The 72,089-nt window shown below is 35.3% G+C and overlaps 2 protein-coding genes and 1 long non-coding RNA gene across 3 annotated transcripts; all 3 read left to right on the top strand.

Moving 5' to 3' along the window:
• Positions 1-1,111: 1,111 nt before the first annotated feature.
• On the top strand, positions 1,112-3,045 carry LOC100775241 (cytochrome P450 714C2). Its single transcript, XM_041013978.1, has 2 exons — positions 1,112-1,481; positions 2,494-3,045. The coding sequence occupies exons 1-2, from the start codon at positions 1,184-1,186 to the stop codon at positions 2,685-2,687; spliced, it is 492 nt and encodes a 163-aa protein (XP_040869912.1). The 5' UTR covers positions 1,112-1,183; the 3' UTR covers positions 2,688-3,045.
• Positions 3,046-18,306: 15,261 nt separating this feature from the next.
• Positions 18,307-21,287, top strand: LOC102668099 (uncharacterized). Its single transcript, XM_026128021.1, has 5 exons — positions 18,307-18,321; positions 19,352-19,423; positions 19,504-19,578; positions 20,506-20,580; positions 21,075-21,287. The coding sequence occupies exons 1-5, from the start codon at positions 18,307-18,309 to the stop codon at positions 21,285-21,287; spliced, it is 450 nt and encodes a 149-aa protein (XP_025983806.1).
• A 26,252-nt stretch (positions 21,288-47,539) lies between these two features.
• Positions 47,540-64,780, top strand: LOC121174585 (uncharacterized). Its single transcript, XR_005890696.1, has 3 exons — positions 47,540-47,675; positions 47,859-47,905; positions 64,441-64,780. It is a non-coding gene; the product is annotated as an uncharacterized lncRNA (long non-coding RNA).
• The last annotated feature ends 7,309 nt before the right edge of the window (positions 64,781-72,089 follow it).

The following is a 72,089-nucleotide window of genomic DNA, read 5'->3' as shown; positions in this document are numbered from 1 at the left end:
AGTCCCACTAACAGTAACATGTCATCTCCTAAGTATTTTTGCTTGATATCTTCTCCCCCATTCCACAAGAGTTTGTCTCCCACTCATTGAATATCGCCAAGTTTTTCAGTCTTCCAACCCTGGAGTTACTAAGCCATGTCCATTTCTCTGTAGGTATGTTCAGATGCACTAACGAGTAAGAGCTTGTTCCTGTTGGGCTCACACGCATTAGGTTCGATCTTCACCCCATGATTCTATTGCCTGACACCATCGCTCTCGCATACGAGGTTGTCATTTGCCTTCGTTGGGGTTGTTCCATTACACCTCAGGTTACCTTGATGTTTTCCCCCATTGCATGGTTTATCTAAGGTTACCCCAGACCTGTACTTGACATTTGCGTTTGATTCTCCCCTTAACATCCTCACCCTTTTGTGCTTTGGTATGTTAACGTGCCTTGGTATGTTAATGTGTACTTGTCTTTCAAGTCTCTTCACGTTGCCCACCCTTTTGAATCTTACAAAGCCATACTTCCTGCCATTTCTGTTCCTAGTTCTTGCAATGAACTCCTCACGCACATCCCCTCATTTCTTAAACTCATACCATAACTCATTTTCACTCATCTCTCCTGAAAATCTTGTGAAGTAGAAAGATTAGACATCGGATGCGTCCCTCTAGTTTGTTCGTCTCTTCTCAGCTTGTTGGTAATACCCGATGCCGACATTTTGACGTCAGGATCTCACTCTCACCGACTCTCTATTACTCTCCCCCTCTCACTGTTTCTCTCTCTACCTTTCTCTCTCATAATTTTTACCTCTTTATGTGTTACTTAGGTTGTGAATGTAGATGCCATTCTTTTATTTAGTTCAAGTATTAAACTTTTCTCTAATATGTATAATAAAATGCCTTCAATAGAAAAATGTGAAGTTTAATTTTTTTAATAATGATTTGTTTTATGTTAATATTTTTTCATGTCCTTTTTATTTAATCTTAAATATAATATTTATTGTATTTTTTTATCTTATACAAAAGTCTTTTCGCTCTTTCATATTAATCCTTTTAGTATTTCCTATGTATGATTATAATTGAAAATAAAATGAATATCGTATGTGCATAGCACGGTGGGAATAAACTATAGTAAACATACAATTGAAACACACAGATTTTGTTGTGGAAAATAAAGTTGCAGGGAGAGAAGAGGGTAGTGATGATAGAGATGAGCACCATACAAGTTGTGCTGGGAATGGTTTTGGTGTTGTTAATGCATGTCTTCAATGTTTTGGCGTTAAGGTCAAGATCACCGAGAGGAAAGCTTCATAGGCAAGGGATTCATGGTCCTTCACCTCACTTCTACTTCGGCAACATTCCAGAAATGAAGACCCTTTTGCTTCAAGTTCAGTCAGCTCCAACCACTCAAGTTAAAGATAAAGATCAACATGTTTCTCTTTCTCACAAATGGCCTTTTACTCTCTTTCCTCACATTCAAAAGTGGATAAACCAATATGGTCAGTTACTTTTCTTGTCTTGTCTTATAAACATGATGTTTCCTTTCTTCATTGTTTTTTAGAAAAACGAATCAATACTCACCATGGTTTTATATTGTGGTCGCGGTTGCTGTTGATCTTTGACAATGTGGGAAAGTGTGGTAGAATGCAGATGATGCACCACAAATTACAGTCGCGCTTAGTCAAAAAACTTTTATCTTGCTGCTGCAATTGTGGCAGAATTTTTCGAAGGACATAACATAAATAATTCTATAGGTACTTTTGTTACTGTTCTCTAATTAGAATTGGAGTTTCACTTTGGTAATCTACTTTGACTTTTAATGGAAACCTTTGTTGTGTGGATTATCAAGTGAAACTCCTATTCTGATAAAAGAGAAGTAACAAAAGCATATAGAGCTGAATCAAAGTATAGTCTTTCTTTGAAACCAGGATAGTCTTTATCTTGCAGTTGATGAGTTTTCCAGCAAGAATTTTGGTTATAAAAATTAAAACATTCAAAATATAAGCATATACTTGGTGTTTTCATTTCACTTTTAGAGCTCTTTCATATTTTCTGAGTTTATTGGTTAATCTATGGTCGAGGATGTTGAAAGCAGAAAGAATGAGTTGAGTTTCTGATTGGTGATGTATCATGAACTCATTTCTGTTCTTGATCTGATAAAGTTGATAGAAACCATTTTCTAATTCCATAATAATGTATTTTACTTCCCAGATGCCAAAGTCCGGAATAGTTTCACTTGTTCCAAAGGCCTGTGTCTGCCACATGGCTTTGATTTGGTCTATTCACTTATTGCATTCTTAATTTCATGCTCAAAGAATTAAGTTCTCAATTATAATATAAAAAAGTGAATATGTTTTCCCTAGTTGTAATTTTGTTTATAATAATGAGTAGAATGATACTTTGCAAGAAGTGCTGATATGAAAATAATAATCATAAAATTCAAGTAGGTTGACATGACTTCATTGCCGTCCATTTTAAGTCCAAATTTTGATTTCAATTTGATTTATGCAGGTCCCTTATACTTGTTTTCTACTGGGACTATACAGTGGCTAATGGTGACAGATATAAAAATGGTGAAGGAAATCATCATGTATACCTCTTTGGATTTAGGGAAGCCTACTTATTTGTCCAAAGATCTGGGACCACTCTTGGGCCAAGGCATATTGTCAGCAAGTGGGCAAATTTGGCTCATCAGAGGAAGATAATTGCCCCTGAACTATACCTTGATAAGGTGAAGGTGAGTGTATTATTGTACCCCACCCTACACTGCTCAAGAGAAATGGAATGCTACATTGACCTTAGAGAAGAATTAGATGTGGAGTTAATATAAAATTTATCCAACCCAAAGGGTTGACACAGTGGTGTAATGTCCCAGGTCTCACTGTGTTCTATTTAGTGGGAGAACCTGTGTTCGATTTCTATTGTGTGCAAAATTCCAGAGTCCGTGGTAGCCACACACGTGAGCGGGATTAGTTTCTAACTCAGTGGGTTGAGGGACACCCGTGATCTCTGATTCAGAACCAAAAAATATAATATTTGTCCTTGACAACTTATGTTGCTTTGGTCCTTGAAGTTGGCTTGTCCATACAAATTGATCCTTGAAAGTGTCAACTTGCTATCAAGTTTATCCTCTTCATGCATGGACCCAAGCAACACAAATGATCAATTTATGAACCAAGTTGTATATTAAGTTAAGGCAATGCTAACTAGTGTCTTAAGGGCATTGGTTAAGGAAGTAAAAAGAGATTTTTTTTTAGTGAGATGTGTAAAAATGCATCCCGTATGATTTTTAAAAGCGCTACTAGATTATTTCAATAAAAGCTTTTCGTTTTTTAATTCCTTAATCAGTGTCTGCTAGCATGACCCTTAACTAAATAAAGTATTTTGAAGTATTTTTACCTTGAAAACTAATCTTCAAGAGAGCTAAATAATTTCAGTTGTACTACATTAGAATTGCAATCTCATAATTTGCTTTTGCTGTAAATCATGTTGAAGGAAATGGTTAATCTGATAGTGGACGCAACAAATATAACACAAAGGTCTTGGGAGGCTAGACCTGAAAGTGAGGGAGCAGTATCAGAGATTAAAATGGACAAAAGATCTGCGAAGTTTGTCTGCTGAAATAATTTCAAGAACTTGTTTTGGTAGCAACTATATTGAAGGAAAAGAAATATTCTCAAAGCTTAGAGATCTTCAAAAACTATTGTCCAAGATACATGCTGGAATTCCTGGATTTCGGTATGCATCTTTTACCATATATCTGCATATTATGTTCTTGTTCTTTTTAGTGATGCTACTAATGTGACAAATGGTATCATAATCTGTTTACATACATGCAAAACAAAAGCAACAGACAGATGTGGAGATTGGAGAAAGAGTTAAACTCAAAGATATCAAAGCTCATAAAACATCACCAGAAGGAAACTCATGAGCATGATCTCTTGCAAATGATACTTGAGGGAGCAAAGAATTGCACGGGTAGTAGTGATGGCCTCTTATCAAATTCCATGTCACATGACAGGTTTGTGATAGATAACTGCAAAAATATATTATTTGCTGGACATGAGACCATTGCAATCACAGCATCATGGTGCTTAATGCTGTTAGCTGCACACCAAGATCGGCAAGATTGCGCCCGTGCTGTGGTGCTTGAAGTTTGTGGAAGAGGTGCTCTAGATGCAAGTATGCGTAGAAGCTTGAAAACGGTATTTTATACACTGTATGTGCTAAAGCTCAATGTTTCCATGAAATGCATTAGAATCATTAGCCCTTGAATTAGAGATATCTTTATCTTGGACATATGCAACATGGCTAGGATATGTTTCCAGACATTTGAATTGAACAAAAACAATGCATTAATAACATATAATGAATTTGTAGTTGGAGAAATTTCATTATAAATTTTCCCATTTCAATTGCATCCTAGTGTATACAACAACAAAAGCCTTATCTTACTAAGTGAGGTCAGTTACATGAATCACACGGCATCTTGATATACACAAAAGGAGGAAAACAAATTGAGTGATCATTAAGAAATAGTAGACCTATTTGTGTTGTTCGAAGGATTTTATGTAAAACATTCTTGCTCAAGATTTTGTTGGGATAAAATGGGTAACAAATGAGTGTTGAGAATAGGATGGAACAGACAGAAATTAATCATGCTATTTAGCAATTCTTCTATAAGTGGCTTTTTTTTTTAATTTAACATTTATTTGTGTCTCAATTGTTTTATGTAGATGCTGTAAATCATTTCAAAGTTGACCTACAAAAATGTTACACATGCAGTTAACCATGGTGATTCAAGAGACTCTGAGGCTTTATTCACCACAAGCAAATGTTGTTAGAACAGCTTTCCAAGACATTATTTTAAAAGGCATACTAATTCCAAAAGGTATGAATATTTAGATTCCAGTCCCTCTTCTGAATCAAGACCCTAAACTCTGGGGCCCTAATCCTCACAAGTTCCACAAGCCTATAATCCATTTGGAATAGGGCCTCGTGTGTGTGTTGGACAACAGTTGGCCATGACAGAACTGAAGGTGATTTTTTCTCTCATTCTGTTGAAGTTTCACTTCTCTCTATCATCAAGTTACTGCCATTCATCTTCCTTCCATTTGATTATAGAACCTGGCCATGGAGTTGTTCTTAAGATGACAAGAATATAAGCAACAATGTAACTTTTCCACCTTGTTCTTTGAGGTCCTATCCTGCTTTGTGCTTAGGACATGGGTTGTTAGAAATAATCACAAGGCAAATAATTTTTTCTCTGTCAAAACTAATGAATTGTTTTTCTGATCCGTAGAAACTGAAAACATGCATAAAGGGTTTACAACAACTCACACTCTCTTCCTTAATCTACCAAGTTAAACCCTTGGGTAAAACTAATGAATTTGAAATTCCAGTATTGTCAAAACTAGTTAATTAATGCAGCAACAAATCATTAAATAACTATGTCAAATTTTTTTACATCAGCCACAAACCAAAATCAAACATGAAATGACAGTAATTATAATAATGATTAAAGATTATTGGTTACTATTTTTTATGATACATGGTACATAAACATGTTTTTTTTTCCTTTTCTGTTTATGATAATGCGCCACACATTGACATTTAAAGATCAATATTTGTAAGCAATCTCTATAGTTCGAAGCTAAGCTTTTTTTGGTCTGGAAAACATGACCATATGATCTGAATCCTTTATCACTTTCACCTCAGCATATGGACCAGTGCTTTCAACTACCCACCTTTGAAAGTCCTCTGTGTGCAAATTATCTTTTTCACTGATGATGGGAGGTAAAGGTCTCACCAGAGAGAAAGCAAGTGTCAATTCCTTCACAGTACGTAATTGAACTTGACTTCATTAATGAGGAAATTACATTTTTTTTATCATGGGGAACATTACATAGTACATACAAAAGATAAAAAGTTTATCAAAAATAAATCAAGTCCATGTCAATAAACTAAAAAATAATTAATCAACTGTTTATATATGATTTATAGATCAAAGATAGTGGATAGTAGAACTCTTCCTAAAGTTGTTACCTAAAAATTAAAAGTTTTAAGTTATTTTTTCTCTAAGAAATAAAGAGAAAAAGATTTATGCACTCAAAAGTATAATTTTTTTTATATAATAATTCAATCACAATCTATAATGTATGGTAAGTTTGTTGACTTTTAAAATAATTATTTAAAGTTATTCAAACGATAATCAATGATCAATAGATAGATATTAAACTCATAATATATAAGTACCTTCTTGTATGATTATACCATCTTAATTAGTTAAAATCAAAATATATAATAAAGCTATATGGATTGAAATTTATTTGAAAATGTTTACCTCATTTGGTGACAGTTGCTAAAATCTGGATGCCAATAATTCAACTCCAAGCCAATATGAAAAATTCGTCCAAATTAAGGGAGATTAATCTTCTCCTTCTTTGCAATGGGCAACATAAAAATTCCTCAAAGTGTCTAGTTTCACAATAGTAATTTAATAAAGTGTATTAATGCACATTTATATCAATACATAAACATAGTGCTTTGATGTTAAACTTAGAGAAAATTAGGATGAAATCTGTGTGCTCTCATTTAAATAATATGAAACAATCTGATTTCTAGCCTTGAAGTTTGCTAAAAAACTATATATGATAACCTACAACTGGACCAAGTAATTAAGGATATAATTACACAATTATAGTTATACAATCATACAAGATATATTGGTTTAAAAGGTTGATAAATCTACACAAATAATGACAAATAATCTAGCTATCAATCTTATTAACACCCCCCTCAAATTGATGTTGGTGATTCTAGAAGCATCAATATTTGGTGAGGATGTCAGCTAGTTCAACAGATGTAGAGACATGAGGCAGAGTGATAATTCTACGATGGGCTTCCCTGATTGAATGACAATCGACCTCTATGTGCTTTGTTCTTTCGTGGTGCACAGGATTTGTTGCAATTTGTATGACACTTGTATTATCAGATACAATGGAGTTGGTGTTGCTTGTGAATAACCAAGTTTTGAAAGAAGGCCCCGTAACCAAATAATATGAGAGCATGCGGTAGACATGGACTGATATTCTGCTTCAGTAGAGGATTTAGAGATCGATTCTTGTTTCTTGCATTTCCAGGAGATATGGTGACGTAGCTCTATGTGAAGCTTGTAGGCCTTGGATCTTCTTCATCAATGGAGTACTTTGCTTCTTGAAGATGAATGGCAGCAGAATGGAGAAGGAAGGAAGATGATTGGAGATGCCACTTCAAGGAGAAGATGGGTTAAGAAGAAACTCACCACCATAGGAAGCCATGAATAAGAGCTTGAAGGTAGGAGAAGATGAGTAGAGGGAAAGGGAGAGAAGGAGCACAAAATTTTGTGCCTCAAATGAGGTATGAACTTTGAAGTGTAATTCTCAAATGATCAAAGTTCAAAAAATGCACACAAATGACCTCTATTTATAGCCTAAGCGTCACACAAAATTGGAGGGAAATTTGAGTTTCTATTCAAATTTCACTTGAATTTATGGAGCCAAATTTTCACTAATTATGATTAGCGAATTTTAGCTATGGTGCAGCCCACTAATCCAAGATCAAGTCTAAGATTCTTCACTAAGTGTGCTTAGGTGTTATGAGGCATGTAAAACATGAAAGACATGCACAAAGTGTGACTATATGATGTGGCAATGGGGTGTAGCATGCAAATGCTCACCTCCCCCTCTAAAATTTAATTGGATTGGGCTTCTCCCAATTCAATTAAATTTATTTCCCAACACAAACATCAAATATTCACTTAATGCACGTGAAATTACAAAACTACCCCTAATACAAAAACTAGTATAGGTGCCCTAAAATACAAGGGCTGAAAAATCCTACATTTCTAGGGTATCCTACCTACATTATAGAACCCTAAATACAAGGCCCAAAAATAATGAAACTTTAATCTAATATGTACAAAGATTAGTGGGCTCATACTTAGCCCATGAGCCAAAATCTACCCTAAGGCTTATGAGAACCCTAGGGCCTTCTCTTGCTTTTGGCACAATCTTCTTAGAGTCTTCTATCCAATGCCCTTGGAGGGTAGGATTGCATCATTCCCCCCTTGAAAAGGATTTGACCTCAAATCCAGAGGTTCTTGAAACTCTAGGCTTCTTCCCTCAACACCTGAAAAAAGAATAAAAACATATATATTAGTGGTGTTTGGTATGTTGGAGTAAGGTAAGGTCTGAAAATCCATTTCTTGGGCATCTTCCCATGAGGGAACATGGTTCCTCACCAACTCAATGAGTGGTGCTATAAGTATAGAAAAATATGGGATAAACTTTTTGTAAAAGTTTGTTAAGTCATGGAAGCCCTAAATTTTCCTTATATTTGGTGGAGTGAGCCACTTAGGAATGACCTTTATTCTCTTAGGGTTCGTGGGAACCCTTTGATCACTATTTAAAAAATTAAGGAAAGTAATGCAATAAAGTATACCTTTTTCTGTATTTTCATGTTGATTATTCCTACCAAAAAGTATGACAAACCTAAGGTGTTCCATATGAGCACCTAAGTTTGTATTGAAACTAAAAATAAGAACAAACCTACCTAATGAGTCCCTATGTATGTGAATCATAAAGATGTTGGATGCATGGGTGATTTTACAAAAGAGGGTTGCCCCACTTAGCACATTCATCATACCACTTATCATAGGGATTTGGTGCCTCATAATATCTATTTTGGGCACCAACAAAGCACAAGGAGTTAAGCTCTTACTAACCAAACCCTCATCCAACAACTCTTTTACTTGAGGAATAACCTCAAGCTTAAGAGGTACGACAGTGCTAAGGGATGTTTCCCTTGATAGGAGAAGGTAGAAAGATTGTTTAAGAAGGAGTGCTCTTTTGATATCACTTTTTGTTGCAAAATGATTTTCCTTCTTAACAATTGTTCTTGGAGGAATCCTTTTCCTCCTTTTCCTTCCCCTTGGCCTTTGAAGACAAGGCCTTACTATCCTTCTTTTTCTTTTATTTTTCTAGTTTTTCTTCCTCATCCCTCTTATCTTTCATAGTTAGTTGATCTTTGGCCACCTGTGAAGGTGTTTGAGGATGCAACGCAAATTTAGTGCCAAGATGGGTAAGGGTAATCTCATTAGTTAGGCCATTGTAGATGATCTTCCTATCAAATTGTCATGGCCTTCCTAAAAGAATATGCCCTGTCTCCATGGGAACCATATCCCAATTAACTTCATCCTTATATGTCCCAATGGAGAAAGGTACCTTCACTTGTTGGTTAACTATCATTTCCCCTTGCTCATTGAGCCATTGAAGTTTATAAGGTTTTGGGTGGGGAATGATAGTGAGGTTCAACTTGGAAACTAATATTGTGCTACAAAAATTACAACAAGATCCACTATCCACAATGTGAGAACAAGTTTTGTCTAAAATTTTTCATCTTGTATGAAAGATGTTCTCTCTTTGGGATTGAGATAGATCACAAGATTGACCTCCAAGGAGCCTTCTAACCATTAGGAAGTCAAGATGGGGGTAGACTTCCTCACTAAACTCTTCACCCCTTACTTCATCATCACTTCCACTAGAGGAAGGGGAAGAAGTAGTCTCCTCTTGACTACTATAAATGTCTTGACCCCTCATAATCATGGTTTTCTTTATGGGGCATTGAGAGGCAATGTGACCTCTCCCTAGACATTTGAAGCATTTAATGTTGCTAGTCCTTTCTTGGGAGCTAGTCTTAGAGGTGGATTTCTCTATTGTCTTACCGTTATCTTCCTTAGGTTTTGAAGGTGTAGCCCCCGAAATTCCTTGGGCTTGCTTCTTCCTTGGATAAGAGTGAAAGGCCTTTTTGTTACAAAACTTGAAAGCAATGAAGGTAAGTAAATTGCCAATTACAAAACTACAAAACGGTCCTCAATTTTGGTGGTTGTGCTCTCTTTGGTGATTCACTCAATTTGGAGTGCTTCTTAGTCCAATAGCTCTTAAGGTGGTTGGCCCCTTGCTACTTGACTCAAATTCTTCAAGGGATGGCACCCATCCTCATTTCCAATATCCTATACAGCCACTCACAAACAAGGAAACAAAGGGACAAACAATAACCAAAGACCAAAAAAATGAAATGAAAGGTAAACTAATAGAGTTTTAATAAGACAATTTTTCAAAGATTATTCAACAATTAAAGCAATGAAAAGCACAAAAAAAAAGCTAGGACTGTAAGAGAAACCTAGAATGGCTCTAGAGTAAAGTAAAAAAACTAAAAAAAAAGACTCAAGAAACCTCTAGTTTTGACACTTATTTTCACACTAATTTTCAATTGAAATTTCATAAATAAGATTGGTATAAAATAGGCACCAATTATAGAACAAATTTTGAGCCAAAACAACAAGCACACTTCCCTTTCACTTTTTTTTTCCGGACACTGATTTTCCTGCCACCTTGTGTGATATTTCATATTTTTTCCTTTTATCCAAATCACTTGGTTCTTTTTTTTTTCTTCTAATTTTGGTCCGGATGTTTAGAAAATTTAGTAAAAAATTCAGATCAAAATTAATAGTGCCCAATTCCTAGTAATTTTTACAAGTTTGTATGTTCAAGCTGCCAGCACTAGCGATTTCAACCTAGAAATCAAGAGTAGTGTTTATGTTGCTTAAGGCTTGGATAATTACAATTTGTGTTTGCTTATGCTCAAATGTTTTGAATAACACAATTCAAGAAATCTTAAGGCTTCTTTTGATTCACAAATCCAGCCACAACTCAACACCACAACTCAATTTCTTCTAGGCATCATATAGCAAACTTAGAAAACAAAACAAAGTTCAACAACAAGACTACTTCTAGGAATTGATTTTAAACATGTTATGAACTAAATAACATACATGAATTAGACTCAAAATTCAAAAGATAGGCTAAGAATGACAAGAATACATGAACAAATGTATCTAAAATTCAATCAACAAAATCAAAATTCAACACAAACTTAGAACATAATGTGACAATTATTATGACTAAACATGTCTCTAAGACAATATGGATTAAGTGATTTACACTTAGATTTTTGTGTTTTTTTTTTCTAATCAATATTTTGGAAGAAAATTTAGATCTAAAGGTTTAGTACAAGAAGATTATAACTAAAAAATGATAGAACCTAAAATCAACACAAAAACATGATTGAAGAGTAGATCTATAAAATTTGAACCATAGAAATACAAGAACAAGTGTAGATCTAAGATTTAATCGGTTTATTTTTTTGAATCTACTCTAAAAAACACCAAACCACAAGACAATGGAGGATATACATGGAGAATAAGATGAAGAACAAGGAATTAAAGTGAATTGACTGAACAAAAAGATAGATGAAGCAAAAGAACATCACCTAGACGAAGATGCTCTTGATACCACATGATGTAGCTCCATGTGGAGCTTTGTAGGCCTTGAATCTTCTTCATCAATGGAGTCCTTTTCTTCTTAAAGATGAATGGCAGCGAAATGGAGAAGGAAGGAAGATGATTGGAGATGCCACTTCAAGGAGAAGATGAGTCAAGAAGAAGCTCACCACCATAAGAAGCCATGGATAAGAGCTTGAAGGTAGGAGAAGATGAGTGAAGGGAGAGGGAGAGAAAGAGCACGAAATTTTGTGCCTCAAATGAGTTCTGAAATTTGAAGTATAATTATCAAATGATCAAAGTTCAAAAAATACACACACATGGCCTTTATTTATAGCCTAAGTGTCACACAAAATTGGAGGGAAATTTGAATTTCTATTCAAATTTCACTTGAATTTGAAATTGAATTTGTGGAACCAAATTTTCACTAATTTTGATTAGCGAATTTTAGCTATGGTACAGCCCACTAATCCAAGATCAAGTCCAAGATTCTCCACTAAGTGTGCTTAGGTGTCATGAGGCATGTAAAGCATGAAGGACATGCACAAAGTGTGACTATATGATGTGGCAATGGGGTGTAGCAAGCAAATGCTCATCTCCCCCTCTAAAATTTAATTGGATTGGGCTTCTCCCAATTCAATTAAATTTATTTCCCAACACAAACATCAAATATTCACTTAATGCATATGAAATTACAAAACTACCCCTAATACAAAAACTAGTCTAGGTGCCCTAAAATACAAAGGGCTGAAAAATCCTATATTTATAGGGTACCCTACCTACATTATAGAGCCCTAAATACAAGGCCCAAAAATAATGAAACTTTAATCTAATATGTACAAAGATAAGTGGGCTCATACTTAGCTCATGAGACCGAAATCTACCCTATGGCTCATGAGAACCCTAGGGTCTTCTCTTGTATCTCTGACCCAATCTTCTTGGAGTCTTCTATCCAATGCCCTTGGAGGGTAGGATTGCATCATAGGGGCATCTCCTAAAAACATACACCAACCAGTAGTAGACTTCTTTGTGTCGGGACATCCAACCCAGTCAGCATTACTGTAGGCTTGAAGTTGTATTAGTGCACCTGCAGGAAAGAAGAGACCATGACCAGGGATGGAAAGCAAATATTTAATGATTCATTGTATTTCCGTAAGATGCAAGTGTCTAGGATTTTGCATGAATTTGCTGATTATGTGGACAACAAAAGAGATATTAGGTCTTGTGATGGTTTGGTAGATGAGACTTCCAACCAACTTTCTATATAAAGTTGGGTCTTGTAGGAGTTTGCCTTCATCTCGTTTTAACTTGACATTAACATCCATGAGGGTGTCAACTGTAGTTGTAGTGGTGAGACCAACTAGCTAAATTAGATCTTGAGTATATTTGTGCTGAGTGACAAAGATGCCTTTTTGTTGGAATTGTACTTCTAATCCCAAGAAATAAGTGAGTTGTCCAAGATCTTTCATGTGAAAAGTTGTATGCAACAATTGTTTGATTGTAGTGATAGCCTCTTGATCTGAGCCAGTGACGATATTCTCATCTACATAAACAAGGAGGATCACAATCCTTTCGAGGTCCTTTGTAGGAAGAGAGATGATCATAGCTACTTTGGATAAAGGAAAAGCCAAGTAGTGTCATGCTAAACTTTTCAAACCACACTCTTGGTGCTTGTTTTAATCCATACAAAGAACGTTTTAGCTTGGAAATAGTATTAGGTAATGGTAAGGACATACCAGTAGGAAGTTTGATGTAAACTTCTTCCTTAAGGTCACCATGAAGGAAGGCATTTTTGACATCTAGCTGGTGAATTTGTCAAGATTCAGATGCAGCAATGGCAATAATAGTCCTCACAGTAGTAATCTTAGCCACCGGCGCAAAGGTGTGTTCATAGTTTAGGCCAAATTGTTGCTTATTTCCAAGAACAACCAATCTAGCCTTGTATAGATCTATTGATTCATCTGAATGCAACTTTATAGTGAATACAAATTTACTGCCAAGAGGTTTAATCGATGGAGGACATGGAACAATGTCCCATGCCTGATTTTCCTCTAGTGCAAGAAGTTCAGTTTCTATAGCATTCTGCCAACATTTATGCTCCATTGCCTATTTATATGAAGAAGGAATAGATACAGACACTAAAGTTGTTGTCAAAGATAAAGATTCAGAAAAATCATACTTTTCCGGTGGTTTACAAACACGAGTGTTGCGATGTAAAGGGTCTGGTTCTAGTTGAAGCGTTGAATCAGCAGCCAGAGAATGATCGGGAAGGGGCCTTGGAGGGATTGAAGGTTGAATTAGTGGAACAATTGGACGTCTATGGTAAACCATGAAAGGAGGATGAGATTGTTCTTCTGCAAAATTGTTAGGAAACAATGGCAAAACAAATTTCGATGTAGAAGAGTAAGTGTCTTGGTTAGTAGTAAAAAAATATGTATCTTCTTGAAAAATGATATTTCTAGAAACTCGGATCCTATGTAAATGAGGATCATAGCATATGAAACCTTTTTGATGGGCTGAGTAACCAAGAAAAGCACATTTAACATATTGAGCTATGAGTTTAGTGCATTCTGGTGGCTGAAGATAAACATAACAGACACAACCAAAGGTGCAGAGAGTGGAATAATTGGGTGGCTTACCAAATAACCTTAAGAAAGAGGAGTCATGATTTAAGACGAGAAGGCAACCGATTAATAAGGTGGACAACAGTTGAAAGAGCTTTACACCAAAAATGGGAGGGCACAAAGGAGTTCAACATTATGGTACGAACAACATCAAGAAGATGACGGTTTTTTCTTTCAGCTACCCCATTTTGTTGGGGTGTGGAAGGACAAGAACGTTGAGATAATATACCATTTTCCTGCAAGAACTCTTGAAACAAATTAGATGTATATTTCGCCCCATTGTCAGAATGCATAGTTTTAATTTTTGATGAAAATTGAGTTTGAACATAGGCATGAAAGAATTTGAATATAGAGAATGCTTCAGCTTTAGAACGCAAAAAATAGACCCATGTAAAACGACTATAGTCATCAATAAAAGTGATAAAATATCTATAATGTTCATGAGTTATTATAGGTGCAATTCCCCATAAATCACTATGAATTATGTCAAAAGGCTGATTTACCTTTGATTGATGAACTGGAAATGGTAGAATTTTACTTTTACTAAGTTTACAAGAATTGCAATCAAATTGAACAACACTAAAAGATGGGGAATCTTTATTGCCAATAACTCTGGATTTCATCAATTCATGAAGTACATTGGAATTTGGGTGACAGGGAAGTTTATGCCATAATTGGAAATTATCAGTTGTAGAATTACAAGAAATAAAAGGCAGAAAAAAAAACATGGTGACAACGATGAATAAAGAGGAAAAAGACGTCTAACTTTAGGCCCATTCGCGATCATCTTCCCTGAGTGTTGATCCTGCACAAGACAACCAGATTTTGAGAAGTCAACTTTACAATCATTATCAACTAATTAACCAATTGAAATAAGGTTACTTGTGAGATCAGGGGAAACATAAACATTGGTAAGAGATGAGGAAATATCACCAATTGTTGTGATAGGTAAATTGTTTCCATCTGCAGTGTGTATTTGCAAATTACCAGAGTAATTTGTTACATTGGTAAGTGTAGCAACATTGTTGGTCATATGATTGGTTGCACCAGAGTCAAAATATCAAGGAGAGCTAGGTAAAGAAGCTTTACTTGAAAGACCCAAAGCAGAAAATGCTAAAACGATCATTTGTTGAACCATTTTAGGGGTTAAAGTTGGCATTGGAGCAGGCAGATTCTGATCCCCATAAACAGGAGTAGTAGAAGAGGGATCAGTTGCAGCGAAGGCTGTTGCATTTCTTCATGGTGGTCTGATTCGACATTCTTTTATGACATGACCTTCTTTTTTGCAGTAATTGAAAAAAAAAAATTAGGACAATGGGAAGCAAAATGTCTATGGCCTTTGCAGTAGAAACATTGGACAATACTCATGTCTCATCCTCAAGGTTTGCCTTGTACTGCATATGCCACAGGAAGGGATGCAAATTTATGTTGTTCCATGTTTGTCTAAGTGAGGAGACGTTGTTCTTCATGAAGTAGTTCATTTAGGCATTCATCCAAGGAAGGGACAATAGCTCTATTCATTAGGTTGGTTCGAATGCCCTCAAAATTAAATCTCAATTTCACAAGAAATTGATCTCGTTTTGTGGTGTCATGAACGTTTTGGACTGCAAATTGTCCTTCAGTTGACAAATCTTTATAGACCATATAAGTATATTCAGCCCAAAGATTCATGAAATGAAAATAAAAATCAGAAATTGAGAGACTATCCTGTTGAAAAATGACAATTTCATGTTAAAGCTAAAACCTGTGAGCAGTGTTGTTTTAGTTATAAATTTTCTTTAGGTATTCCAATATCTTTGTTGCAATGTTGAAGGGCATGAGATTGAGGACGATATTAGGCTCAACAGAGCCTATGATCCAAGTCATGACCTGTGCATGTTTGACCTCCCATTTGGCATGTGCCTCCTTGTGCATGGTTTTGTCAAGAGCAGAATCAGTTCCTTCAACATGACCCCAAAGCTCCCTGCCTTTGACAAAGATCTGGAACTGGAATGCCCAGGTAGAGTAGTTTTTTCCATTAAGACAAACAAAGAGGACATCATATTTTTTAGTAGACATGATGTTGAGAAAAAAGATCACAGGAGGAGAAAAAACAAGAAACTTGAGAAATAAAGAACAGCACCGCGTGAACAATACCGCATGAGTAGTGCCATGTGAAGAGTACGCATGTGAACAATACCATGCATGAACAGTAATCTGGGAACTCAAAGACTGGTAGCGCTGCGAAAAAAAAACCAGGTTGGGATTGAAACCTAGACTGATACCATGTTAAACTTAGGGAAAATTAGGATGAAAACTGTGTGCTCTCCTCTGGAGAATTCTCATTTAAATGATATGATACAATCTGATTTCTAGCCTTGAATTTTGCTAAAAAACTATATATGGTAACCTATAGCTAGGCTAAGTAATTAAGGGTATAATTACACAATTACAACTATACAATTATACAAGATATATTGGTTTAAAGGGTTAATAAATCTGCACAAATAATGGCAAATAATCTGGCTATCAATCTTATTGACATTTGAAGCATACAAAATGACAAATAACAAAATGATAGATGGTAGTCATTTCAACTACAAACACATTAGCCATTTTTACTAGCACAATTTAAAGTAGGGTTAAAATTAGTTTGCTCCTTTTTGGTTTCGGCCAGTATAGCTATCACTTGTGCATTTTAGAATGTTCAGTTGAATTCCAAGTTACATGTTGTTCTGTTCATAGTGAATTCATACTCAGGACAAATACATAACTTAAACATAATAAAAGTTACAATTTTTTTCATAGTGAAAACCATTTTAATATCTAAGATCAATTATTTTAACCTCTAATCTTATAAAACATTCACTTAGTCCTAATTTTACATAGCATTAGTCATTTTCCATTACATTTCTTTTTTACATTAAAAAATAAAATAGACAAATTTTTACAAAATGTGGGACACTCCTTGAAAATACTGTTTCTACACATGTACATGGATTAAATCAAGCTGCAATCTGAAAATGGATTAATCAACTAAGTTAATTACACATTAACATTTCATCTTATTTGGTTGTAAATGTGTGACTAGTATTAAGAGGGTCTAACTCAGTTTGTTGAACAAGTGCGTGAGTTGTGATAACTTCGTGATATTTATCTTTGATCCTACAAATGAAAATCAATATATGTGACAAGTGGGAAGAGTACCTCTTGAAGAAAAACTGGCTAAGTGAGATTTTGAGAGACATAAGTGGTCGTGCGGAAAACAACAACATAGATTTTCTCAGGGTACTTTTCCATGGAAATAGATGCTGATAGCCCAGCCTACCAAGACTGTGACCAACAAGAATCACCTTTTCCTCTGGAGGAAGAGAGGCCATGAATCTCAACAAATGTACTCTGAAACTGAATCACTACTAAAAAAAATGTTTTTTATGACGCACATTCTAAAACAGTTATGCAGAATCTTCTTAAAATGTCACGCGGTGACAATTTTGTAAATACAAGATTATTCAACGAAGACGGTTTTTGGTTTTATAAAAACCGTCTTAGAAGATTGACATTCTAAGACGGTTTTATAAAGTGAATGATTGTCATTTCGGGCTTTAAAGCACTTTTCCCTTTCACTCTCGCGAGACCCAGCAGTATGTGCCCACACCCACACACTCACAAATCCTAACCATGACACCACCACATTCTCTTGCTTCCCCCTCCCGTCAGCCATGCTTGAATCACAGGACCATTGTGTAATCATTGTCGACCTCGCCGCCTCCTTAGCCATGCACTAATCAACACTGTGAACCATGGTGCTACCTTGAGTTGACCCAAGAAACCCCACATACATGAAATCATTAACGTACATATCCACATTGAGATCCACCTTCAAAATTAGATCTTTTGGCTGAATGTTCTAGTACGAGACCCAAATGCGCAACCCTTTGGTGTTTCCGTCGTACTCGATCCATGTGTTCACCGAGTCACCGCTTTTGAGATCCACTCTGATGTCTGCCAAGTTACTAACTTGCATTAAAACGACGCTATTTAGGTCCAATCTAGCATGGTTTCCGTTCACATCATTGAATTCCACGTCCATCGGGGCGTCGAATTCCACGACTAGGAAGTTTCCGCCGGTGGTGGTTCGAAGGCCGAGGAAGCCGCCAGGGTCTCCGACAATGAAGGATTTTAGTGACATGAAAAAGGCGAGATTAAGGCTTTCTTTGCTATTAGATTAAGGATACTATTTCTACACTTTGGAATACTCGTGGCTTGAACTGGCCTAATTCATTTGAGCAACAAAGGCAGAAAATAGGAGATTTAGACACGCTTGATTGGCTTAGAGCCATGTTTGGCTTTCAGGTATGTATTTTGAACGTGAACAGAATGTGAAGATTGATTATTTCCTAGATTCTTGTTTGGTCTCCTTAAATTATTAATGTGCTTGGTTTGTTTTGTGGGTATATCTTCCAATTACCACTTAGGATTGGTGTCAATTGGAAGAGGTTGTGCAATTTGACCCTATTCCTGGATTTGGGAAAAAGCTCAGTTCACTCCTTGATACTTGTTTTTCAGAGTGTGTATAGTTCAATTTATATGACATCTATATTTGTACTTTGTAGTGGCTCAGTTATAGAATACCACATTTATAGAATTGTGAGGTTTGTAGTGGTGCTTAACACCTTTTCAATTGGTTAGCTTGTCCAACCAGCATTCCAATTTGTGCTGAGACATATAAGATCTAGAACTTTAGATAAATTCAAGGAGGCATTTGACAAGGCTTTGAAAGGAGGGGAAGGATTTTTTGTGGCTGCTAATAATTGCATTGGGTCTTGTATGGTTCAATTTGATGAAGCATGTATAGGTAATAAAAAAATTCTTTATTTTGTTTATCAGTGAACAATAAATTGAAGTTGAAGGCCAAATGTGGAAAGGGAAAACTGAGAATATGGATATACAAGAAGTGGATTGTGTATGATGAGTAATTTGAGGTATACAAATAACTAATAAGAGCTTGAAAATCATGCTTTCATGGAAATGGCTACAAAAAAATCCACCCTTCAAGGTTTGGGGCATTTTCTGTTTAATTCATTTCAAATCATGTATCTACCTACCCATAAACGGTGCAAAATTTATTTCACTTAAGCCATACCTTATAATTGTTATTATTATTCATAAATAAATAACAAAATAAATTGTATGAACTCTGTTTTTATATCTTGCAACTCCTTAATGGATGCTTTATTACATTCTTATAATAATTTCACATTGCAATGTCCTTCCATGTAATCGACAACTACCCTGTTTTGTTTTGTTTTGCCTTGTCTTTTTTTAAGTAACTGAAAAAGATAAAGCAATTGATGCAATCTCTAAGTTTATTATTTTTCAATAGATAATTTTGGGCTCTTTTTCAAAGGCTTGTAGAGTGATTCTTGCTGAGATGGGATATGAGTTCACAATAATGGTATGTGTTAGTGTTATAATGCAATTGCTTTCGTTTTGTTACCATAATTTTGAAAGAGCTTGGCTTGGCCTGTAATTTAGATTGCAGATATTGATGAGAGAGGTATTAGGAGAGAAAAGCCAGAAGATTTGGTCATGGCATTAGCTAAGGCAAAGGTATCGGTTTCTTGTTTTCATTTTTTTTAATTACGTGGATACAAATCTTACAATACAATCACTTCTTCTTAGGATTCTGTGGGATATCTGGTTAAGAAATTAAGAATTACACTCGAAGAATAGTTGTGATTTGTGTTGGTTGTTCTTGACATGATTGACTCCATCAATCTTCTCAGAGTTCTTATTTGACTCTGTGAAATCCTTGGGGTACTGTTGTGTTGTCCATTTTCCTTTTAAAAACAATTGAATTGGTTTCTTTTATTGATAAATTAGTCTTCATTGGAGTCTTTGTCTAGATAGTAAATGTTGTGCATTTAACAGTTATAGGTATCCTGTGGATGGTAAATCATTGTGCATTATCTCCATAATACTAAAAGATTTAAGAATGTTGGTATCCTGTGTAAACACTTAGGGTTTGCTTATTTGAGATGAAAAAATGAGAAGGTAAAAAGTAGGGTCAGGAGTGGAGATGGGGTGGGGTGAAATCTCTAATTGTCTCTTAGTGGGTGGAAAATCTATTTTAGCTTATTTCATGTTACACTGCAGTTTCAATCTTCCTAAACTTCTTTTGTCACAAGTTCATTATGAATTTTAATATATCCTTAAACAAGCGCACCGTTGAGCATGAGAGGCAGTTGAACACAAGATCATGCCTTTACTTTTTTGCTTGATTTGTAACAATAGTTATATTTGAAGAATATGAAACTTATTTAAGGTCTCTGCATTTGATTGTTGTGAATGAATATGCTGAATGATTTCAGGTTGTCACATGCCTTTCTAGAAATTTCTCTAAAAGCTAAATAAATAAAGTAGTAGAAAAACATATCATAAAGTTGAGAGGTTGTACCAACAAGCAATTTGAACTCCTCCTCCTGTACTGATTATTTTAAGGTACATTTAGTGCTCTAACCTTGATATTCTTATTAGGCTAATGCTACTGTGCAAAGGCTCCTTGTTGAGGGTCCATTGGAGGAAGATGCTTCTACAACATGGTTAATTACTGTAGACACAATATGCCATATTCTTTATGTCTCTCATTGTTGTTTGTTTCAGCTATGTATCAATGATAAGAAATTATAGCTATTATTGTGTGTGGCTGGATGATCAAGGATTGGAGGACCTAGGCAGGTGTCGTCCTATAGGGTTTGGATGACCGGGGCAAGCAAGGGAAATTGTATTCAGTTAGTTGGTTAATTTCTATGATAACCTCCATAACAGAAATAACCGTCTTCTGTTAGAGTCTGTAGGTATAAATACATTGTATTTATCAACTCTTGTACATTCATGATCGATTAATGCATGAGTCCCTCTTTTGCTTAGAATTACTTGTTGTCTCTTTACTCTCATTTTCTCATTTTCTCTTTCGTTTGTTGCGTCCATCTCGAGTGTTCATAGGCTCTATTTTTTGTAACAGATTGGTATCAGAGCTCAAGTTGGAGTTGGTCCTTAGAGGCATTCTTTGATCTTTGAAACAAGTTCCTGATTGTTTGACGAAGGTTTCACATCAAAGAATAGGTTCTGCGAAGTTCGATATCGAGAAGTTCATAGATAAGAATGATTTCAGCCTGTGGAGGATAAAGATGAGGGTGTTGCTAGTTCATCAAGGGTTGGATGCTGCTCTTGATGGGAATAACCTCCTAGCGCATTTGTCGGAGAGTGAGAAAAAAGAGTTGCTTGACAAGGCACACAGTGCTTTGATTCTTTCCTAGGGTGACAAGGTTCTAAGGGAAATATCAAAGGAAAAATCTGCTACGGCGATGTAGCTCAAGCTAGAAAGCCTATATATGACCAAATCTTTGGCCAATAGGTCGTTCTTGAATCAAAGGTTGTACACGTTCAAGATGCCATCGGGTAAATCCTTTGAGGATCACTTGGATGATTTCAATACGATCATTCTTGATCTGGAGAATATTGAAATCAAGGTGGATGATGAGGATCAAGTGTTGTTGTTGCTGCTTATATCATTACCAAGTCAGCATGATAGCTTATTAGACATGCTCATATATGGTAGGGACTCGCTGTCATTGGATGAGGTGAAGGCTGCCCTGTTTTTGAAGAAGTTGAAGAAGAAATTAGAGGGAGGTGGCTATTAGGACGTTGAAGGATTGTACACAAGGGATAGAACAGAGAGAAGGATCACAAGAACAAGAAGGGATCAAGATCGAAGTCTCATGATGGAAGGAAAAGAAGGTGCTTTGTGTGTGGGAGTGAGGAGCATCTCAAGAAAGATTGCCCATACATAAGGAAAAAGAAGGAGGGAAATCAAAAGAGTCAGAATGGTGATGCGGACATGGCCATAGAAGGGTATGACAACACAAACATCATGTGTGTTTCAAATGTGAAGATAAAGCCAGAATGGGTGCTAGACTCTGGGTGCTCATTCCACATGTACCCTGAGAAGAACTAGTTTTATTCGTATGAAGAATGCAATAGAGGCTAGGTTCTTTTGGGTGACAATAAAGTCTGCAAGGTGGTTGGGATTGGAGTTGTAGAGTTGAGGCTTGTAGACGGCACCATTGGGACGCTAAAGGAGGTGAGGCATGTGCTTGACTTGAAAAGAAATTATTTTTCTCTTGGTATGTTGCAGAGGCACACATGTAAGGCTAAAGGGGAGTCCTGATGGTCATGAAGGGGTCCTTAGTGTTCCTGAAGGGGAGATTAGTGCATGGCTTGTATCTCCTAGAAGGAAACACAACATCATCCAGCATTGCATCGTCTAGTGCTGTTAGTGTGACTGCACAGATGCACTCTTAGGCAAGTCTATGGCATAAGAGACTTGGTCACATTAGTGAGGGAGGTCTGAGGGAACTCAAAAAGCAGAAGTTGATTGGAAAGGAGAGTCTAGATGCATTGGAGTTTTGTGAGCACTGCATCTACGACAAGGCCAAGAGGTTGAAGTTTCCTGTTGCTGCACACCATTCGAAGGGGACTCTGGACTACGTCCATAACAATCTATGGGGGTCTGTGACTGTTCTTTCACACAGTGGAGCAAGGTACTTCCTATCCATCATTGATGATTTTTCGAGGAAGGTATGGGTTTTCATCCTTAAGATTAAGGATGAAGTCTTTGCTAAGTTCAAAGAGTGGAAGGTGTTGGTTGAAACTCAAACCAGCATAAAGGTCAAGAAGTTGAGGACTGACAATGGTTTGGAGTTTTGTTCTAATGAATTTAATTAGTTCTGTAAAAGGAATGGGATTGAAAGGCATAGAATGGTCAAGGGAACACCTAATCAAATTGGACTTGCAAAGAGGATGAACCAGACGATTATGGAAAGAGTCAGATGCTTGTTGTCTAACAATAATTGTTCGGGGCATTTTTGGAGTGAGGCTGTGATGACAGTCTGTTACCTCATCAATAGGTGTCTGTCCACTGCCACCAACATGGTGACTCTTGAAGAGATGTGAAGTGGTCATCCACCCAACCTTGTGAATTTGAGAGTTTTTGGGTGTGTGGCATATGCTTACATCAGACAAGGCAAGCTTGAGCCGAGGGCCTTGAAGTGCATGTTTCTGGGGTACCCACAAGGAGTGAATGGGTATAAGTTATGGTGCATGGAGAAGGGGCATCCTCGCGTCTTGATAAGCAGGGATGTCGTGTTCAAGGAGTCTAAAATGTATCACTTGAAGGAGGATTCAAGTAAAGGGAAGGTAGTGTGGACGTAGGAGAGTGTCCAATTGGAAGTGGAGTTTGGTGCAAGATCGTCCAGTGCAGGAGGGGGTCATCCACTACTTGGGTCAATAGGTGCTGAAGTGGAGCGTCTAGAGCACGGGTCGCCTAGTGCCAAAGTCATGATGCAAGGGGAGGAACAAGAGGCTGACATCATGCGTTCAAACTTGTAGGATTATCTCTTATAACGATATAGGGAAAGAAGGGTCAGTAACACACTAAACCGGTTTGGGTATGTTTACATGGTTGCATTCGCGCTCAATGTTGCTGAGGACATTGAAGGGAGCGAGCCGAAGAGCTATGTGGACGCTTGAATAACAAGCACTCCAAGTGGTAGACGACTTCTATGCAAGAAGAAATAGACTCGTTGCATAAGAATGGCACTTGAGCACTAGTAGACAAGCCAAAGATGTCCAAGCTCGTTAATTGTATATGGTTGTACAAGTTGAAGGAGGAGATTCCATGAGTGGAAAAAGCTAGGTACAAGGAACAATTAGTGGCACGAGGGTTTACACAAAGGGAGGGTGTCGATTAGAATGAGATATTCTCGCTTCTTGTGAAACACTCATCAATCAAGATGGTGCTAGCCTTGGCTGTCCAGCAAGACATGGAGTTGGAGCAATTGGATGTAAATATAGCTTTTATGCATGGAGAACTAGACGAGGAGATCCACATGATGCAACTAAGGCTTCATAGAGGAGGGCATAGACGACAAGGTGTGTTTGTTGAAGAAGTCTCTTTATGGCCTTAAGAAATCTCCATGACAATGGTACAAACATTTTGATACGTTCATTGAGGGGATTAGTTTCAGAAGGAGTGAGTATGACAACTGCGTCTACTCAAAGGTTGCACTGGACGGGGCTGTCGCATATCTTCTACTGTATGTAGATGATATGATGATTGCATCCAAATGCAAGGTAGACATTGAGGAAGTTAAAGTGCTATTGGAAAGAGAATTTGAAATGAAGAATTTGGGTGCTGCAAGTAAGATTCTGGGGATGTAGATCACGAGGGACAGGGTCCAGGGAGTGTTGCATATGGATCAGAGGAGCTATGTAGCTAAGGTGCTGAAGACGTTCAACATGAATCAGTCCAAGGCAGTGTTGACACCCATGGCCCAACATTTCAAATTTTCTCATCAGCATTCACCTCAGACGAAGGAAGAAGCAACATACATGAAGAAGGTGCCATATGCGAATGCAGTGGGCAGCATCATGTATTTGATGATCTGCCCAAGGCCCAACCTGGCATATGCTATGAGTTTAGTCAGTAGGTACATGGGAAAATCAAGGAAGGTACATTGGGAAGCTCTAAAGTGGATCTTCAGATATCGGAAGGGAATGTGCAAGGCAGAATTGTTGTATGCTAAGCATGAAAGCTCAATGGACGATGTGGTTGGATTTGTTGATTCAAACTATGTTGGATGCCTCGACACCAAACGATTGCTTATTGGGTATATGTTTAAGTTCTGTTGTAACACTGTGAGTTGGAAGGGTAACCTACAGCATGTGGTTTCACTGTCCATAAATGAAGCTGAATTCATTGCTCTCGCTGAGGCGATCAAGGAGGCTGTGTGGATGAAGGGTATGGCAATGAGCGTGCATACTAAGGTGAAGGATGCTAAGGTGTACTATGACAGCCAAAGTGGCATTCACTTGGCCAAGAACCAAACGTATCATGAGAGGACAAAGCACATTGATGTTAAGCTACACTTTGTGAGGGAGGTTATTGCAAATGGGGAAGTAGTTGTTGCGAAGATCCACACTGAAGACAATCCAATGGGCACATTGATTAAGGCACTACCAAGGCCTAAGTTCAAACATTGTGTACAGATCATGAAGGTTGAAAGAGCATGACGTCCAACCAAGGTGGAGAAATATTGTGTGTGGCTGAACGGTCATGGACTGAACGACCTAGGCAGATGTCGTCTAGTAGGATCTGGATGACTGGGATAGACGAGGAAAATTGTATTCAGTTAGATGGTTAATTTCTGTTATAACCTCCATAATAGAAATAACCATTTTTTGTTAGAGTTCGTGGGTATAAATACATTCTATTTATCAACTCTTGTACGCTCATGATTGATTAATGCATGAGTCTTTCTTCTGCTGAAATTACTTGTTTTTTATTTACTCTTATTTTCTTGCATTCTCTCTCATTTGTTGTGTCCATCTCGAGTGTTTGTAGGCTCTGTTTTTCATAACAACTATCTTATCTGCATGTGCATAAATCAAAAAGGCATTCTTTTGCAGATAAATATATGCACTACTCTATCTTTGTTCTGGTTACTACAAACATAACCTTATTGATACAGTTGCCCACCCCAGCTCACATTCTAGTTGCTATTTGCAATCATATAAATCAATTTAATTTTTATACAAGAATATGTTAGTGGAAAGAAAGGAAAGGGAATTCAACATAGCGTAAGCTTAATAGAATATGTTCCCAAGCCAGGGGCTTCACTTCACTTTCATATTGAATTTTACTTTATCTTTGTTCTTTGGGTTTTGGAACAAGATATTTGATGTATGTCCCAACAAAAGTGCATCGACCCAACTTAGGAACCAACATCAATGGCCTTAAATACACATAAAAACTTAGATTTCTTTCTTCATCCACTGTCAAGCATGGATTCCAGCTATGTTGATTTTCCTGATTAGGGCATGTGGTTGTTGATATTCAATTTTCCTTGGAACAATGACACTTCAGTCTTTAATTGTTCTTTACATTAGAATTTAGAATCAATTTCATGATGCCAAGAGCCTGACACTAGAATAACTTAGTATCAAAATAGGGTATTTTTAATATGTAAATACATTATTATTTGTATAACTTGTCCTTATAATTTTTTACTCAACTGAATTTTGCGGTACGCAGTCGTCATTTGCTCTATTTTTATCGAACTATTGTATTATATGTAAATAAATATCCACAGACACCCATACTATGCTCCCATGGGCAGGTTGATAGATCGGTAACATTTGAGGCTAGACAAGCAGCCTCCTCGTTCATTGAAAAAATTGGTGTGGGATGTGAGTTTAAGGTGAATTTACGAGCCATCACCAAGACTGCTCTCTCTTCTGTACGACATGATTATGGATATTATATTGTTATTGAATTTGTGTTTTTTATTATCTTTTTAAGCATATTTAATGCTTTGCAATCTTTGAAGTTGCTATCTGTTATGGCTACAATTCGTTTGGAAGATGATGACATTGACAATATTGATAAGGTGTTAGTAGTTGCATTGGTGGATTCATCACTAAATAGTAATGCTACAAGGAGCATGACAATGGTTGCTTCACTAGCTTCTAGCAGCTAGGAACAGATGCAGTATAATCGTTGCTAGTTCTAAGACGGTTGGTCGAGCATGGCAATGTCATTTTAAATGTGTTTTAAAGTTAAATTTACCGAACAATTTATGAACTGTTAAATCTTTATTAGACAATTTTGATTGAGTGACTGTGAATGTGTGATTTTTCCAACGACAAAGAATTTGGATCCAATTCTAACTATTTGTTTCAATAGTGTGTAGTAAGTAACACTTTGTTCTCTTTTGTACCCTAAATAAGATGAACACTGTGTGTTGATGTTAATGAATGGGCAGGGTACAATTATGACAACATGAAGCACAACGTGATGAAAGTGAATGGGACACAATTCTAGGAGTGCAGCTTCACGACAAACATAACAACAATAAACATTTCAAATGTGGTTAGTTGTATTAAAGTATATAAATACAATAGATATATCATGTCATCATTTTTTATTTACATTGATTTTCTTTCTTTATATTCATTTATATATTATTTGTTGAAAAGCCATGTAGCGGATTATTATTTAAATAAAGTAGTGTATTTGAAGACTGAGAAATTAAGGAGTAGAATTATAGTTTAATTTGCTATCGGTGTCAAACTACAGTTCTTTCTTTTTTCATGAAATTTTTAACTAAAAGACCCTTACTCACATTTCATTTTTCAAATAGGTTTTCATTTATTCTTTATCATTTTTACTAAATTATTGTTATTAATTTAATATTTTGTGGCTTTTCTTGGTTCCTCAATAAATAAAATGACATTTATTCGATCAATATCTACCGTGTTGGTAGTAAGGTCAGTCTTAGAAGAACAAAATAATAATATTTGTAATGATTCTGGTGTGTAGCATTTGGTCAATACTTTTTTTTAAAAAAAACTTTCTAATACGATTAAGACGGTTTTCCCAAAAACCGTTTTAGAATGTTCAATTTTTTTATTTAAAAAAATATATTCTAAAACGCTTCTTTGAAAAACCGTCTTAGATTTTAGACATTGTAAGAGGGTTTTTTAGAAAATCGTCTTAGAATTCTCAATGTTTTTTTTTAAAAAAAACTATTCTAAGACGGTTATTTGTCGGGAAATCTTTTTAGAATGATAGTTTTTCTAATAGGTTTTTTAAGAACCATCGTGAAAATTTTTGATTTTCCACAATGTGGGATTCAAAGACAGTTTAGAACCATCTTTGAATGTGATAAAAAAACCATCGTTAAAAGCTATTTTTCCAGTACTGAATTCTTAACAAAGAAGCTCCCTGGGGCATGGAAAGTTAGCCACCTCTTTCACCCTCGGAGGGGTTTCCTTCGATAGAGGATTGGGAAAGGCATTACTACTATATTACTTGGCAGGTTTCATCATTCTTCCACCTCGAGGGATTGATGTGGAAAGCCCGCCGCTACAACCCCTTGGAAACGTCATGCCCTACTTTTTTTTTTGTCTGGTATCAGTCCAGCTGACTGGCCTGCTTAAAACGGAGAGCTTAGCTCTGAAGAGCAAACGACGTCGCCTCAAAATGAGATGTATCAGACTCATAATCAAAACGACACACTTCATTATTTATCTGATCTTGGGCCACATCTTTCGGATCCAACTACAGAAAGAAAGACTTCTTCATATGATGGGCCTCATGTGGACGTAAGCCCATCTGCACAATCTTCTCCTCCAGCATCATGTGCTTTGGATTGCCACCACATGCAACCATGTATAGAGTTGTGAAATTGTGACCTTCTGATTTCAACTTATTGGCCACCTTATACCAATACCATATGCATACACCATGAAGGCCTGCATGGACCACCACAAAATGTTTACCATTAACATAAAAAGAGAGAAAAAAATAAGACAAGGATTACCAAAAAGTACCTCTCCTATTTACGTATCTTCAACATTTTGGCCTTGTTTTTCCTTAATTCATTGATGACTTTTGCTATTAAAAAAAATTCTTGGTCTTCTCTTATGCTTTATCTACTTATATAATGTCGTTTTCTCCTAAAATAGTTAATTGTTTAATATAATTTGATTTTATAAATAATTTATTTTCTGATTACCCCGTGTAGCACGATCTAAAAGCCTCAAATAATGTAGTATTTATATATGACACTATTACAAAAATTAGATTTAACATCGTCTGATTAACATCAGTTACAAAATTGATGTTACGATAAATACGGTGACATAATTGTAAATAATGTGTATCCATTAACATCGGTTTTCTGAAAACCTGATGTTAATGAACTAACATCAACATCAATTCTTGGAAAACTGATGTTAACATTGGTTTTCCAAGAACCGATGTTAACGTCAATTCATTAACATCGGGTTTTCAGAAAACCGATGTTAACGTATGATAAGTTAACATCGATTTCTTATGTTAACATAATTTGATTAACATTATTTTTGTATTGATAACCGATGTTGGACTTACATTTTAAAATATCAGAATGCGAGCCCTATTTTACTCGTGCTCTTTTCTTCTCCATCTATGCTTCTTCTTCTTTGCGACCGTATCTATTTGAATCTACAACCTTATCGAGACCGTGACAACTCGCCACCTTACCTAGGTACGTTTCGCGACTCTTTCTTCTTTTTAACATGTTGTATTGAATACCTAGGTCTGTTTGGGGAACTCATGCTTACTGCAAGGATCTTTGTTTGTTTCTGCTGCAATGATTTGGTTTGTGGAACTTGTGCTCACTACAAGGACTGTTTGGGGTGCTCACTTTGCAATCTATTTGGGGTGCTCACTCGTGCTGACAGGGTCTCATTTTGATTGAGGTAACTCGTGCTCACTTGTATTGAATACTTAGGTGTCCTTTGAATGCTTAATGGCTAGCTAGCTAGCTGTCTATTGTAATGTCTATAGTACCATGGCAAATGTAACAATGTTCTGGTTTTTCTTTTATTGTTGTGTGTTATGAGCTTTAGATATTTTATTAGACGTTATTCATTAAGATTGTAAGACATAGTGAAGGATTGCTTTAGATATTCTATTACTTATATTTCCATGAGACTTATCTCTAGAAAATTTCTTTTGATCATTAAGATTTTATGAAATTGTGGATTCATGGTAGGGCATCCACAGCCAAGCATAGTAAGGATTTTGCAAGACATAGTGAAGTTGGTCGGGCTCTACACTATGCAACATAATCGTGATTGTAAGTTGTGCCATGCTAATTAGGAGTAACCTTAGCAAGTGTCGCAACTAGGCTGGGGCAGGCACCCCACTCCCGTATATGATGCTAGATATCACCACTCATCATATCCCATTAACAACCTAAAGGATCATGACTAACTAATGCCTAAACATTTTTCTATTATAGGATCTAATTTAGTTCTCTTTTGTAATATCCTTCAATGTGGGATTGATACGCACATTGGCTGTTATCACCCACTACTTTACAGCCACATAAAAAGTGTGCTTTTAGGAACTAATTAAGCAATCAAAGACTAATAACATGATCAATTAATCCGTTAAAACATTCTTTAAATTGTGGCTTCGATATTGCCATATTGGTAATAATTTGGCCCCAACTCATGTGCCCAATTCTGTTTACCTTTCATTCCCTTCCAGTGAACACTGCACGGATTCTGGCACTAACATTAGACACAACAAGACTAATATCTAAAATTTAAGATACGAGAACACCATATACAAACAAAAATAGAAATTTTTTTATAAAATGAAACATGAATGACATGTAATAAAATTTTTAGGAGTCATTGTTTCATATGCTTTTTAAAAAGAAGTTAATAGAAATTAGAATAGTACCCACATTCTTATTTATTCATGTTGAATTATTCAGTTTTGATTTGTCATCTTCTAGTTGTTCCAATTTCAAATGGACCTCATATTTCTTAGTAGTAATCAACAAAGTTATGATTGATGCAGACTACTATTCATTTGCCCTGAATTGATATTAACTTCCTTTAATGCTGGTGATTGTTGTTATTATACCAAAGGTTGGTTTCTGCAATAGCACACCTACTCCTTACTGGGAGTGATGTAGTGTTGGATGATGCATTATTTGGATATGAACCTGTGGGTTTGCTGACAGAGAAGTTGTTTGATCACCACAAGTTGGTTATGTTGTCTTGTGGTCCTAAAATGTTGAGGGATGAATGGATACTAGTGCCAAGAGTGTTGATAGCATAGTCAGAATGCATGAACTTTCTCCCTTTTGAATTAGCTAGTTTGGGGGTTGGAAAAAATCTTCTTAGTTTGAACTTATTCTTCCTGATTTTGAATTGTCATCCCCTATTGGGGCTGATGGACCTTCTTAAGGTAGGCCTCATGCACTTTTTATGCATTTATACATAAAAATTCAATTACTTAGAAAAAAAGTTCTGGATTTTGTAAATGCAGACTTCTCTTTTACTTTTCCTTGATCAACTTGCCTTATCAAGCATAAGCAGTACTCCAATCATATAGAAGCAACCCCATCTCCCCAACAAAACCTGCACCACCCAATATCATTCATCAAAAGAATAAGAAAAAATAAGAAAAAGTAATAAATTCTCTTTTCTCTGCATTTCCTTATTAAGTAGAAGCTAGCCTAAGCCACTTTGAATTTGAATGGCTTCTTGGGAGACATACATACATACATACATACAAATATATATATATATATATATATATATATATATATATATATATATATATATATATATATCATTCATCGAAAGCTAGCTTCTCCAAACCCAACCAAACTTCCATTGTTCTCACCTCACCACACCAAACAATGAAAATCTCACAAGAGAAGAAACATGTCATAGTGTTTGTTTTCCCCTTTGGAAGCCACCCTATTCCCCTCTTAAACCTTGTGCTCAAGCTAGCTCATGCCACTCCCAATAACTTGCAGTGTTGTAGAACAAAGAAGTCCCATTTTTACTTTCTTCTATTTTCTTAGCACTTGATAGGGGTAGAACACAAGAAAATGGAAAGTTAGAACTAAGTATTAACCAACCAACTATGGTATTTAAAACACCAAATTAACATAAATGTAATTCCTTTACCATAAATTTATAGATCTTAGGTTGCAAATTTGGATACTTGGAATATGTTGCAACCTCCCGTTCGTACAAAGGGTTTCAAACATTGTGATACCTACCAACCAAGCTCCACTTATCTAGCATGCTTCTATAAGACTTAGAGCCAACGAAACAAACACTGTGATACCTCTTGTTTGCAGTGGTAGTGAATTTCTTTGAGGAACTAGATCCACCCTCGTTGGTGCATGACATGAGGTGAAAGTTGAAGTGTTTTCTCTATGTTGGTTTTCTGAATCTTTCATTGCCTCTACCACCCTTGCCTTCATCAGACACAGACACAAAAGGGTGCTTGTCATGGTTGGATCACTAGTAGAAGAAGAATGGTGGGTTAGTGGCATATGTTAGCTTTGGGACAGTGGTGACTCCACCTCCACATGAGATTGTGGCAGTGGCATAAGCATTGGAAGCCAGTGGTTTTCCCTTTCTTTGGTCTCTTAAGGAGCATCTAAAGGATCTTCTGCCAAGACGGTTTCTTGAGAGGACAAGTGAGAGTGGGATGGTTGTGGCTTGGGCCCCACAGACTGAGGTTTTGGGACATGGTTCTGTGGGGGTGTTTGTGACTGAATGTGGGTGTAACTCGGTATATATAATCCCTTTTTTGTAAATTATATATATGCAGAATCTTAAACTGTATAAATCCAGTATTGGGTAGGAAAAATCATAAAGGAGATGAGATAGGTTCTTTCAAAATCCAGTATTAGGTAGGAAAAATTTGTTTATCATCCAATTCTCTTTTTTTATACCAAAATCATAACTAGGAAATAATTCAATTTTCTAGATGTCACAGTGAATTCGAAGAGGAATTTGTTATCAAGATTCAATGAAGAATTAAAGATCATTAACTATAAGTTGCACAGACATTGAAATACTCATTCTAAAGTGAAATTGATCGGGATGTCCCTAAATACTGGCTATACTTAATGTTGTTGTGTTTCAAATGAACACATTTTCAAGCAGTTTCTTGTCACTAGTTTAAGATGCCAGCATAACATTTTTTTTATAGGCTTATGTAAATTCTTCTCTCAAATAATGGGGTTTGGGCTTGAAGGGATCAGGCTCATAATATGCCTCTGGCATGTAAATTCTAGTATCATTCATTTAATTGCTCAAAACATGCCCTTATCAATTAAACTACATTCCAAACTCTACATATGTCGACATTTACCAGCTTCAGAAAGTGTATTCCCTCTTGAATAACCCAACGAACGTATTCACCGCATCATCAAATCTGTTATACCAGTAACAACAAAATATAACACACTGATCCATAGCCTGCTTTCATCCATATCATAATTAAAACACATAAGCCTGTGTAAACAAGTGTGATCTATACATAAGTTAACTCCCTCCATCTTATTGCCTCATTCGCTTACTATTTCCCATCCAAACCAAAAGTGCAACCACCACATATCTATTAAATTCATCATCATTACCATAGTAATTTTGCCACCTAAGAACCTTCCATCTAACATGGTACTGCATTCTCCATAATCTCTTTCTTCTTAGTTCTTTAATTAGAATTCACCATTCTACACTTTTCTACATTGTTGTATCTTCTGTAAACATTTTAACAAATAACAATCTATTGTAAAAAACACATTGGCCCTACACAATAGGTAGGTTCAAATTTTTTGTGATGAAGTAATGAGTTCACACATTAGTTCAACCGTAAGAGCCACAGTTCAATGTTCTGCTTTAGTACTTGATGTAGCAGTTATTTTTTTTATCGGAAAAATTAGATATTATACATATATATATATATATATATATATATATATATATATATATATATATATATATATATATATATATATATATATTAATGAAAGTAGTACAAGTGGTACTAATTTACAAACAGCCGAGCATCAATGAGAGCATACCTATGGTTAGCTAATACAATACAAGTTTGATTATTGAAAACAACATCAATAAAATGAAAACAAAGAAGAAAATCTATCTTATTTGTTTGGATAAGTTCTAGCAGACCTCATTAATTGAACAATATTTTGTTTTTTGCTTGTTATCAAATTGAACAATATATCTCACTTAGCATTGAAATATTTAATTTGTAGGCACTATTTGTCTAGTTGTTTGCATCGTGATCATGACATTCGTTGCTGGACATTATACTGATCATCATCATGGGTACGAAAGTTTTTGATAAACTTTTGATGCTTATTTTTGTTATGAATGTTTTTGTACGTTGTTGTTTGTCATTAATGTACTTTGCTTGATATACAACTTTTGTTCATCATGAGTGAACCTTAGATTCCTATTTGAGATTGAATACAATGATTATTGCGGAAAATTTGCATTAATCGTTGTATTGAATCTTGAATTGTCCGTTTGGACAATTTGGGAAGAGTCATATTTTTATGGTAGATTCATGCATTAAGGTTAAGATTATTTTGTTGAATTTGATGAAATTTTGAAACAATGCATTTCTAGTTGTTCTCTGAGTGCATACTTGATTGTCGGGGAATTAATGCCACCACTTTCATGTCGTGTACATAGAGATCAATGCGAAATATTACTGAAATTTCGTCAAATTTAACAAAATAAGATTAACCTTGATGTATGAATCTACCTAAAAAAATGTCTTCCTGAACGGGATAGGGCCACACCTTAAATGAAAAAGTGATATTTTCATGCATTGAATAACTTTCGGAGTATCACAAAGTTATTATTTAGATAGATCAATGTTGGATGAACAAAATTCGTATGAGCCCTACATATGAGAAAGGCGCCGAAGAGTTCCTACAGTTTGCCTTCGAAAGAAGCCTATTGGGCGAGGATGGAAATTTCTTTTGTCCTTGCATAAATTGTTTGAACGGGAGATGACAAATATTGAATGATATACAAGAGCATTTGTTTTGTGATGGGATTAAGAAGAATTATACAACATGGATATGACATGGTGAATTGACAGACATGTACAGTGGGTCCCAATCTGAACCATTTGATGTAGAAATGGGAGATCCCTCAGAGGATATGATTTGTGACCTTGGACAAGATTCTTTTTAGCAAGCATATGCCCCTATGTATGATACATTGCAAACTGATTCAAAGAAGCCTTTGTATCTAGGGTGCAAGAATTCCTTGACGCTGTTGTTGGCGGTGTTAAGTCTAGCTAATGTGAAGGCTAGACATGTTGCCTAAAAGTTACTATCAGGCCAAGAAGATACTGTGTTCAATGGGTATGGAGTATCATAAGATTCATGCTTGCCCGAATGATTGCATACTGTATAGACATGAATTTCAAGAAATGCCCAAATGCCCTAAATGTGGGGTATCTCGCTACAAAGTGAAGGATGATGACGAGTGTAGTAGTGACGAAAACTCAAACAATGGCCCCCCAACAAAGGTGTTGTGGTATCTTCCGATCATTCCAAGGTTTAAGCATCTGTTTGCTAATGGAGACGACGCAAAAGACCTTACATGGCATGTAAATGGGAGAAATTTGCAAATGTAAATGGGTTTGTGTTTAACTATGTCAAATTTAGTGTCTGTGCTTTCAAATGTAAATGGGTTGACAACAATACCGGTGTGCGAATCGATGATGTAGGACTTACGTTGGTAGATCTATAGAAACTTGCTTACCAGAATAACCCTTTCATCATGGCAGAACAAGCTAAACATGTATTTTATGTTTAAAACCTTTGTGATGAAAGGTGGTCAGTGGTTTTACACAGGAAAACAATTGTTGTTAATGTTGAAGATGATGATTTATACATTGATGCTTATGTTAGTCCTTTGTCCATACAAATGTCACCTAACATCATCGGAGAAGAAGAAGTTGATGAAGTTCATGCTAATCATAATGATCATGATGAAGGAGAATTAATTAACATCGTCTAATGTAATTTTCTTATTATGTATTTCATTTCAATCCATTCATTTACATAAGTTATTTACTTTTGTGATAATGTTAATTAACTAATGTTTTTTTTAGAGGCAAATGGCTACACCCCCCAGCTCTCCTCCTCTTCCTCTTACTGGTGCAGCATCATAGTTGCCATCTACCTTGAAGTGGATAAGAAAAGCCACACGACTAAGATCATTAGCGACTAGACCAGTTGGGGTAGAGAGATCGTTGGTCCATGTCGATCTTGTAACCGGGAAAGCCGACAGTCCCCACAGAAAGAAGTTAAGAACATATTTGTGGATCGTCGCACGTGATAAGGTGGATATCACATACGAGAATTGGAAACAAGTCCCTGCTGCTCAGAAGGATTTGATATGGGAGGATATTTAGGTATTTTAGTTAAATGTTGCATTTTTTTGATTGACAATCAAATTGTAATTTAGTAACAATAGAATGTAATTTTATGTTTGTCACACTGAATTTGATATCCCTGAAGCATCTGATCTAAGGAAAAAAAAAGAAAATACTTTCGAATGTGGGGGAGCGGTTGAGACAATTTAAGTCTGATTTGACGTCGAAATGGGCACTTGCAGCTGACAAGGAAACTATTGATGACACTGTATGCGGAAAGCACGACATTAGCAAGGAGAAGTGGGCCCAATTTTGTCAGACCCGCAGAGACCTTTCGTGGGAGGTAAGTTTGTGATTTTCATTATTTTAAATTGTAAATTAACTTATTGTTATACATTGTAATGATAACTTTCAATAATGTTTAATTTCTATAGGATGTGTGAAAGAAGACACGGGTCATCTAGAAACAAAACATTGTCCCTCACATGTTGTCTCGTCGGGGTTATGAATATTTAGAAAACAAGTTAATGGATCAGAAAGAAATAAAAAATTGGAGGAAGCTGCTCAATCCGAAAGCATTGACATCGTGATTGATCCTCCATCTCCCATCAGACGACACGTGAAGTGGAAGATGACCCGCACCAAGAAAACTAGGCAAATGACGTCTAAGACAACGAAGGAAATTGTTGAGAAGATTGTAAGTCACTTTCAATTATTAATTGCAATTATTTATGTTTATTGTGTGATTGAGTAAACCAATAAATGTGTTCTTTACAGGATTCGTTGCAGGAGCAGGCCTCACAGGGTTCATTTGTCGCCTATGGACGTTAGGATGTACTGACTGCTGCCCTTGGGCGACCAGAACACCCTGGTTGTGTGCGTGCTGCTGGAGCCAATGTCACAATCAAGCAATACTTTGGACTGGCTCCAAGGACCTCCCACACGTCTTCCTCCATGGCTCCTGAAGACCAGGAGCAGCTGACGCAACAAATCATGGACCAGCTGGATGAGTTGATCACAAAAAAAATGACTCGACAGCTAATGTTATCCTTTAGCCAGATGCAGTCCCAGTTTCAGTCACAAATGCAATCACAGGGACTAACACTGCCTCCTAAGCCTTAGGTTGGTCTTTCAGTTGCTCGTGTCAGCACAAAGGAGAGTTGTGTTGATCCCTCAGGGAACGATCTAGACAGGGTGACTCAGACAAATGTGGGTTGTACATTGAAGAAAATCCTCTCTGTCTGGTTGCCCTGGAAAGACTTTATGAGGGATCCATAATCGTTCACAACATTCCTTTGTTGCATGATCAAGTCAAGGTTGGTGTTGAAGAGGTTAGAGATGTAGATTCTCCCATTCCTGTATCCACTGAAGAGGTTAAGTTAGTGGGGCAGGCACTTAACACCTTCCTTGCTTGGCCGACACATCTTGTCAAGCATTTATTAGAACATGTATTCCAGTGTCATTAAATACTTCTTTTTTCAATTAAAATGTTCACTATAATTAAATTATGTTAATTAACTGTGTTGGATAAATAGGAAGCTGTGGGACTGGCAAAACCTGCAGATAAGCCAGATCATGATGCCGATGATCCCCTATATCTAATGACATTGACCATCCCACAACTTTTTCTGAAGTTGTTGTAGGTTATGTGGGATGCTACCGTGTTTGTGGTGTTTAATGAGAACTTCCCCTTGTACATAAAGCATGAAGATCTGTCTGAAATAGCACACGGTGGTCAATGTCTCAACATCTTTGTTATATAGTTGTGGATTTTGTAAGTCAGTTTACATTATTGTTTATTACCTAACTTATTGTTTTACATTCATACATAATTTACTTTATGTTAACAACAATAGGCATATGACTGAGACAAGTATGCAAGCAGGGAATGCCGATGTGTATGGATTCCTCGAGCCACAGTTCATCCAGAGATCTGAGCAATCGTAATTTGAATCAGAAAGTTATATTAAGAACTAGATGCAGAATTCAAAATGGGATGTGTACCTAGGAGCCTAACTGAATGGGTAAGTTAAACTGTATAAATGAATTTAAATAATGTACAATAGTACAATAACCTATATTGGTCTCCACTGTAGTGCACATTGGCAAATGGTCATCATTTTGCCTAAGGAAAATGTTGTCATCTAGTTTTGTTCGTTGCATAATAGGCCAGGCAACTACCTCAATGGAATAATTAATACGTCAGTGTTGTTTTTCAATACATTTGCATTAGCATTAGTTGGGAACATCAATACTTTAATTGTACAATAAGCATCCATGTTCGTATTCAATAGTGCTTTGAAAGGACTTGACGATACTCCACAACGTAAATCCAAGGCTGCTGCTAAGTGGATTATTGTTAAAGTAAGTCATTTAAACAATGCTTCTAGTTATATTTTAGTATTGTGTAGACTAATTTGCACTTAGTGTTGAATATTTAAATTTCATAATGTATTTAGTGTAATAGACAAAAAGGAAGCACTGAGTGTGGGTATTACGACATGCACTGGATGTTAACTATAATCTTAGGAAGTTTCAACAATAATTGGGAAACGGTAATTGTTTAACTCAAACAAATTTCATTTTGTTATGATTGATATTATATTATTAACTTATGTTTTATCATATTATGCAGTATTTCAATGATGCTAGACCATTGAAACCAGAGAGATTGAAGATGTTTCACATCTAGTGGGCAAAGTATTATTTGAAAGGTAAAAATGAAACCTAGGATGTTTAGGCAATTTTGTAATTGTAGCTTACTTTACATTTTTTACAATTCATGTCTCTTTAACATTAAATATTCTTGTAATTCATAGTAATTAATAAATTTCTCATGGAATTTCTGGTAAAAACTGTTTCAAAATAGAATGAAAATTATATGTTGTGTGGTTTGCTTTTAAAATTTCCAGGTTAATTTTGGGGTTATTGAAAAACAAATAGCATATTAAAAAAAATTCCTAAAAACAACATCGATTTTTTTAAAAAGTCGATGTTAACTACCACTAACAACATCAGTTTTTTTAAAAAACGATGTTAACTACCACTAACAACATCGGTTTTTTAAGAAACCATTGTTAACTTATTACCAGCAACATCGGTTTTTTAAAAAATTGATGTTAACTTATTACCAGCAACATCAGTTTTTTAAAAAAACGATGTTGATATGAAGATATATAACTCTCTTTTTTATAATTCTTATTATATAACATCGGTTATTTAAATAACAGATGTTATATTTTTACATTAACATCGATTTTGGAAAACCGATGTTATCAATAATACTTTCAACGTTGGTACTTTCAACATCGGTTATTTAACCGATGTTAAAAGTCCTTAATAACCGATGTTAAAACCCTATTTTCTAGTAGTGTGAGTAGCTCATTAATTAGAATGGAAAACCTTACCAAATTAATTTACAACTTATCATGTTCTTTCTTATTCTCTCTCCTCTCTTTCATTTACTTTGTTGGTTGTTGAATTGGGAGAGGATCCAATTTGAAGAAATATTCGAGCATCAAGTGGCTAATTATTTTTCGTTGAAATCATTCTATAGTCTTATTTTATATTCATATCATTCTTTTATTTTCAGTAGATACCATTTGGATAAAGTGGTGTGACGATATCTATTTTTTGTTACAGGAATTAGTTTATTGCAAAGTACAACAATACTTAAAATTATCACGATAAATGAAAGTAAATTTTTGTTACAGACGTGCAAATCTCTACAAAAACATCATAAACTGAGAATTTTATATTTTTAAGAATAAAGTAAACGCCATTACATGACCACTAATAATAAAACAAAAAAGGAAGTGTTTCAATTGTAATGAGTTTCTCGAGGAAAAGAAGAAAAATCAATGAAAAAGGTTGAAACTATACATTCCACGATGAAATTCACTTTGTTTTTCACCGGGAAGGAGTAGGCTACTTTGTCATTGCTTTTGTATCTCTTGGTTTCTCTTTCTTTTGCTTTTTTCTACTACTACTTCTACACAACACAGGCCTCTGCGACTTTGGGTAATAGGCGTCGTCCAAGGGTTAGGCTTTATGCCCTCGGAAATAAGCGGGCCATGGCAATCTAGATGGCGGAGTTGACTTATCATAAGAGGCAGAGACAGAGACGGAGGAGAGGGACCGTTCAACCACTCTTTCTCTCTCTTTCTGCATGTTTATTTTTTCTCTCTATCATCATTGAAGACCTCGATGGCATTGGAAAGAGGAGAGAGGGCATAGGAAAGAGGAGAGAGAGAAAATGAGAACAAGAAGAAGAGAACGAGGCAGAGGAGAGGAACAACCGTGCACATTTCAAAGTTAAAATTGCCCACATTCAAACACAGTTCTTGCGAAATCACCTTCGAATACTACAACATGACAATAGTTTTTCTAAAACCTTCGTCGTATCGTAGTATTCAAAGACAGTTTCACAAGAATCATCTAATTGAAATGTTGACAACAATTACAAAATTGTCGCTATGTTCAAAATGATGATTGTTTTTGGACAATTGTCATCAAGTGTGTGTCGCAAAAACATGCATTTTTAGTAGTGATTGAGGAGTCATATGTTTTGTATAGTTCATAGATAGAGTTTACATATTAAAATATTTTTTGGCTTGGACCTCCTAACTGACTTTTCAGAATCTCTGTCTTTTTATTCTATTGTTTAACTTGAGTTTTTTTGTAAACTTGAACGATCTTATTTTTGAGCTGAAAATATTTCTAAGAAGTTTTATTTAGCAACAGTGAAGCGAATGAAATTGATTTACTTACGATTTTATTGAATAAAATTGATTTAATTAGATTCCGTGTTTTATATATTTTTCTCATTTATACTCATATTGGGGGTAAAGGGTGTCACATACAACCTGTAATAATTTTTTTATAACAAATTATTATTGTTACTATATTAAAATAAAATCTTTAATGACACATTATTCATGATTTAAGTATTTCTTATTTTATGAGGCACGTACTTGTGATTTAAGTATTTCTTACTTAGACATTCACTTGTGATTTGATGAGACAAATGTCAATAAACCTACACTTTTTCTAATTTAATAAAACGTATTTCATAAGTAACTTTTAAGGACCAAATGCAAAATTGATAGACTAAATATATTTTATTCTATTAAATAATATAAATAAATGAGTTAATTACGTCAATCTCCCATGAAATTTGTTCTTATTACACTCAATATCATTTTGTTTTAGTACTTCCTTTATATACAAGACTCGGTTACCTAGTTCATCAAGATTAAAAAATATATTTAATTTAATTATAACAATAATTTAGTCTTAAATTTATAATTATTTTTAAAATTATTCTTGTCATTAATACTTTTATCTCTTCTAATGATTTCTTGATACATTCTTTTTCTTTTTTTTAATAAGAGATATTTCTAATCTAAAAATAATTAATATAAAAAATATTATAGATTGAGTCTAATAGAAAGAAACAAGCATCATCTCAAATTTGATAAATAAGAACAGAGAGAGTAGAATATTAATTTGATCCCTTGTCTTAAACACTCTTTATGTTCCATTAACTTATTTAAAAAATAGAAAACAAATAAAACATGATACTATGATATTCCAAATTTACCCCTTTGAATAACATTGATAGATTAGGGTGTTGCTGGTGTTCATTTCTTTCATTGAAATCCTTCTTTGGCTGCATACTTCTTCATCATCCTCCATTCCATGACTAATTTTTATGGAGTCTGGTGTCTTTGATTTCGAGAGTCCCAACATTACCAATCAAAAATGATTGCAAGGGGTGGGCTTTCATGAGTCTAGTATGCTTATTCTGCTTCATGGCATGGATGGTTTAAGTTTTGGCAACGTAAAGAATGTTTTGGGTAGCAATAACATAACAACAATGTGTTGAGTTTAATTAACGAGGAAGCTATCCAATTCATGTTTGGTAGTGTTTTTTGTCATTAAGGCTGACCAGATTTTAATGAGTAAGACATGGTGTTTTTGGGAAAAAAAAAAAAGTTCATTAAAGGTCATGTGTGCGGCACATGACTCGTTCCAATTAAGGATCTAAACGACATTTAGGTGTAAGGGGGACAAGTGTAACAACTAGTGAAAAACTAGGGATTTTTTAGGAATAAAAAAGGGAGGGATATGAAGGGCAATAGACTAAAACATTAAGGATTGGTGTAATTAACTCTAAATAAATTGTCAAATAATATAATATTTTTATTTTTCTATCAATTACGCATGGATTTATCGTGACACAATTATTATAAGGAATCAAACTATTAAGCAAAAAACTAATAATAAAGAATCAAATTACAAACATGTGAAACTTAGGTAACTTACCCGTGGAGTAATGCTCCAAACTCTAGGTACTAATACATTTAAACTAAATTATATTTTTGCTCTATATAATTTTTGACAACATCCTCTCCCATAGTATCAGAGTACAAGTCCTTGGATTTTTAACAATATCACCTTATTTATAAGTCAAGATTAAATCAAAATTACAATTTCAGGATTCTTTTAGTGGCTCACATTTGGTGAGTTGTTGGATGCTCATGGTGCACAAATTGTTAAATGTGGCCACCTTGTGATGAAATTTTTCCTAGGAAATTTATTTTAAATTGTGTTTATATATATATATATAATTTACATCATGATGCTCAACATTCATTCATTTAGCATAAAAGTATATAACTGAATCTTGGAAGGTTATTTAACAATTGTCACTTTATTTATAAGCAAAGATAAAATTAATTTAAAATTATAATTATAGAATTCTTTTAGTGGCTCTAAACTGACCCATTGTTGCCGGCTCATGTCACAAATATTTTCAAATATTTGGCTACCTACTGATTGATGGAATATTTCCCAAGTAGACTATTTTTTATGCTTAAATTTAATGTATATTTCCCTTTTCAATTAACAATTATCAGAAATAAATTTTATTTTTGTATAATTTGCTTATGGATTTACCATAGTTAGAGATCAATTTTTCAGTCATAATGACTTTAAAAAATTTATATTTAATTAGAGACTACTTTTTTCTCTCAAAATAAAATATAATTGTAAATTAATATTTTTGTCATCATTAGTTCATTAGAGAGACTATTTTTGTCATCCTCAAACTAAAATATAATTATAGATTGGTTTTTCAATTTCTAATAAAATTATAATTAGAAATTGATTTTCAGTCACAGTTAAGTGATTTTAAATACTGATTTTTTAGTCTCTAATCTATAAACATTACATATAAGTAAGAAAGACACACAAATCTGATGTGTCTAGATTTTAAGTTGAACCTGACGTCAAATGCACTTGTGTGATTTGCTCGTGTCTCATTGATGAAGATCTTTGAGTGTTTACCCTTTCTATTTCCAATAAGCGGTATTAGAGTCAATGACTGGACTAGGTGACCGTACTGGCTCAGATGAGTATAATGGAATTGGCAATGGATTCAGTCATGGAAATCCTTTGTATCGAAAGTCTTCATGATGGTGGATCCATTAATGATAATCAAAAGTCTTCCTGACAGCATGAAGGTCGGGCAACATGTTCTGTTATGTGATCTAATGGCAGTGTAATTAGTATATAAAGCATGCCAACATCAATGACTAAGGTTTAAGGGCCTAATGACAAATAGCATACTGGCAGCCACGATTAAGCTCTAAGGATTACTTTTGAATACTCATGGATTCAAAAAAGTTTTTGCTTGAGGAGGGAGCATACCATTTGTAAGAGACTTACCCCAAAGGACAAGATTGTTAAAGTACAATTTGTAAATTGAAGGTCAGGTCCCATAGTAGAAAAGGAAAAGTTGAGCCATATATATGTGAGAAATAGTCCCAAATATAATGTCTTATGTGTCAAATCTACTTGTGTGATTTCTCTTTTGGCCCATTAGTGAAGATATCTCTTGTGTTTTAGCCTCCTTGTATTTCCAATAGTTATTGACCATTATAGGACACTACTCATTTTTGGTCATTTATTTCGGTGTCCCATTGGGGGCATTTTTTGTGTTTGGAAACTTTACATTATAGATTTTTTTTCTTATTCATTTGAAAAGACTTTGTCGTATGTACAAAGGGAGAAAAAGCCAAAAATCTCACCCTAGCCAGGATGTTTACCAAAGAAGGATCATTTTAAAAAAATGAGTACAATTTTTGTGAGTTGCCAAATGTTCTATATCATCTTTTGAATTTCTTTATTCTGTTATCCTTCCCTTTTCATGGGGTAGTGGGATTTTTTGTTGAAGTGGTGGTATGAGAAATGGATAATGTTTGTGATAGTAGTGACAAAAATGGAGTGTCGGGGTCTTGAAAGCAAGTGGTTGGATATGAGGATTGTAGAGGCGTAATGGTTGAAGATTAGATGGTGGGTTTTGTCAAAGATTTGACAGTGTTTTGTGAACTTTCATATTTTTGTTGCCTTTCACTTTTTGTTGGGTGGCGCATTTTGGGTTGTTTGGTTGTACAAAAAAATGGTAGTGTTTGTGATGGTGGCAATGATGGGTTGTGTGGGTTGTTGAAGGAAGTGGCTAGATACTGTTTTTTTTAACAAATTTTCAATTTTGATAGATTATTTTGTTGTTTGAAGTAGTTTATTTGGCTTTTGAGGCATGTGTATTTCAAGTCGAATAGTTGATTGATGATTTAAAGGTGAGTTTGTTTGAAGTTTTGACAGTGAATTTGATTTTTTTTTATCTTTATAACTATTTTATTTTAAATAGGTTTTCTTTATTAAATGTTTGATTAGTTTTGTAAAATATTTAATGTTTCATTAGTTTTGTAGAACAACTATCTGAAATATTTTTTCCCTAAAACATCTATCAAATGGAACTAAAGGAGCATAATAATTCTCATTTTATCACAGGCAAGTTTTATTTAAAATAAGATTTTATAAGTCAAGCAATTACTAATGGCTACATGATACCTAAATTTCATTTCATGATGTTCGTGTGTCTTTTGTCAAATTAATAAACACAATTGAATACTTCATTTTGTATTATTTAAAATATTTAATTTCTATTTTCATATACTTAACAATATAGTATAAATTAATAAAAAAAATTATATTTTATAGTCAAAACTAATGGTAAATATAGTAGTGATATATAAATACATTATACAAATATGATTTTGTTGTTAAATAAATTAATAATTTATCAATTAGAAATAAAATTATTTTTTGTTATTAGGTACATAATGATGATATACAATGTTTTATATTAATTTTTACTTTTTAAGTTAATAAAATCTTTATTTTATTCAATTTTAGAAAAAAAATTAAATATAAATACATGGATTTGTAATCCTAAATTGTCTTTGATTCTTGCTGTTGTGTTTTTTTCATTATTTACTTTTTTAAACAAATTAGTTTTTTTATCATTTTTTTATTGTTGGGTGTGAAAATTTGTACAAAATGATTAAATAGGGGTAAGCAAATAAACCCAACCTAACCTAAAATCAAAAAAATTGAAAAGGTTCATTTTGGGTGGGTTTCGGTGAGTATACGAGTTTGATGGGTTGTAAAAATGGGTTGAAACGGGTTTTATTAGGCAAGCCAGGGTTGGAATTTTGACACATTAGTAATTGAATTTGATCACACTTTGTTATTGAGCCCAATACAACACATAATCTTCTCCAATATGTAAACCCAAATCACTTACACTTCACAACCTAAACATATTCTCCCTAAGGAGCCTTAGCTGTCACACCATTTTCTCGCTTCTTGCTATGTGAGTCTAAATGTATTGCTCTCACGATCTCACCTCAACATCTCATCTCTCATACAATAGACACTGATACGACACAAAATACATAACACACATAACACTCTTGTCCCATTATTAATGTTTCTTTCTCTTCTTATGATCATCATCTCGTTACCATCCTAGTTCTCACTATTTTTCCATTTCCTTACTTCGTCTAGTGCCTTTGATTTCAATACTCGTGGAAAATTACCGACATTTAAGGTTTCAAAGGTGCAAAACTTGTCTTTTTTATTTTACGACTTCTATTTTTTTAACTAAAGGAGTTATTTGACACCTAAATTAGACTCCATATGTTTTCATCCTGGTTCAGTGGTTCCTGATGTGTTTTGTTTCTGTTTATGGAAATTATCATGGTTTAGATTCGAAGGTAGATTCTGAGATTAGAAAATCTTTGAACTAGGAACATCTATACTTATTGTTTTATTTTGTATAAGTTAGTTTCCTTTAGTAAAAGATTCTACCAATTAATTTTTGAAAGGTTGTAATTTTAAAAGAAAAATGTGTTCCCTATATTGTTCCCATCTCAGTGCATTGTCATTAACTGGTCTTGCATAGCACATCTGAGTTCTGACTTGCATTTTGGACTTAGCAGGCAGCATTGGAGCTACGCAGGTATTTTTTTTATTGATGCAATTTTAGATTTGTGCTTTCTCGGTTACTTTTTCCATGTAAAGTCGTAAACTCAAAAAACTTTGGCTCCGTTTGTAAATATTAGTCAGTAGCTTCGCGACAGTTTAGCTCTTTTATAATGGTCAAGTAACTCTATTCTATTATGCTTAACTATATTTTGTAATGGTAGGTATCACTAGTTGTATAGTCCTTTATAGACTGATAGGTTCTTTTAAGATAGGTGGTTACGCTAGGGATTAAGAATTCTAATATGGGATTGATGAATATAAGGAAAGAGGTGTGAATGAGACAGAGGAGACAAACATAACATGACTAGAAGAGAGGAGGGAAACCTCTGGTATAGGAGTTGTAACTATGGGGGAAGTGTGCTCTTGTTGGGTACAATTTCTAATAATTGAATGATAAATCTCATTTTGCATTCATCTCTTACTATTTCTGCAACTCTGTTTGTGGTGTTCTATCAGACTAGCACGAAATTTTGTTATGACTTTCTACTTACTAGTATATGAAAAAGTAAAGGGTTAGAAACCTCATAATTTAACATGTCATTTGTTAAGACATATCAGTTTCAAATGTTTTAGTAATAAGGTAAACAGTATAACAACAAACATCACAAGTCATCAGCATACTAGTTTAAGACTAACTTGCCAATATTGTTGTAGAAAGGTCATGCTCTAATTCTGGTAACCAAAAATTACTTGAAAATTTCTTTGTTTATTTCCTTTCGTAGAGCTCATGGACTAAATATGTTGTAGAAGTTGATAGTCCTAAACCATTTTCCCAATGGGATCTAATAGCTGAGTGCCCTAACAGTACCTGTGCTCAAGTTGTTCACTCTAATGCTAAAATTGGTAGGAACAAAGTAATTCCTCTAACTACAAAAGAGTGTCTAGAACAAAAGGAACAACTTGGTAAGGGCAAAGTGCATTGATCTTCTTGCCAGTGCATTAACTCTTTCTCATTCAGTCATCCAAATACATGTATGATGTTTATGGTAATATTATGGTGTGTTAATTGAAGATTTTTAAGGTGCTAATTGTAACTCTTTAATTTTCGTATTGTTTTGATTTTCATATTTTTTTATTTTGGACTAAATTTTGGTAAAACTTAGTCTACATTGCACACTATATTGTGAAAACACTCATACAACTAGATCTAGTAAGTTTTGAGATTTTGCTAGGAGTGGACATTGCAAAAGTCTTGCTCATGTAAGTATATCTTTAAGGTTCCTTGTTATAAATTTAAGTTTGGGGCCTTTAATTTTCATAAAACCCATAACGTGGAACCTGACTATGATTTTTTTTCATCTTTAAGGTTCCTTGTTATAAATTTAAGTATATCTTTGAGATTTTCATCTTTTTTTTCCCTCTAGACTTAAGGGAATGTTGGCAAAACATTTAAATTGGAGGAAGATGTAGAAATTGCAAATCTGGATGCTGATAAATATAGGGATTTGGCTGAAAAGTGAGTTTTATTTACTAGATTTATTTGATGAAGTAGTTGTCTTTGTTCTGAGTCTTCTAACTGAATCAAACTTTATAGGTTAAGGCCAATAGAAGTAAAATTGTTTTTAAAGTTCCTTGATTGATGTGAGATAATCTAAAATTGTCATTCTATTGCTTATTATCTGAATCATTGTTTTTTTAGATGAAGAATCATTTCGTGGAATCCATTGATTTTCCTATTGAAGATGAGTAAGTAATTGACATCTATCGGTTGTGTGCAAGTCTCTTGTTCTATCTCTAGATATAATTCTTTAGTTCCTATTTTATCTCATGTATTTCTTATTTATGCATCTATTAGTTTTCTAATTAAAGGATCAAGCACTCCAATGTAAATGCTTTATTATTATATATTTGTATGCCTGAAATTAGCTTAGTAAGAGTATAGTATTATATCTTATTATTAATTTTTTTTGCAAAAAAAACATCAGTTGATCTAAATTTGATGAAGAAAGTGTCTTTAAAACATCAGTTTTGGCCAAAACCGATGTAGTAAGCACATTCAACATCAGTTTCTTTAGCAACAATGTCGGATGCGCTTCATAATAGACAATTTTGGTCATATTTCTACATTGGTTTTAACCAGAATCAATGTAGATAATGATTTTCAACATCAAATTTAAAACTGATGTTGAAAATGTCTACTTTCAATGGCAGTAGTTTAAACATCGGTTCTAGATTCTACTAATGTTGAAACTCTTTCGAAACCAATGTTAAAGTCCTTTTATGTAGTAGTGTGGATTCCTTTAGATTTTGCTATTGATTGATAGAAAGAGGTTCTCATGCTATACTATGTATCAATGTTGGTATTTTATTTAATACTTTTGGTTAGAATAGATAATTAATTGTATTTCGATTGATTTTGTCCACAACTACCCCATGTCATCAAGTTTAAACTAAGTTTGAGATGAAAGGGAAAAAAATTCATAGGAGAACCACAAACACCTCATGGTTATTCTATTGTAATTGTAATTAGTTTTAATGGTTAAATTTATTAGGTATTAAGTCAAAATTGAGTGACTTAGTTTCTTGTTGTATTAGGAAACACGGTATTAACAAATGAAGCACCAACTTGTGGAGGATACCATTCATTTGATCCTTAGGCCATAAATTTGGATTGTTTTAAGGTAATGGCAAACTAGTAAATTAAATAGTTTTTTGAGCTAAGAATAGGCTTTAGTACACCAATGTTGCCTCCTAGTTCTAGAGCTAGTTCTTGTGAAGACCCTTCTCCAACAGTTTTCTAGCTTGCTCTACCAAGTTCTAAGGCTTTAAAGCACTTTCCAATGCTAAAAATCCTAACTATACATACAAATGGGTGATCAAGCCACAAGCATGTAAAAATAAGTGCAGATAGAAGCAATGAACACAGAAAGCAACATTAAATAGATAGTGAAAGAATATTACATTAAGGGTTCAACAAAACTTCCCAACCAAGAGGTTTAGCCTTTCATTACAAGAAATGAACTCTCAATACAAGGAAGAATAGAGTTTAAGTGGAAGAAAATGGCTAAGAAGGGTTGAGGATGTCTCCTTCAACCTCTAGAACCCTAATCTCACTCCTCTAACCTAAACTCTCTTGGTGGCTCAACTTCAGTCGCTTAGCTTCTCCCTTGGCTCTGTTTTTCGACTCCTATCCATGTTTTCGCTAACTTCAGTGTTTTAAAGGCTACTTGGACATTTTAGCTTCTAAAGGCTCGCTTTGCGAGATTGGCTCGCTAAGCGAGAGTAAGTGAATTTTGGCTTAGTGAGCTGGGCGCACTAAGTGCAAGAAGAGACAAACGACTCGCTGGGCGAGCACATCTCTGACAGATCCTCTTCTAGGGTTTCCCAACATGCTAAGCGATTTGTATTCCTCGCTTAGAGGATGTCACTCGTTAAGTGCATCTGCCTCGCTTAGCGAGACACCAGCTACTTGAACCTTCTCTTCTTTTAGCCTGAAATAGAAGTGGTTTCAACATTAGTTCTAAAAAATGGGAGCATCTATTGTATAAAATCAAGCTAAACATGAAAATGTGTACAATTCCTACAAAATGAACTATAAATTGGAGGTAAAGCGCTATTTTTGTGCAAATATTCAATACAAAACTTAGTCGTGAATAGCGACTAACAAACTCCTACCAATTTACAGTTTTTCTTGTCCTCAAGCAAAGAAATATCAGTTTACTTGTCCTCAAGTGACAGGAACCACAGTGGTTAACCAAAAAATGTGTTTGTTCCAAAACATTCAATCACATGAACATAAGTGGCAAACAATACTTCAACCAACAGCCCTGCATAAAGATATGTAGAACTTCAAAGATATGAACATGATCATTAAGCAGCACAAATGAAATAAGCTAGCAAGCAAGACAGGTATCAAGAAAGGTTCATCAAGCCTAATCCTCACGGTCACTGTTTCTCTCATAAGCACGGGTGTTTAAGGTAATTCTTCAATTCAACAACCAACACAAGTCTCAACTTTTGCATTTCATCTCATGCCATACAATCACAAACACATAAATTGAATTTGAAGGAGTTTCTTGGCTTGTAATGAGGCTGGGCTACAAACAATTCATGGTTTTTTCTAAGATGCAAAACTTAGGTTCTAGGAGAGCATTCATCCTTAGATCACCTCTTTTCCTTTTATTCCCAGCTTCTATTGAAATGCCATAATCATATAAGACACTTAACTTCAGCAACAACACACATGAACTTTGCTTATTCTTAAAACTTTCCCTTTTTTATTTTAGCAGTTTTTACTTATTGCTTCTTGATACAATTTTTTGTGGTTGTTGCTTGTCTTACCACAATCATCATCACCTAATACCTTCCCCCAAATTTGGAACAAATTTGCTTTGAACCATAATGCTCTCCTATAGCCTAAAGAAAGGTAGATGGAGATTATAATTCAACAGGCTTAGGGTTTAACTCAATCAATCAAATTTAGGCTCAAAATGGGTGCAAAGGATTCATCATTCATGAACAGGGTAAGTTATTTGGCTAAGTGGCTAATTCAATCAATCACGACCTTCATCATTTCCAAATCATGCATTCATTCAATATTCATAGATTCATGCAAAAATCAGTACTCAATGCTAGTCATTCTCTCACATTTTAGGTTCACACAACTCACCTGGTTATGGCTAATGATTACCTTCACTATTTACCTGTCAAACAAACTAACAATTTCACTCACGCCCTTAATTCATATTCTTTTTCTTCTAATTACCACATACTTATTCAAATCACGTGATCTAACATCACAATTCACTCAAGTCATGGAATCAATCATGTTCAAAACCAATCACAAACACCAGAAATTTAAACCAAAACAAACCACTGTGCATATAAATGTAAAGTGTTCAAAAAGTTGTGAAATTTGCTAAATAAGTAAATAAACTAAAACTAAAATTGAATCTAAAAAGCAAAAATATAAATAAGGTCCTGTCTTCAATCATCTTGTGTCAGTGTAGGGTCGTCATGAGGTGAGAAGGGGGCATCCTGAGCTGGCAATGATGTATCCTGAGTTGGAGTGGGCCTGGGATCCCAAGTGCTCTGTGCTGCTGCCATATCTGCAACGTAATCGGCATCTATAGTGCCGTCTCCTTCCTCAATGGCCTCGATCGGTGTAGCGGCAGGGGTGGCTTCAGGTGTCTCTTCAGGTGTGTCCTCCTGCGTCGCCTCTGGCTCTGGCTACGACTCCTGGGCTATAGGAGCCTCACCTTCCCCCACAGGAGAATGCTGGACTCTTGGTCAGGCCACCTGGGCCATAAACTCCTCCATGCTAATGATGGGTCGATGCTGAGCCAGGTTGTGAATACTCTGCATCACCAGGCATAAGCCATGGTGAAGGCTCTACAACATTAGCACCATGGCGTCTGTGCTCTGAGCGGAGGTGCCGGAGGGTGCTGGAGGTGCAGGAATAGAAGCTGGTGGTGCTGATGTAGAAGCTGGAGTAGAGGGGGTAGAAGAGGAAGGAGCATAAATGTCAGGTCCTCTAACCCTAGTCTTGTGGGTCCCCGAAAAGGTGATTGTGGGATCATTCGGGTTCCAGCAGTTCTTTCTAATGTAAGCCAAATTAATGGCAAGCCTAAGGGACTCAAAGGTAAGTGAATCAGGCACGACTTCTCTAGCAATGCAGTGATGGGAGCGGGGAATCCGAGCCTGGAAGAGTTGGACTGGGCCATCTGTGAGATCTGTCCAGAGATAAACGAGCCCACATCCATGTCCATCTTCGTCACCAAACCATAGACTAACCTCGCCCTATCCATGTTGAGATCGGACGTATGAGAGGTGGAGGCGAGGTTGGAGTATGATAGCACATTCCAGGTCTGGGCAAGTGTAGTAAGGTCCTTCCTTAGAAGCTTCCAAGGCGCGCCCTCAACGTTCAGAACAAATCCTCACCTTGGAATGCAGAGCTTGGATGCAAGCTTCTGTGGGTCCGGATGCGTGTGGCAGAACCTGGAATATGTTGTGTAGTGCTCCCCTTGCTCCAAAACCACCATGGTCTCCAAGAATGTGTTCAGTGACTCCCTAACAAACTTTATCAACTTGTCCATGTTGAGATCGGACGTATGAGAGGTGGGGGCGAGGTTGGAGTATGATAGCACATTCCAGGTCTGGGCAAGTGTAGTAAGGTCCTTCCTCAGAAGCTTCCAAGGTGCGCCCTCAACGTTCAGAACAAGTCCTCACCTTGGAATGCAGAGCTTGGATGCAAGCTCTTGTGGGTTTGGATGCGTGTGGCAGAACCTGGAATATGTTGTGTAGTGCTCCCCTTGATCCAAAACCACTAGGGTCTCCAAGAATGTGTTCAGTGACTCCCCAACAAACTTTATCAACTTGCCCCGCACTCTGACTTGCCTCGGGGACTTGTCCTCTGGATCATACAAGTTGGCATAAAATTCCTTGACCAGGGCCACATCAATGTAACCATCAGGTTGCCTGGTCAAGGCTTTATGCCACTGCCTCCTCTCGAGTTCCCTTCGGAACTCATCATACTCTATGATAAATAAATTAATGTTTCTCTCCAGAAGGATGTTCTGGGAGTAAACGTTCTGCTCGTAGCATTCCCAGGCGACCTCTGAGATGAATCTTGTTGTGTCATATGGTTCCTGAGGTCGGGAGGCGATTGCTTTCCTTTTTCTAAAGGCCATCTGCATCAAGAGAATCACAGGAAAGAAAATTAGACATGTTTTATTCAAGACTGAAAGCAGAAAAATAAAACAGAAAATTGATTGGGCGCTTAGCGAGATAGACTTGCTTAGCATGCCTTCAGAAAATAACATGATACGCTTAGCGTGACAACAAAAAAATAAAGACTCTGACTAAGCGAGACACCCTTACTTACCTGACACAACACAGTGGCTAAGCGAGCATGGCTCGCTAAGCCTTATTCTCCAACAGAGAGCTAATTGCGCTTAGCGAGTATGACTCGCTTAGCGCAACACACTATACAGGCTTAGCGCCAGTGGATGCTTAGCCTAACTTGACCACTGTAATTTAATTGGCTTAGCGAACAGGCTCGCTACGACTTATTCAAAAACAGAGAAGAAATTGTGCCTAGCGAGTATGACTCGCTTAGCGCATGAACAAATTTTCAGAACAACTAAATTGCCTTGGGCTTAGTGAGACTGACTCGCTTAGCTCAGGCTTATTTGACTTTCAGAGGCACGGTGGCTTAGTGAGCGTAGCTCGCTTAGCCGCAACCAGAATACCAAAAGCCTCTAAGACTCACACCTAACTAACTAACTCGCTTAGCGCGGCATGCCGGCTTAGCGAATTCATATGAACCCAGAAATTAAAACTTGGAATTTAAATGCTCACTAAGCCGAAGTGCAGTGGCTTAGCAAGTTCATACACAAAAGCATAAATTTAAACAAAAATGATGAACACGCTTAGTGGGATAGGGCTGGCTTAGCGAGGTCACAAGAAAACCCAGAAATTCATCCAAAATTGATGAATTTGCTTAGCGAGTACATCAAAATTTCCAAAAAAATTGGGGCTTCAAAGCCTCAACTTCCTAGCCACTTTCAGGCATAGGAAATCTAAGCAAAACCCATCAAATGAACCTACATTATTCGCTAAACTAAATCCCTAACAACATATAATCGAACAACTAAGCAATGAACAACAACATCAACAGAAAATCAAAATCACAGAGCAAGCAAAGTTGTCTTCTACCCTAGGGTTCAAAAACAAAATTAATAAGAAGGAAATACGTACTTACTTGGATTGCTGAGGTAAATAAGTAGAGATAAGGGAAAAAGAAGCAGAGAAGCAAAATCCACAGTGCAAGAATGCAGGTGAATGCCAATGATGAGATAGGAGTTATAATTTTTGCACAAAAGTAACTGCCTAAGGCAGTTATGTCTTATTTTTGGCAGTTTCGATTGTCTCGCTTAGCACGAGTGACTTGCTAAACGAGCACTCAATGATGTTTGAATTTTTAGAATTTAAAATCATGTGCTTAGTGGGACAGACTCGCTTAGTCCAATGCGAAAATTAGAAAACCTGAGAAGGTTTTGGGCTTAGCACGTAGATGCGCACTTAGCGAGTTCTGCAACTTCCGCTAAGCTGGCCAAGGCCGGCTTAGCGAATTAAATGCCTCAAGATGCAGTAGTGGGGTCACGCTTAGCGCAATGCCATTCCAAAGAGATATTTGGGCTTAGCGGGTATGACCCGCTTAGCCTAATTGACATGAGGGTCTAGGCAGAGAGTGATTTGCGCTTAGTGCACAGATACGCTTAGCGAGACGCTGGGGTGCGCTTAGTGAGGAGACTCGCTTAGCCCAATTCCATTAATTGCAAATCTAGAGAAGTTTTTGGGCTCAGTGCAACTGTCTCGCTTAGCAAGACCCCTTCAGCCAATGGATGGGGGGTGGCGCGCTTAGCGCGAGTGACTACTCGCTCAGCGCGTGAAGTATGATTCTCCTAGCGCACAGGCGCGCTGAGCGAGTGGATGACTGAAATTTTTTTCTAAAAAGTTATTTCCTCATCCAATGCTTCAGAGAAGCTTTTGCCAACCCCTTTATCATACAAAAACATGATGATGTTTTACTCTAGCAATCACAAACAAGTTGAAACCTAACTATATGTAATGATGTACCGAAAGCAATGATCAAGAAAACAAGGAAAAAACTGGGTTGCCTCCCAGTAAGCGCTTCTTTAACATCATTAGCTTGATGCATGTTACCTCTAAAGGTCTTGTAATTGTATAATGGTGGTCAGTCTCTCAATGTTTCCACCATGGTATAGCTTCAATCTCTGACCATTCACTATCCATGTTCTGTCTGGAGTTTCTGACTGAGGGTTGAATAATTCAACTGCTCCATATGACTTGACTTCCTTGATGGTAAATGGTCAAGACCATTTAGACTTTAGTTTCCCTGGAAACAGCTTCAATCTTGAGTTGAACAACAACACTTGTTGTCCTGACCTAAAGTCCTTCTTTAGCAGCTTCTTGTCTTGATAAGCCTTCACTTTTTCTTTGTACAATCTCGAGGACTCATACGCATTCAATCTCATTTCTTCCAGCTCCAAGAGTTGCAACTTCCTCTTTTCCCCTGATAGAGCCTCATCAAAATTTAGAAATTTCAAAGCCCAGTATGCCTTATGCTCCATTTCTACCAATAAGTGGTAGGCTTTGCCGTAAACCATTTGGAACAGAGACAAGCATATATTGGTCTTGAAGGTAGTTCTGTAAGCCCATAGTGCATCATCCAGCTTGCTTGACCAATTCTTCCAAGTGGAGGCCACAGTTTTCTCCAAGATCTTCTTCAATTCCCTATTGGAAACTTAAGCTTGGCCATTTGTTTGAGGATGATATGGTGAGGCTACTTTGTGTGTGACATGGTAGTGGTCTAGCACCTTCTGCAGCTGGCTGTTGTAAAAATGAGAGCCCCCATCACTGATCAGGACCCTAGGCACCCCAAAGCGAGTGAAAATATTTTTCTTCAAGAACTTCACTACATTTTTGGCATCGTTCTTTGGGGCAGCCACAACTTCTACCCATTTGGAGACATAATCTACGGCCACAAGAATGTATTCATTGCCAAAAGATGGAGGAAGAGGACCCACAAAATCGATTCCCTAGCAGTCAAAGACTTCAACCTCCATTATATTCTACAAGGGCATTTCATTTCTTCTAGAGATTCCCCCCTTTCGTTGACATTAATCACATTAAATGGCATGTTCATGAGCATATTTGAAGAGGGTTCGCCAAAAGAATCCACATTGTAGGACTTTGGCTACTATTTTGTCTCCACTGTAATGGCCTCCACATGGTGAGTTGTGACAATGCCATAATATGCTCCTATCTTCTTCCTTTGTTACACATCTTCTCAGAAGGTTGTCAACACCAATCTTAAACAAATGTGGGTTATCCCAAACATAAAATCGAACATCATGTAGGAATTTCTTCCTTTGTTGCCAAGTCAAATCTTTAGGGATGATTCCAACTGCCTTGAAGTTATCCAAATCAGCGAACCATGGCCTTTCATTTACCAGGAACAGTGATTTATCAGGAAATTCATCTCTTATCTCCAACTCTTTCAAAGTCACCTCTTCATTGACTAGTCTTGACAAGTGGTCAGCTACTAGATTTTCAAATCCTTTCTTGTCTTGGATCACTAGGTCAAATTCTAGAAGTAACAAAATCCACTTGATTAATCGAGGTTTGGAGTCAGCTTTATTCAGCAAATACTTAATGGTTGCATGATCAGTATAAACTATAACTTTCAATCCCACTAAGTATGATCTGAATTTTTCTAGTAAATAGACAATCGCAAGCATTTCCTTCTCTGTGGTAGCATAATTAATCTGAGCATCATTTAAAACTTTGTTGGCATAGTAAATAGCATGGAAGACTCTGCCTTTCCTCTGGCCCAATACAGCACCCATAGCATAATCACTTGCATCACACATCAACTCAAATTCTCGACCTCAATCTGGCTCTATAATTACGGGAGCGGACACTAAACTGGTCTTTAAGGTGTTGAATGCCTTCAAACACTCTTCATCGAATAAAAATACCGCGTCCTTGTTGAGCAAATTGTTGAATGGTTTGGAAATCTTTGAGAAGTCTTTTATAAACCACCTGTAGAACCTAGCATGCCCTAAAAAGCTTCTAACTCCCTTGACATTCACTGGAGGAGGGAGTTTATCGATCACATCAATTTTTGCTTTGTCTACTTCAATCCCCCTCACAGAGATTTTGTGGCCCAACACAATTCCTTCTTGAACCATGAAATGAAATTTTTCCTAATTAAGCACCAAGTTTGTTTCTTCACATCATTGCAACACTCACTCCAGATTTGCTAGACAACAATCAAAAGATGAGCCAAAGACGGAGAAGTCATCCATAAACACTGCGATACATTTCTCCACCATATCAGCAAATATTGCCATCATACATCTCTGAAATGTTCCAGGAGCATTGCAAAGACCGAAGGGCATTCGCCTATAAGCAAACACACCGAAAGGACAGGTGAATGCTATCTTTTCTTGATCATTTAGGTAAACCGCAATCTAATTGTAGCCAGAATATCCATCTAAAAAGCAATAAAATGACTATCCTGCCAGCCTTTTAAGCATTTGATCCATGAAGGGAAATGGGTAGTGATCCTTTCTGGTGGCATCATTCAATTTTCTATAATCAATACACATCCTCCAGCCTGTGATGATTCTCATGGGGATCAAATCATTCTTCTCATTCTTGATTACCGTCATGCCTCTTTTCTTGGGAACCTGCACAGGGCTAACCCATGCACTGTCTAAAATGGGATAAATGAGGTATGCTTCAAGCAACTTGAGTACTTCTTTCCGTACTTCTTCCTTCATAACCGGATTCAATCTTCTTTGTGGTTGTCTTACAGGCTTATAGTCAGCTTCCATGTTGATCTTATGCATGCAGTAAGAAGGGATAATTCCTTTGAGATCATAAAAGTGCCATCCAATAGTTGCCTTGTGTCTCTTCAAAACCTTCACCAGTTGAGATTCATCTTCCTTTCTTAGAGAGTTGTTGATGATTATTGGACTTGCTTTATTTTCTTCTAAGAACACATACTTCAAATGTTCAGGATGAGTTTTTAACTCCACCTTGGCCTTTTCCACTGGAATGTCTTTCTTCAATTCTTCAAACACCACTATTCCAGAAGGATTTTCTTCTAAACCCTCTAATTCTTCTAAATAGTTATGCAATTTTTTTCTTCCTCAATTGTCAGAAACTCCATAGTATTAGTTAGTGCTTCTTCAAGTGGAGACTGTAGTACCATGTCTCTAGCTACCATGTCTATCTCGTGTTACACCTTTTCTACTTTAAAACAGGCCTTGTGGTCACTTAGGTGTTTCATGGCTTCAAATAAATTAAACATGACTTTTTTTATCATCCACACTCATTTCAAGATTACCTTTCCCCATATCCACCACACAATTTGCAGTTAGCATGAAGGGACGACCCAAAATCAATGGGATTTCAGCATCCTCTTCAATGTCCATGATTACAAAATCTGCAGGGAAAGTAAACTGCCGCACTTTGACCAAAACATCTTCTACCACGCCATAAGGCCATGTAATAGACCGATCTACCAACTGCAATGTCATTCTTGTTGGCATAATTTTCAGCTCTCCAATCCTTCTGCACATGGAGAGAGGCATTAAATCAATGTTGGCCCCTAAATCAATGAGAGCTTTTCCAACTGACACCACACCAATAGAGCAAGGGATTGTAACACTCCCTAGATCCTTGTATTTAGGTGGAATAATTCCCTGGATAACAACACTGCAGTTTCCTTCCACCACTATATTATCACTGTGGATATATTTTCCCTTCTTGGTCAGCAGATCTTTAAGAAACTTGGAGTAGAGCGGCATCTGCTGCAAGGCTTCTCCAAAAGGGATAGTTATCTCCAATTTCTTGAAGATGTCAAGGAAACAAGCAAAGTGTCGTTCCTTGTCTTTCTTGGATGGCACCAAAGGGTATGGTGCTTCTTTCCCTGCATATGGGACATCCTTCTTCTTCTTTTCTCTGGCCAACTCACTCTTTGTCTTCTTTTCTTCCTCATTTTCTCTCTTTTTTTCATTTTTTTTCTTCTTCCTCCTTATTTATTTTTCCCCCTCATATGATCTTCTTCTTTTTCTTTTTCTTCTTCATCCTCCAACTTCTGCTCATCATTGTTCCTCCTCTTATCCTCCACCATGGTTGCCTTCTTGCTTCTGGTTATGATAGCTTTGCACTCTTCTTGGAGATTTTTTTCAGTATTGGCTCCAAAACCTCTAGAAGAATTTTCAACCATCTGCTTGGCTAGCTGCCCCACTTGAATTTCCAAGTTCTTTATAACTGACTTTGTGCTCTTGTGGTTGGGCATTGAAACCTGCATTAATTGAGCCAAAGTCTCCTCCAGCTTGATGGTCCTCTCATAAAGGCTAGGCCCTTGATTTTGAGGCCTATTGGATGGTCCTCCTTGGTCTTTGTTAAATTGGTTCCCTGGATGAGACCTCCACCCTTGCCCTTGGTTCTGATTAAAATTTGCACCTTGCTGGTAACCTGAAAATCCACCTGCATTAAACCCTGGTCTGTGTTGATTCCCCATATAATTCACTTCTTTTGCAGCATCATCAAGAGGTATACAACAACCAGACTCATGTGCTCCTCCACATATGTTGCCACCTCCAACCTACATAACTGCTGAATGGGAAGGTTGAGCCACTTGCAATTGTGTTGGTAGCTTACTAAGTGTCTCCGTCAATGATTCTAGTTGCTTAGCTAGCAGCTTGTTTTGTGCCAACAATGCATCTTGTGAAGAAAGCTCTAGCAGGCTTCTCTTTGTGGGTACATGAGTTTTATCACGCAGAATAGCATGATCACTAGCAGTCATGTTCTCTATGAGTTCCATTGCTTCTTCAGGAGTCTTCAATTTAATTTTTCCTCCAACAAAAGCATCCAATAACTGCTTGGACTGCGGTCTCAAACCATCAATGAAAATGTTCAACTGAATCGGCTCCGAAAATCCATGAGTTGGTGTTTTCTGTAGCAAGCTACGAAATCTCTCAAGTGCTTCACTCAGGGATTTATCTAGAAATTGATGGAATGAAGAAATAGCTTCCTTGCCTTTAGCTGTCTTTGATTCTGGGAAGTACTTCTTCAAAAATTTCTCTACAACTTCTTCCCAAGTCTTTAAGTTGTTTCCCTTGAAAGAATGCAACCACCTCTTGGCTTCTCCAGCCAAAGAAAATGAAAACAAGTTAAGTCGCACTGCATCTTCTGGCACACCTGCAATTTTCACTATTTTACAAATTTCTATATAAGTAGCTAGGTGTGTGTACGGGTCTTCATTTGGCAAACCATGAAAAAAATTTCCTTGAATCAACTAGATCAAGGAATGGGGATATGTGATGTTATGAGCTTGGACCTCTGGCCGCACAATACTTGTAAAGAACTGCGGCACAGTAGAGCTAGAATAGTCTTTAAGAGTCACCCTCCATGGTTGATCTTCAGCCATGATATTTGCTTCAGACGCACCTACTTCGGATTCCCTTAAGTCTAGAAATGTTGAAGATGATTCAGATAATTGAGCTTCCTCCAAACTTGGTTGTGTTGTCTTTTCTTGCAAAGCTTTTCTCCTTCTCTCTACGTTGTTTCTCCTGCAAGTGGCTTATATCTCCAAATCTAATGGAGCTAAATTCCCTGCTGAAGAGTTACCTCGCATTCAAGAAGCACTAACAGAGCAGCAATTAACCAAGTCAAGAAAAGTAAATGAATCCTAACTAACGATTCACAAAATTAATCAAAGAATAAAGAATAAATGTTTACAAATTGAACTATACGATTTAAGTGGAAAGAAATTCCCCAGCAACAGCGCCAAAAAGTTGTTCGAGTGGTCGGAAAGTGTACCAATTCGCACAAGTAGTATATTAAAATGGTAAGTCTGAGTATCATATCCACAGGGAATTTGTTTCACTCAGAAACTGTATAGTCAGTGAGCAAACATTTAAGTAAAACCAAAAGAAAAATAAATATCAAGTTGGGTTTTTGTTCTACAATCTAGTTAAATACAAATTAAATATCCTAAGTTTGAGAAGTAAAAACAGTCAAGTAAAAAGCATTGGGTCGTTCTACTAAATTTTCCTTGATGTTGCCATATATTTTTATCTATTTAATGTTATCCTAGTGTTCTTATGCTAAGAAATTACCCAAACCAAGATCCCTCTAGTGAATGAACCTAACTCTCTTTAGCCTCGTCCTTGATCCCTCAACAAACTCAGCCTAAAAGAGTTGCATTAAGTCTACAGCATAATATAGACTAGATTACTGCGCTCCATTGCTAGACATACAGTTTTCTAGCTTACTTTACCAAGTTCTAAGGCTTTAAAGCACTTTCCAATGCTAAAAATCCTAACTATACATACAAATGGGTGATCAAGCCACAAGCATGTAAAAATAAGTGCAAATAGAAGCAATGAACACAGAAAAACAACATTAAATAGATAGTGAAAGAATATTACATCAAGGGTTTGGCGAAATTTCCCAACCAAGAGGTTTAGCCTTCCATTACAAGAAATGAACTCTCAATACAAGGAAGAATAGAGTTTAAGTGGAAGAAAATGGCTAAGAAGGGTTGAGGATGTCTCCTTCTACCTCTAGAACCTTAATCTCACTCCTCTAACCTAAACTCTCTTGGTGGCTCAATTTATGTCGCTTCAGCTTCTCCCTTGGCTCTGTTTTTCGACTCCTCTCCCTGTTTCTGCCAACTTTAGTGTTTTAAAGGCTACTTGGACGTTTCAGCTTTTGAAGGCTTGCTTAGCGAGATTAGCTCGCTAAGTGAGAGTAAGTGAATTTTGGCTAAGTGAGCTGGACGCGCTAAGCACGAGAAGAGACAAACGACTCGTTGGACGAGCACATATCTAACTGATCCTCTTCTAGGGTTTCCCAACACGCTAAGCGAGTTGTATGTCTCGCTTAGCGGATATCACTCGCTAAGCGCATCTGCCTCGCTTAGCGAGACACTAGCTACTTGAACCTTCTCTTCTTTTAGCCTGAAATTGAAGTGGTTTCAACATTAGTTCACAAAAATGGGAGCATCTATTGTATAAAATCAAGCTAAAAATGAAAATATGTACAATTCCTACAAAATGAACTATAAATTGAAGACAAAGCGCTATTTTTTTGCAAATATTAAATACAAAACTTAGTCATGAATGACGACTAACACAAATAAACAAAGAATATGAAAAAAAGTAAAAGATAAAAGAATGAGAGAATCAATAAATGGAACCTAAGATAACAAAAATGTGCAAATTCCTGATATTTACACACAAGTCCACGACAATGATGCCAAGAACTTGTTCATAATATTTGGGAAGGGAACCAAATCATACAAGTACCGATGAATATTTAGAGATTGTATCCATAGGGACTTGCATAATATTAAGTGCATTTGACACATTTTGCTAACAAAGGTTTAAGGGCAAGTATAAAATGCAGTTGAAAAGTAACATTAACTAAAAGAGAATTTAGTAAAACTAAATATTCAAGAACAAAGGTTGAAATAAACTATTTAGGATTTTTTATCAAACACATGGTATGAGATGAAATGATTAAAAATCAATGGCAAATGTTGTCGAGGTTGGACTTCATAAAATATCATTCCTCATGTATCCCCAAACACGTAACAATGAACTCACATCAAAATACTAAAATTCACATCCAATTTTCAATCCCTAATTCTTTAGGTGGATTAAGGTCAAATTTCCTCATCATATCCTTAATTTCTCAAAAGCTTTAACAAGGAAATTTGTATGAAGCACAAGAATTAAAAAGATACAATCCATAAATAAAGACTCATTCCTAGATCATAGGTCTATTGAGTTCTCTATTTCAAATCTTGAATCAAAGTGTGTTTCCTAACAACAAATAAAGTCATCAAACATGAAAATGGGTGATTAAACCACTCATAAGAAAATAAGCATAAGAATAGGAAGTAGTATATTAAGATTAGAAAAGAGTTAGGTTTCACAAGAAATACATGAGTGGGTTTCACTAGATGCAATCCCGGAACTTAAGAATCTAGCAACTCCTAGCCATAAGGATGGAAAAAATCCATGGAGAAATGAAGGAGAATGAAGAAAAAGAAACAAGAGAGCTCCAAAGGTCTTGTTTCACCCTTTTCCAAGAGAGAATGGAACTTGGGATTTGTAAAGTGTGGTTGAGTGTGGTGAAGTGTGGTGGTGGTGATCCCTTGAAAGAATACACAAAATTTCCTTTTATAGGTGCCAACTCACTAAGCACAAAAGCTTTTTGTGTTAAGCACTGAAGATGCTAAGACCAAATCCTTATAACACTCTAAAGTAGTCTAGTTCTGAGCCCAATTCCATTTCGGGCTAAGCACAACTCCCAAACTCATCAATTCTTCACTTGTTTTCTTTAATCTTTTTCTACAATTAAAAAGTAACATTCTAGACCAAAATTCCTTTCAGTAACAAACTTAAGGCCAAATAAGTATTAAAAGAAAGAGAAAAGTGATATAAGTGCCAAATTTAAAAGATTAGTTTATAAGTGAAATTAACACTTATCAGATAGGCCAAGCTAGACTGAAAAAATATTGTCCAAAATATAATTGGGCCTATTTGGGGTGACCTAATGGGATTGTTGGGCTAGGTTTGACATTCGAAACATAAGCCCGAATTTAATTAGGTCTATTTTGGCCGATATCTTTTAATTTTAATTTTTTTCTTTTGAATTTGTATAAATTTAGACTAAAAAAGTAAAATGGAATAATATGTGCAAACCCAACTTTGTTTCGACTTGAATTCTTTTGAAAATAGTTTCTTTATATATATATATATATATATATATATATATATATATATATATATATATATATATATATATATATTCAATTCTCTTTAATACAACACTTTCTCTTGGACTCTTTCTTGGTGTGCCTCAAAATCTCTAACTCTTTTCGTTCTTCTCCTATATTAGTCGAAGCTAGGCATAACAAGCCTAGCTAGTTGGTTATTCATGCTTCATTCAGCATTTTCTTAATTTTTATTAGTTGGTTACGATGTTGATTATATTTGTGTGTGTGTGTGTGTGTATATATATATATATATATTGAATGTTTTTAATTCACTTTCATTATTCATCTTTTCCTACATTGTTTCCTTTAATTTTGCTTTGTCTTAATTTGTGATCCTATGTAGATTTTTCACAGTTTTGTTGGTTTATCATTGTTTGATCCAATTTGTTATTTTATTTTATTTGCTTTTGGTCCAACTATTGGTTTGACCATGATGGAGACACAAGAAAATCCCCACAACAAAAAACCCATCAAGAGGGTTAGAACCTCTTTTGAGATAGTTGATCACATGAGAAAAAAAGGGAAAGAGAATTTCACCAAAATGTTCATGTCTTTTAGTCCTTATTTCCAACTTGAAAAAGGTCAACTGATATGTTTTCTATGTACTATTTTCAACCCAAAGTATTTTCGGTTAAAAGTTAGGAATATGAAGTACTAAAGTTTATTTGAAGAATTAACCTAAAGATGAAATCTCTGAATACATGATTAAGTAGCAAAGTTATTTGTCAGTCATGCTAAAACATGTTGGTTTCTTTACTTTTTAATACCATTGATAGTGACTATTCAAATTATTTTATTGCTATTCACCTCAGCTCAACTCTTTCTTTGTTAAATTTTTATTTTTGTAGTTAATAGACTTTACCACTAAATTATTTCCTTTCTTGCATAGTTGTACATGAGCATGAATGCAACTCCATGGTTCAATGGTTCAATTGGAACCCCTCGCACAGAGACAGTGAAATTGAGGCTCCAATCCCTTCTCCTTCTCCCTAACTCTTGGAAATCCTAGGAGAGCAATCAGAGGAAAAAGCTTGAGGAGTGTAAGAAAACCACTAGAGATACTGTTATAGCTGCCAGACAACACACATGAGCTCACTATGAGGTAAGGGATGAGTTTATTGCAATTGAGGTTAGGATGAACATGTGTTGGGATCCTTAGAGGATCAAATTGGGGCTAATTTTGGGAGGTATTTTATGCATTTTAATTTTTTGTGTACAATGATAACTATGAATAGCTAATCTTTGATGGGTCAATTGATGCCATGATGCGAATTGGATGATTTAATTAAGTGTTTGGCTTTGAATGTTAGAAAGCTAGAAATTTGGGAATTCTTGATTCTTCCATGGTTTCTTGAAATTGATTGAGGGGTTTTATTTCCCACGAAGTGATCACATATTTTATGCTATTCATTTTGAATTGGGGTGTCTTTTAAGGTCTGAATTCTACCTCTTTTTGTAATGACTCGTCTCGTCGCTACGATATCATCACTCTAAATCGTGTAAATTTTAATTTTTAAATGAAAACTCCATTAATTTGCTTATAAAAAATGAAAGTAAACTTTTCGCAATATAAATTCACCAAACAACACACAATTACTTTAATGAATATATATATAGATATAGAATATTACTTTTAATCCCTTATCTTAAACACTATTTAGGTTCCGTTAACTTATTTAAAAAATAAAAAAATCAAATATGATACTATGATATTCCAAATTTACCCCTTTGAATAACATTGACAGATTAGGGTGTTGTCAGTGTTCATTCCTCTCATTGCAACCCTTCTCTTGTTGCATACTTCTTCATCATCCTCCTTTCCATGAATAATTTCTATGTAGAGTATGGTGTCTGCAATTTCTAAAGTCCCAACCTCACCAATCAGTTAAAAATGATTGCAAGGGGTGGGCTTTCGTGAGTCTAGTAGGCTTATTCTACTTCATGGCATAGGTGGTTTAAGTTTTGGCAATGTATAGGATGTTTTTGGTAGCAATAACATAAGAACATATGTGTTGAGTTTAATTAATGAAGAAGTTGTCCATTTCATGTTTAGTAGTGTTTTTTTTTTTCATTGAAGCTGACCAGATTTTACCATGACACAATTATTATAAAGAATCAAATTACAAACATGTGAAGCATAGGTAACTTACCCGTGGAGTAATGCTCCACACTCTAGGTGCTAATACATTTAAATTAAATTATATTTTTGCTCTATATAATTTTGACAACATCCACTTGTAGTATCATATGAGTCCTTGGATTTTTAACAATATCACCTTACTTATAAGCAAAGATTAAATCAAAATTGCAATTTCATGATTCTTTTAGTGGATCACATTTGATCAGTTGTCGGTTGCTCATGGTGCACAAATTTTTAAACGTGGCCACCTTGTGATGAAAGTTTTCATAGGAAAGTTATTTTCAATTATATATATATATATATATATATATATATATATATATATATATATATATATATATATATATATTTTACATCAAGAGTAACTTTTTTATTCTTATTATTCATTCTTCTGAAATATAACAGGATAACATTAGTGATTTGATTCCAAGATAATGAATGGATAGAATGAGAAATAACCTTAAAAGAATTAAAAAGAGTTATTAATTGTGTAAGCTGATCTCTCCTATATATATATATATATATATATATATATATATATATATATATATATATATATATATATATATATATATATATATATATATATATAACATTCATTCACTTAGCATAAAAGTATATACTTGGATCTTAGAAGGTTATTTAACCATTGTCACTTTATTTATAACAAAGATAAAATTAATTAAAAAAATTTGTAATTACAGAATTCTTTCAGTGGCTCTGAACTAATCCATTGTTGCCTGCTTATGTCACACATATTTTAAAATATGGCTACTTTCTAATCGATGGAAATTTTCCCATGTAGACTATTTTTTATGCTTAAATTTAATGTATATTCCCCTATTTATTTAACAATTATAAAAAATAAATTTTATTTTTTTATCATTTGCTTATGGATTTACCATAATTAGAGATCAATTTTTTAGTCACTAATGACCATGGAAAAATATTTAATTGGAGACTACTTTTTTTCTCTCCAAATGAAAATAATTGTAAACTAATATTTTTTTGTCATTATTAGCCCATTATAGAGACTATTTTTGTCAGCCTCACACTAAAACATAATTATAGATCGATATTTTGATTGCTAATAAAAATATAATTAAAACTGTTTTTCAGTCATTTTTAAGTGATTTTAAATACTGATTTTCAGTTGCTAATCTATAAGCATTACATATAAGTACGAAAGACACACAAAGCTAATGTCTCTAGGTTTTAAGTTGAATGGGACATCAAATTCACTTGTATGGTTTGCTCATGCATCATTGATGAAGATCTCTTAGTGTTACCCATTTGATTCCCAATAAATGGTATCAGAGTCGATTACTCAACTAGGTGACCGTATCGGCTCAAATGAGTATAATGGAATTGGCAATGGATTCAGGCATGGAGATTCCATGTATTGAAAGTCTTCCTGACGATGGATCCATGTATGATAATCAAAAGTCTTCTTATCAACATGGAGGTTGGCGACATGTCCTGTTATGTGATCTAATGGCAATGTAATTAGTATATAAAGCATGCCAACATCAATGACTAAGGTCTAAGGGCGTAACGACAAAGAGCATACTAACAAGCATGATTAAGCTCTAAGGATCACTATTGAATACTCATGGATTCAAAAGAGCCTTTGTTTGAGGAGGGAATGTGACACCCTCTATCCCAACATACATATAGATAAATAAAACATATAAAAATACTTATAAACAAATTCACATTGGTAAAATGTTCACATTCACTTTATTATTACCAAATAGAAGTTATTAAAAGCATATCCGACTTAGAATAAGATCGTCAAAGTTTACAAAAGAAATTTTGTTAAAATAGTGAGGTAAAATAAAATAAAGTAACATCATGCAATTAAAATAAAAACTCATCCCTAATGTCATATCCTATCAAAGCATTGTGTCCCAGCATCCTCTAGCACGAGGTTCTTTAAAGTCATCCACCTAGTCATCTGCTCCCACAAACACAAAGTTCAAGATCATCACCGGATCCAAACACAAATAGCATATAGGGAGTGAGTTATCACATTAAAAAAACAAATAAATAAAGACATAATCAAAATAAATTATGGAAGTAATTATAACATAGCTTAACATAATACAATCCATGTCACTTCACCACTTTATCATTTAAAATTCATTTCTCAAACACCAATCACATTACGCATGAATCACATACTCAATCAAGATGAAATAACACTCATCAATTTCATAATAAACAATTAGCAAGCGTTATGCAACACGTATACTAAGATTCAAGCCTATATGCAATGTGATACCATATCAGTGAAAAACCACCCTGGGACACATAGGAGTACATAACAAGACACACCACACAATGGGTATGTCAGGTCACTCTCACTAAGTAAAATCATAAGGTGACTAGTCAGGGTCACTCTGTTTTGTGAGAATGCTCCAACCACATGGGATCAACATAGGCTTAAAGGAGCACTCAAACCGAGTGTCTTTATCCCCAAGGCCGAAACTCTGAAGAATCCGTTAGGGCCTCACCTTCATGATTCAGGTCCAATCCCTAAAACAATTTTTGCACGGAAACACTGCTCATGAATTATACAATACCCACGACCTCACACTCGTGTTTCAAACACATTCAATACATTGCGCTACAATTTAACGTTGGTTCCTTACTAGGAATCCTACACTTTCCCTTTAACACTGGGCATAAACACTTTTCTCAAGGTAAACACTGGTCGGGTTATTGTATAATTCACAGCTCACAATACAAGTATTGTCATATTAAGTCTTAACCACATACTTATTCACTACCAAATCTCATGTCCACAATTTAACATCTAATAATGTCACAATCCACCATCACATGTTTACGTGTATCTAACAAATTAACACATTCAACTTTGCACTTATACTCAATCTCAATAACAATGTTATAATCTCAAAGCAACATGTTATTTCACAATTCATCACATATTCAATTTATAGACACTGCTCATGAATTATACAATACCCACAACCTCACACTCGTGTTTCAAACATGTTTAACACATTGCGCTACAATTTAACACTAATTCTTAAATAGGAATCCTACATCTTCCCTTTAACATTGCGCATAAACATTTTTCTCAAGATAAACATTGGTCGGGTTATTATATAATTCACAGCTCACAACACAAGTATTGTCACATCAAGTGTTAACCACTCACTTATTCACGGTCAAATTTCATATCCACACTTTTAACATCTCACCATGTCACAATCCACCATTACATGTTTATGTGTATCTCACAAATTAACACATGTTGAGCATTACACTTATACTTAATCTCAATAACAATATTATAATCTGAAAGCAACATGTTATCTCACAATTTATCACATATTTAATTTATCACTTATACACAATTTCAACCACAATTTTAAGATCTCAATATAATTATTTATCACGCTAAATCTTATTCAAAAGAGAAATAAATCATACAAAAATGTTTCTCACAACACGGGGAGTAAAATCCCTAAAACAGTTCACATAATCATACAAAAAGAATTACAATAATTTGTATAAAAAAATAATTAAAGAGAATATTATTTAGAGTACAATTCATGCTAATTAACAAAAAAAACTCAATTTTTAGGGTTCATACTCAACACAAAAACACACCAATTTCACGATAATTTCTCATTTGGACATCAATTGGTTTGTCAAACATGTATAATTCACAGTTATAATTGTAAAGATAGAATCAAAATTTTCAAAAACACCCCAAAAACCCATTCTAATTTATACTCTAAGGATCCCTACACATATTCTCACTAGTCCCTAATTGTGAATAACTCATCCTTTACCTCTAGTGGTTCCCTAACATTCCTCAAGCTTTTTCTCTTGTATCTCTGATAAGGTTTCCAAACGTTAGAGAGAAGGAGAAGAGATTGAAGTCTTCATTCCATTGTCTACGTGTAATGAGTATTTCTCCCTCCCCATACATTATACTTCAAATCCCAATGATGAAGATGTGCGGTAATAAATTGCAAACCTTGTGCCCCAATTTTACAACAATCCAACGGTTAACGAGTCCGGGACTTTGGTTTTACTAGGAAAAATTTTGGATCTCTGTGGGAAAAGGAAAGGCTATGATGCAAAGGGAAATTCTCTAACCTTCGACATTTTTTCACACATTCCAACGGTAAGAGTGTCCTGAAATGTGTTTCAAACCTGATGCTCAAATTTCACAACAACCCAACGATTAATGATTTTGAGATCGTCATTTTATTGAGATATATTTGAGTGTATGTGGGAAAAAGAGAGGGTTTTGGGAGGAGGAGAAGGGAAAATGAAATTGAGAGGAAGAGGAAGCGTAGAGATGTATCGTCAGCCTCTGTTTATAGCTAGGGTACTCTCTACCTATTATTTACTCTATTTTTATTTATTTATTTATTATTTTATAAATAAATACTCTATTTTATTTCCTATCAAAAGAATAAATCAAATATCCTTTTTTATTTTCCTTCAAACCATTATTTTAATAAAGCTATTTCTGCTTATTTATTTAATTACAAAAACCTCATTATTTTTTTTCTAAAATTCTATTTATTTTTAATGAAAAACCTTTTTAATTTATTTCACGAAAAATGGGATGTTACAGGGAGCATGCCATCTATAAGAGACTTACCTCGAAGGACAACATTGTTAAAGTACAATTTGTAAATCGAAGGTCAGGTCCCACAATAGACAAGGAAAAGTTGAGCAATACATGTGTGAGAAATAGTCACAAATCTAATGTCTTATGTGTCAAATTCACTTGTGTGATTTTCTCTTGGCCCATTAGTGAAGATATCTCTTGTGTTTTAGCCTCCTTGTATTTCCAATTGTTATTGACCACTTTAGGACACTATTCATTTTTTGTCACTTATTTCGGTGTCCCTTTAGGGGCATTTTTGGTGTTTGGAAAACATTATAGATTTTTTTTCTTATTCATTTGAAAAGATTTTGTCATATATAAAAATGGAGAAATTAAAAGCCAAAAATCTCACCCTAGCAAGGATGTTTACCAATGAAGGATCATTTTTAAAAAAATGACTACAATTTTCGTGAGTTGCCAAATGTTCTACATCATCTTTTGAATTTCTTTATTTTGTTATTCCCTTTTCGTTGGGTAATGGGATTTTTGTTGAAATGGTGGTATGAGAAATGGATAATGTTTGTGATAGAAGTGACAAAAATTGGGTGTTGTGGTTTTGAAAGCAAGTGGTTGGATATGAGGTTTTTAGAGGCATAATGGTTGAAGATTTGATGGTGGGTCTTGTCAAAGATCTCACAGTGTGTTTTGTGAACTTCCATATTTTGTGTTGTCTTTCACTTTTTTGTTGGGTGGTGTATTTTGGGTTGTTTGGTTATACAAAAAAAAATGATAGTATTTGTGATGGTGGCAATGATGGGTTTTGTGGGTTGTTGAAGGAAGTGGCTAGATACTTTTTTTTTAAAACAAACTTTCAGTTTTGATAGATTATTTCATTGTTTGAAGTAGTTTATTTGGCTTTTGAGGTGCTTGTATTTCAAGTCGAATAGTTGATTGATGATTTAAAGATGAGTTTGTTTGAAGTTTTGTAGTGGGTTTCATCTTTTTATGTTTATACCTCTATTTTATTTTAAATAGGTTTTCTTCATTAAATGTTTGATTAGTTTTGTAAATTATTTAATGTTTCATTAGTGTTGTAAAATAACAACTAACTAAATATTTTTCCCTAAAACATTTATAAAATGGAACGAAAGGAACATAATAATTCTCATTTTATCATAGGAAAGTTTTCTTTAAAATATTCTACAAGTCAAGCAATTACTAAGGGCTACATGATACCTAAATTTCATTTCACGATGTTCGTGTTTCTTTTATTAAATTAATAAACATAATTTAATACTTCATTTTGTATTATTTAAAATATTTACTTGTTATTTTCTTATACTTAACAATATAGTATAAATTAATAATAAAAAAAACTATAGTCAAAACTAATGATAAATATAGTATGTGATGTATAAATAAATTATACATTAAATATAATTTGTTGTTAAATAAATTAATAATAAATAATATTTATAAAAAATTAATAATAATTTATCGACTAGAAATAAATTTATTTTTTGTTATTATGTAAATCAATGATAATATACAATGTTTTATATTAATTTTTTAAGTTAATAAAATCTTCATTTTGTATTCAATTTTAGAAAAAAAAATTAAATATAAATACGTGGATTTGTAATCCTAGATTGTCTTTTATTCTTCCAGTTGTGTTTTTTCATTATTTACTTTTTAAAACAAATTATTTTTTTATTGTTGGGTGTGAAAATTTGTACAAAATGTTTAAATAGGGGTGAACAAATAAACCCAACCTAACCTAAAATCGAAAAAACTGAAA

Source organism: Glycine max, chromosome 3 (genome assembly GCF_000004515.6).
Source record: "Glycine max cultivar Williams 82 chromosome 3, Glycine_max_v4.0, whole genome shotgun sequence".
Classification (NCBI taxonomy): Eukaryota; Viridiplantae; Streptophyta; class Magnoliopsida; order Fabales; family Fabaceae; genus Glycine; species Glycine max.
This window is presented reverse-complemented; position numbering and strand designations above follow the sequence as displayed.

What these genes read in the sequence shown, in the direction of transcription:
- LOC100775241 (XM_041013978.1), top strand. Translation starts at nt 1,184, where the DNA reads ATGATAGAGATGAGCACCATACAAGTTGTGCTGGGAATGGTTTTGGTG. An exon ending in AAAGTGGATAAACCAATATG is followed by an intron (nt 1,482 to 2,493) that starts GTCAGTTACTTT and finishes TGATTTATGCAG; the next exon opens with GTCCCTTATACTTGTTTTCT.
- LOC102668099 (XM_026128021.1), top strand. An exon ending in TGGCATTAGCTAAGGCAAAG is followed by an intron (nt 19,579 to 20,505) that starts GTATCGGTTTCT and finishes TATTCTTATTAG; the next exon opens with GCTAATGCTACTGTGCAAAG. An exon ending in CTACAACATGGTTAATTACT is followed by an intron (nt 20,581 to 21,074) that starts GTAGACACAATA and finishes TGTTTGACGAAG; the next exon opens with GTTTCACATCAAAGAATAGG.